This window comes from Calliphora vicina, chromosome 5 (assembly GCF_958450345.1).
Source record: "Calliphora vicina chromosome 5, idCalVici1.1, whole genome shotgun sequence".
NCBI lineage: Eukaryota > Metazoa > Arthropoda > Insecta > Diptera > Calliphoridae > Calliphora > Calliphora vicina.
In genome coordinates, this window is record NC_088784.1 from 107895282 (window position 1) to 107967370 (window position 72089).

General features: G+C 30.2%; 2 protein-coding genes across 7 annotated transcripts; one reads left to right on the top strand and one right to left on the bottom strand.

Annotated features, from left to right (window-relative positions):
• Nucleotides 1-6897: 6897 nt before the first annotated feature.
• Nucleotides 6898-47067, bottom strand: LOC135961946 (uncharacterized). The gene is made up of 6 exons (XM_065513600.1): nt 46528-47067; nt 11502-12245; nt 11181-11399; nt 10324-11107; nt 10125-10241; nt 6898-8783 (listed from the first exon to the last, which is right to left on the bottom strand). Exons 2-6 carry the CDS (start codon nt 12239-12241, stop codon nt 8361-8363), a joined length of 2283 nt encoding a protein of 760 aa, XP_065369672.1. The 5' UTR covers nt 12242-12245; nt 46528-47067; the 3' UTR covers nt 6898-8360.
• A 7710-nt stretch (nt 47068-54777) lies between these two features.
• cg (combgap) lies at nt 54778-72049 on the top strand. Of its 6 annotated transcripts, none has more exons than XR_010576580.1 (12): nt 54778-55542; nt 60319-60464; nt 60604-60695; nt 60775-61002; nt 61206-61342; nt 61508-61610; nt 61692-62016; nt 62102-62266; nt 63298-63478; nt 63553-63725; nt 63814-64551; nt 67845-67974. XR_010576580.1 is itself a non-coding variant. In XM_065511837.1 (12 exons), the coding sequence occupies exons 1-12, from the start codon at nt 55411-55413 to the stop codon at nt 68106-68108; spliced, it is 2610 nt and encodes an 869-aa protein (XP_065367909.1). In that variant the 5' UTR covers nt 54778-55410; the 3' UTR covers nt 68109-72049. The 6 variants fall into 6 exon arrangements, 4 of the variants coding, with proteins under 4 accessions (XP_065367909.1, XP_065367912.1, XP_065367913.1 ...); XR_010576581.1 differs by having other exon boundaries at nt 67824-67949; XM_065511837.1 differs by having other exon boundaries at nt 63814-64456; nt 67824-72049.
• Nucleotides 72050-72089: the final 40 nt, after the last annotated feature.

The window sequence follows — 72089 nt, forward strand, 5'->3', positions numbered from 1 at the left end:
AAAAAATGCTAATGGGGGAGAATGCCTTGCCCCTCAAAGTAGGTCACCTATGGTCTTAAATTTTTTTTAAAAAAATTGCCAAAAGTTCATTTATAATCCGAATGAGCTGAAATTTAAAATATAAATAGTGCTTAAGAAGATCTACAAAAAATACGCTTATATGTAAGGTTATCTCTATTAGATAAAGATATATTTAGGTTTATTTATTTTTTAATTTTGCTCGATCTTTTTATGGTTTTTTAGATGTGGCGGGCCTACGGAGGTTCGGATTTTTTTTAAAAAACATCACTTGGAAAGTTGGAACATGTAAAAAGTGCCGTATTTTTTAGGATTTTTCCCAAAAGGCCTTTTTCTTTTGTAAAAAAATTTTCTTCGGGACTATATACAATTTTTATATGATCCGTAAAGAGAATTTAATGCAAAAGAGTCTAAAGTAAATTTTGGCTCACTTAAGCGAACACAACACGCCCCAGACCTATAAAGACTTGACCAATTTTAAAAAAAAAAAATTAGATTTGAGTAAAAAATTCTAAAAAGGCAAAGCACCGATCCTCAAAAAAGCTTCACATTTGTATAACTGGTAGGAAAAATAAAAACTAAACTGAAACTGACAAAAATATAACCTCTTGCTATTTTTTAGCTCTTTTGGTTCTCATATTATTGATAATTCTTGAAAATGGTGTTCTTCTCTTTTCTGTGATTTCGAGAATGAACTATTTGGTGATTTAGCAAATGCTATACCCAATACGAAACCTTTAACATTTGCCTTATGGAATCGGGTATTTGGGAAGCTGTAAAATATGGTATCGTACAGATTTTTATTCACAATTTTAATTTAAAAATTAAAACATATTGGAATTAATTTATTATTGTTCATTTAATTAAAACTTATTTAAGTTGAATTATTGCTTTAAACTGTTAAATAGTTAATAATGTCACTATAATTAGGTTGTAGTCCATAACCTTAATTGCACTTTGTAATGCCCCAAGACCCTAAAATAGTTTGCAAAAATTAAAAAAAGAACTCATCCTTAAAACCATTTTTCTGTGGTTTATTAAAAGTTTTGGTATTTATTTCTACAAAAAATCTCACAGTGTTTTATTTTTATTTTTCGTTAGTGATTTTATCTACAATCTTCATCATACTTGGCTAAAGAAAAACAAATTTTAAAATTTTGTTTGTAACAATTTTATATTCTAGATTTATATTTTATTTTATTGGTTTTTCTTTTTATTCATTTAAGAAATATTATTGTTTCTATATAAAGTTCAACAACATTTGTTTTTATAATAATATATAATAATAATATTAATAATAAAATAATATAATTATGAATTAGGCAAAACAAAATTTTAAAACTTAATTAAGAATAAAAATGAAACAACAAGCCAATTAATTAATTTATATTTATATTAAAATAAACTATATAACGAATAATAATTATTTATGTATGTATGCATGTGTTTTTTATGTATGTATGTAAAAAAAATATTAAATATTTTGTTAAACAAAATAAATGATAAACAATTATTTGCATTAATTAATATAAGTTTAAATAAAATTACAAATACCCCTACAATTCAGCTTAATAAAATTATATTAACAATCATAATTCTTTATAAATTTAACATTTTATATTTATTTTGAAACAAATTAACTAATTGCATATTACATATTTATAAACAATTTTAAATTAAAAATAATACGATTTCTATTTAAATAAAATTAAAAAAAAAAACACAAATTTGTTTGTTGAGAAAAAATGTGATTTTCTTTGTTTTTTAACAGTAAATAAATAAATTGTTGAAATTTTAGGATTTTTTTTAACTTTATTTCAATTGTAAAGCAAAGTTCAATGTCTAGTACTGAAACGAAAATATCCTGATTGAATTAAAATTTATCGAAAAATAGTAATAGTTAGAAAATACTGTTAACTTCATGGAACTGTTATACAGTATAGAAAATACTGTTATATACATGATTTTTTATAGAAAATACCAGACTGTCTACAAAAAATACTATTATGCACAAGATTTTCTTTAGAAAATACTGTTATACACAAAATTTCCTCTAGAAAATACTGTTTTACACAAGATTTTCTATAGAAAACACTGTTATACATATGATTTTCTATACCAAATACTGTTATACACAAGATTTTCTATGGAAAACACTTTTATACACAAGATTATCTAAAGAAAACACTGTTATACACAAGATTTTCTAAAGAAAACACTGTTATACACAAGATTTTCTAAAGAAAATACTGTTATACACAAGATTTTCTATGGAAAATATTATTTTTCTATAGAAAATTCTGTTACACACAAGATTTTCTATAGAAAATTCTGTTACACACAAGATTTTCTATAGAAAATTCTGTTACACACAAGATTTTCTATAGAAAATTCTGTTACACACAAGATTTTCTATAGAAAATTCTGTTACACACAAGATTTTCTATAGAAAATTCTGTTACACACAAGATTTTCTATAGAAAATTCTGTTACACACAAGATTTTCTATAGAAAATTCTGTTACACACAAGATTTTCTATAGAAAATTCTGTTACACACAAGATTTTCTATAGAAAATTCTGTTACACACAAGATTTTCTATAGAAAATTCTGTTACACACAAGATTTTCTATAGAAAATTCTGTTACACACAAGATTTTCTATAGAAAATTCTGTTACACACAAGATTTTCTATAGAAAATTCTGTTACACACAAGATTTTCTATAGAAAATTCTGTTACACACAAGATTTTCTATAGAAAATTCTGTTACACACAAGATTTTCTATAGAAAATTCTGTTACACACAAGATTTTCTATAGAAAATTCTGTTACACACAAGATTTTCTATAGAAAATTCTGTTACACACAAGATTTTCTATAGAAAATTCTGTTACACACAAGATTTTCTATAGAAAATTCTGTTACACACAAGATTTTCTATAGAAAATTCTGTTACACACAAGATTTTCTATAGAAAATTCTGTTACACACAAGATTTTCTATAGAAAATTCTGTTACACACAAGATTTTCTATAGAAAATTCTGTTACACACAAGATTTTCTATAGAAAATTCTGTTACACACAAGATTTTCTATAGAAAATTCTGTTATACACATGATTTTCTATTGAAAATACTGTTATACACATGATTTTCTATAGAAAATGCTGTTATACACAAGATTTCCTACAGAAAATACTGTTATATACAAGATTTCCTATAGAAATTACTGTTATACACATGATTTTCTATAAAAAATGCCATTATACACAAGATTTCCTATAGAAATTACTGTTATACATAAGATTTTCTATAGAAAATACTGTTATACCAAAACATTGCGATCTCTAGCAATCGAGTGAGGACAAATATTTTGAAAACTGAATTTAAACAAACATGAATAACCTTCATTTATTTTATTTCACTGAGAATCAAAGGATCCGCAACTAGTTCTAGAACGCATATTTATAGCTAATATCTAGTTTGGCACTGAAACTATGAGTTTTGTTTGAAATTGTCTCCTTTAGAACTAGTTCTGGGGAAGCGCTCTAAATCCAAATAAAGAGTTTTTCCTCAAAATTCAGTCCTCGGAACTAGTTCTTGCAAAACTCTACTCTACAATACGAAAAGTAATTTATTCATCTGTGATTTTTGGTTGACATGAAAGTAGCCAGTTCGAGAAACAGTTAAGGAATTTTACTACTTATTTGATTCAATTGTAGAATTAGCATAGGGTTATTAATTTTAAGTTGTTTTAAGTTGAGATACTAGAAATGTTAATATTCCTATTTTAAATAAACAGTTTTCTTATTTTTGTCACCCAAAGATGGTTGTGATAACCGAGTTTATTGATAATCTCTGTGCAGAAATAATAATGTAACTTTAAGAAGAAACCTTATAAAGAAATTCTCCGAATTAATATTTTTTAGATATGCCCGGGAAATTTTTCTCGATTACGAAGCCTAAATAAAGTTTTAACTTAGTTTCATATATTAATTATAGCCTTATCCCCAACAACTTTTTAAATTTGTTAAGGGAAGCAAAATTTTGTAACTAGTTCTTAAAAAACTCTATAGAAGTATTTTAGAATCACAATATTAAAACATAGAACTGGTTCTAGAACTAGTTGCGACACTATTTGTTCCAACTGTAGGAATCGTTAGTGGTTTTAATTGCATTCATTATTAAATGTTATTTTAATATATTTTTTCAAATGTTCTTATTCAAAAACCTAAAATTTCTCCAAATTTTTTATTTTGTTTTTTAACATTTTATCTATCATTGCTTAAATTTTAAAATTTTTCATATTTTACTCATTTGGATTTGTGGACGGATATCTTAATTTATAATATATTTCTTTATTATTTTTAATTATTACTCGTTTTAATAAATCAAATTTATTTAATATTTTTCGCTATTACTTGTTGTTTTATTATGTTTTAATGAAGTTTATTGGTTTATTATTTAAAATATTGTTGTCTTTTGTTTTTAATAAGTTTTTTGTTTTTATTATTATTGTATTTTTATTTCAAAGTGCAAAGTTGTATTTGAATTCTGTAGTTTATTTTATTTTGTTTTATATTTTTATTTGTTCATTGTTTTAAATAATTGCTGTAACTACTATTTCGTTTGAATTGAATTTTTGTTTGATTTTATTTGAAAAATTTATTGAAAATAATTGTTTAATTAAAGTTGTGTATTTATTTATTTATTGTTAATTACTTTATTATTGTTTTTAATATATTTATTATTTATAGTATATGTATGTTGTATGTTTTACTTTCTATTATTTTTTATAATAAACTCTGAAAATAATAACAATTTGTTTAAAGCCATTTGAAAAGGCCATTTTAAGTGATGTGCTTTTTGATTTAAAATCTAACAATTTTTGTTTTTTTTTGTTTTTCGGTTTTAAAAAATTTCTTCTAATAGTAGTTATGTTATGTTGTATTTTATTTTATTGTATTGTATTTAAATATAGTACATTTTGTTTTTTAATTTATTTGTATTTTATTATAATGCAAGTAAATATTGGTTTTTATTCAACAATTCAATTAAATAATTGAATTTGAATTCTAATAATTCAATAACAAGAGTTTTTCTTTTTTTCTTTTTTGTATTATTACAAGTAATAATAATAATAATATGTAATAATAATATAACAAACTGTTAACTACTAAGTAATTAAATGTTAATTTAACAGTTGGGTTTACTGTTAATTTACAGTGGTATTTTGAAATTTTTGTTTAACAGCTTAACTTGTTTTCTACTTTACTGTGTGTTTAAGTGTTTTTATATTAAAATTTAAGTTTAACAAAATATTTTAACAAGAAACAAATGAAAAGAAAAGAAAAAGAAAGATAGAAAACAAGTTGATATAAATGTAACTAGTATTAATTTAACTTTTATTAAATATAATGTTTGTTATTTATAATGTTTTACTAACGCTTCTAAGGAAGATAGGTATCTACGTAGCTTTGTTTTACAAAAATATTTTTTTTTTCATGTTTTTGACATTTTTCTATTAATTTTTTTTTTTAACTAGAGGCTACATTTTGATTTAATTTTTTCTTTAATTTCTAAATTAGTATTATTTTATTTATTAAATTTTGTTTATTATTGCTTTTTTTATTTTTAAAACTTACGAAAGAGTCTAAATATTGTTTTTCTTTTTTTTGTAGTTTTAAAAAATAAAAATATATTTTTTTTGTGTTTAATATTTGTTGTATTTATACGTATAAATGAATGATTCTTATTAAAGAGTTTCTTTTTTATTTTTAATTGGTATTTAAGGTACTTTTATCATTTTGAATATAAACTCAAGGATTCGTGTATTTTATTTATTAAATTGTAAATATTATAGAATCCCTGTTTTTCAATGACCAGATTATTATAGAATTTGTTTAATTTAGTGTATGTGTCTGTCTTTCTTTGCGTTATCGCTCTTCAAGTGTGCACAGTGGTTGAAATGGCAGTGGCAAAAGTTTTACAAAAAAGTTAAAAACTTTTTTTTACATGTTTTCTACGCAAAATCATTTGTTTTTCATAAAAATTTGTTTTAAAAGCTTTTGTGTGAAAACAAATTTCGAAAAAGCTTTTTTTAGAAAGAAACTGGATTTTTAGTGAAAAAATATTTTCAAAGCCTTTTAATGAAAGCTATTTTCTATAAAATTGTTTAATGAAAAAATAAAGCTTTTTTACAAAAAAACATTTTTTGTCATAATATGTTTTGGTCATACTTTTGTATGAGAAAAACTTATCATGCCTTTTTGGGTGAAAAACATGTTTGCCTCAAAAAATTAGTTAAGTGGAAATAAAAATAAAAGATTTTTTAATAAAAGAAATAAACTCTAATTTAAAAAAAGCTATTTTGTAAATTTTTTCAATAAACAATTTTTTTATCAGAAAATATTTTGAAAAAATACATATTTCTTAAAAGCTTTTTTAATAAAAAAAGCTTTTTAATGACACAATTTAATAAAACAATTAATAAAAGCTTTTTTATTTAAAAAAAACCCTTTTTTCTATAAAAATCATAGATTTTTTTAATATTTTTATTAAAAAAGTTTTTACAATTTTTTTTTTTATTAAAAAAGCTTTTTTGAAATATTTTTTACTAAAAATGTTTTATAAACTAAATTTTAACAAAAAATATTTCATAAAAGCTTTTTAATAAAAAATTCATATCTCTTAAAAGCTTTTTAAAAAAATCTTCATAAAGGCTTTTTAAAAAAAAATCAATGGCGCAAAAGAGGCATGTTAGTATTTGTTTACGATTTAAGACATCTAAATCTAAACCAGATAGAGATTTAGATGTGATACACTGATTTGTATCACATATCATTTTCAATAGAGGCAGCTTTTTAAAAAAGTCTTCATAAAGGCTTTTTTTAACAAAAAAAACATTCTTTTAGTATGAAATACGAAAACAAAATATTTTTTAACAATAAAGCTTTTTTTGAGAATAAGCAATCCATTATTTATGATCACAATAAAGCCTAGTACTCTGTTCAAATTTGCGAAAAATTATGGTTTTTTCATGCGAAAAATTTTACATGCTGTTTGACAGCTAGCTGTTGGTTTTAATTTCGTGCGAAAGAAGTGCTGCGTATGTTATTTCGTGTGGAAAAATAAGGTTGCCACTTCGCACGAAATTTTGAACAGAGTACCTAGCTTAATGCTGCTGTCCGTCAGTTTAGTAGCAAATCGTTCTAAACTTATTTAAAAAGTGATACAAATTTTCGAAATTGCACAAAATTCAAATTTAAGCGAATTGATGAGCAACAATTTAGTAAAATTTTTAATTTTATTTTTAAATTCAAGACTTCATTGAAATGTGCGATTCCAAACCAGACTGCTGTGCGAATTCACTTTTTCAAAACTTGTTTATAATTCAAAAATACATAATTACTGTAAATTTTATTTAAAACTTTTTACCTCTCCCTCCTCCACTGTGCTTTGCTGAGTCTTTTTTTTTTGTTTTTGTTGACAACTATAAATCTATTTTATTAATTCTTTTGATAAAACTATTTAATGCAGTTTAAGGAGATTTATAGTTTGATTTTATTATGTTTGCAGTTGAAAAGTATTTTGGACTTAGTGTTACACCCAAATTATCACAAGGTTCAAACTTTGTTCAATCTCCATATAAAGTAAACTCTTTGTTAAATTAAATTGGAAATATTTCGATTTTAGGGCAAGTCCAAGGCCCCTTATATGATTTAGAAATTATATTGTAGTTTTAAGGTATTTTTTTGTAAAGTTTTAACATTATTTTTTTGTTTTTTATTTATTTTTTGTTAAATAAGTGCATCTATTGGTTTGTTATCATGCAGTTACTGTTACTGTTACAGTTTTGTTTTGTTTTCTTTTAAACTAAAATATATATTTGTTTTTTTTTTTTAAATCTGATAAATTTTGTTTTAATTTTTCAATTTTAAATCTAACGACTAACTATCACACTCCAATGTTTTTGTTTTGTTTTAATTTGTTATTAAATTTTTAGAATTTTTTTTTGTTGTTTTTACTTAAAATATTGCCATTGCCCATTTGTTGCTTTTTATGTTTTAAATGTATTTTTTGTAGTTTTGTTAAAAGAACAACTTACAACTAGTATTGGTTTTAGTTTGTTAAAATAATAATAATAAAAAGAAATAATAATATGTAATATTATTGTAATAAACAATTAAAATCATCATATGAAATGCCTCACTTCTGGCTCTTTCCGCATGTCTGCCCTTGTCTGACTAATTTTCTCCTAAGTTGACATTACTTACAAAGAGTTTTTCGCCTCACCGCCCGCTGCCGAAGATGTCGCATGAACATCCTTGTGCATTGGTTGCTATTGATGACTCTTGCTCAGTAGATGAGCATTGAATTCGTAGACATTGTTCAGCTGTTCGCCGCATATGTTGCACTTCCAGGGATTGCTCTCACAATGACAGCCCTTGTGCAGGAAATATAGAGTTTCATCGGGAAATTCGATGCCGCAAAAGAGGCATGCTAGTATTTGTTTGCGATTTAAGACACCTGAATCACTTTCGGGCCCCGTTGAGGTAATCGTACCATTGCAGATGGGCGTAGACGATGTGGCCGCTCCACATGTGGGCGTTAAACTGCTTTGTATCACATTATTATTTTCCATAGAGGCAGCATTACGGGTAATACGATTATTTGCTTTGGCGCAAATGCGCCGTTTTAGATCTTCTCTGAGCAGCGATTTCAGTGGCGATACCTGTAAGGGTTCATAAGAAATAAGTGGCATCTGAAATTAATTTAGGGAATTTATTAGCAAAACTTTACACTAATATTTAAATATTTTGAAAATCGATTGGAAACAAAATTTCATAATAAATATTAAAAGTCCTCTGGTCTTAAAAATTACAAACAAAGATTTAATAAAATATACACAGGTATTTATTGCAATCATTACATTTCAAAACTTTAACTATTTTAAGGAAAATGTTTACTGTGAAATCAAAGATTCGAATGAATTAATTCTTAATTAAATTTCCAAATTCAAATTAAATATATTCTTTTAAACATTTCATTAAAGCATTCTGCACGAATTAATTCGTTGTGTTAATTGCTTTGTGAATTCATTATTTTTAAAATTAATTCCTTATTGAATCATTCAAGATTTCTGTAATTCAAATCCATTACAAAATAGCTCAATAAAATCTATTGAATGATTAACATTTCTTCAATTCGAAGTTATGTTCGAAAATCCATTAAACCTGTTAAAATAAAATAAGATCATGCATAAAAAAATTCAAATTTAAGTTCGAAAACTCGAACTTATGTTCGAACAATTTTAAAAGCTGTTAAAATAATCTCTAAATCGTGAGGATTCTTAAAAAAACACTTTTAGTTTAATTTGAGACCAATTTCTTATATTTTTTAATTTCGAACTTAAAATTAAAAATGTTCAAAATTTTCAATTAAAATCACATTCGAAGTTATGTTCGAAAATTCTATAAAACTGTTAAAATAATCTCTAGATCATAAAAATGCAATATTATTATATTCGATAATTAAAATTTAAGTTCGAAAACTCGAACTTATGTTTGAAAAATTTTAAAAGCTGTTAAAATAATCTCTAAATCATAAGGATTCTTAAAAAACTACTTTTAGTTTAATTTGCGACCAATTGCTTACGTTTTTTAATTTCGAATTTAAAAGTTTGAAATGAAAAATTCAAAATGTTCATGAATTTTTAAGTATTTTTAATTAATTTTGAAAATTATTAAAAGCACAACAAAAAAAAATATTTTTATTTAATATTTGAATTAACAAAAATTTAAACATTCAAAGGTTGAATGAATTCTGTTATGAATTAACTCCATTATGAGTTAAATCAACGATTAATGAATTCTATTTAAATAAAAGCCTCTATATGAAACTAAAGAACTCGTATTTTTGGGAATGGATTTATGGAATGAATTACTGACATTTTTAATTCTGAATTAAGTTCAAATTTAATTAATTAATTCGAAGCTCTGTTTGAAATAACTGACTCATTTTGTTAAATGAAACGTAAGAAGAAACGTTTTCCTTTTACAAACAGAGTAGGGGTACCTAAATTTAGTATTAATTTCAAGTTTACCTTAATCAAAGATGTTAATCTCATATTGGGTGCTGAAAATTCCGATTCACTGCTATCGCCGCCATTCATGGTATCACCATTAATATTATTTTTACAGGCATCTTCACTCGGGGGCTCCTGTGTTTCCAAATTCAATACAAAAAAATCACACTTTACAAACTCGATTCTCAGTGATGAGGACTAAAGCCGTAATACTTGCCTGTTTGATGGGTATCAGACTGATGGAGGGTGTTATATGATTCTCATGATGATGATGTTTTGGCGATACTGATGTCATGGGTCCACAAAGGGGTCCGCTCGCACTGCTGCTTGTACTTGAAGGCAACGATTTGGCATTACAATCTAAGGGATGTTCCTGTGGTGGCATACTGCTAATGGTCAACGGTACCGGTGACTGCATAATAGTATCACGATCCTTCGGTCCTCCTCCACCGCCGCCTCCCTCGGTTGTGGTGCTTCCGGCCGTGTGGATGGTGGTGGATGCTGATGATGTGGCTGTGGTGTGACCCTGCAAATCAAACGCACGCAAAACGCATAAGAGCACATTCTCAACGGACGAACGAGAATAGAATGAAGTAGAGGAAGTCAATGAATTTACTACAGACTTAAGAGAATCATTAATATTGGAAGTTTGCTTTACATTGAATATGGCGTTATCCGAGAGGCCATTGTCGGGCAAGGTTGAGATCTCCACATGTGGTGTTAAATAGTGCATGGGTGGTGTAGCATTCTCCACGGAACGTAGCGACTCGCCGCTGTCGCTCTGGTGGCTGGGCATACTGTTGGCGGCGGCCGACACAATGGCCGCATTGGAATTGACAGCATTGGCAGCAGCTGCAGCCGCTGCTGCTACGGCATTCAGGCCGGTCGGCACAAAACCGGCAGCAGCGGCGGCGGCAGCTACTTGTGATGCCTGTGACTCCAGAGCGAGCAACAACGACGATGAACCGCCCGGTCCCGGATTATCCAAATCAATGCCATGTCTTTTAAATAAACAAAAAAAGTTAAAGTTATTGCCAAATTCATATGAAAACTAAGCTAAAAGCAAATAAATACCTGTTGAAAAAATGTATTCTCAGCGATTTCATAGAACCCGCTCGATAACTGCACAGGGGGCAAGTTTTGACGAGATCATGCTGTCCCACATGTTCATTTTGAAAATGAGCTCTCATGGCTATTTGACGTTGAAAACCGCGATTGCATATGGGACAATGATACGGCAGCGTTTTCGTATGTGTGGTAAAATGCTCCGCCAAATGATCTTTACGGAAGAATCTAAAACAATAAAAAAATTATTAATAATATTCAGTTGCAAACGAAATTATAAAATAAGCTTTTGCGTCTCAATGAAGTTCTTTTATTTACTGTACGACTCACCTCTTTTGGCACACTCTGCACTCGTAAGGCTTTACACCCGTATGCCTCATTTTGTGGCGCCTCATATTCGCACCATTTGAAAATTTCATATTGCACACATCACATTCGAATACTTTGCGTGAGGCTGGCTGTGAAGAAGTCGAAGAATTTGCGGCCGGACTACTGGCACTGCCATTGGCCATGGCACTGTTGCTGCCTGTAACCACACTGGGATGACTGTCTGACACACTTAATGCACTGGTTGGTGGTGGCGCACTGGCTGGGCTCTGTAAATTTTCCGGTTCACCATCTTCGTTTTTGAGACGGGCTGCTGAATTCGATAGACACTGTACGACATGCAAGAGCAGGGATGCTCTGGAACTGGTTTCGAAATTTTCACAGCGTTCACAGCGGAATGTAGTGAGAGATGGTGAACTGGCGGAATTCGTTGATAGATTTGTGGGCGATATGCTAACGTTGGCTGTGATGGGTGTATTTTGTAATTGTGATACAACTGGTTTATTGTCCGCCCCATTATCTGACGACGAAGAGGATTGTTCTTCAGAACTGTGATGATGATGTTGCAGATGCTGCTGTTGCTGGTGCTGCTGCTGTTGATGATGTTCCTTGAGACTGCGCAAGGCATGAGCGTGTAATGTATTGTGATGCAGTAAAGAGGCTGTTGTCGACATGTCTACAATGAGTCCATTATCTTTTAACGAGATATCCATCTGACCGGCAGAACTCATTGTGTCGGTCATTTTTCTGCAAATATACAAAAGGAAACAATTTGAAAACAATGTATTTACATATGTATGTATGTATTTATGTCTAAGTAGTCGGCTTTAGTATGTAGTTTTTATTTTTAATACGAGTTTGTACCAATAAAAATGTTAATTTATTCAAAAGCTGTAAATTGCACAAGTGTTTTATTTAACATTTGCCTGTATGTAATTTGTTTTGTAGTTATTTAGTGAAAAAAAATCTGTAATTTAATGACCAGTAAAGTGAATCTCTTTAAACTTGTTGCTTGTTGGCCATTTAAGCCAATTTACGTTCTGATTACAAACATTTTTTTATTGTCTGTGCTGTGTTGGTTTATTATTATTCTATGTCTGATTGCGTAAACTAACAATTGCGAATGCAATTTATGGAAAATGTTAGATTTGGTAGTTTATAATTGATTTAACCTAAAACTTATAGAAATAATTGTTGTTGTTGAGCTGCTAAAATATCACAGTTCAAAAATTGTTTTCAACATCAACGTTTTCAATTGATCAAAATCTAATTGTAGAATACTTTTGCACTAAAACATTTGCGGCAACATGTTTTCTTTACAAATGTTGCTGCAAAGTTTTGCCATAAACTTGTTGCCGCAAAATTTGTTTGAAACAACATTTTAACTAAAACAATTTTTGTGTTAACATGTTGTTGCAATACATTTCTTAGCAACATGTTGCTGCAATATATTTCCTAGTAACATGTTGTGGCAAAATATTTATTAACAACATGTTGCAGAAATATTTTTCCTAGGAACATTTTGCTAAAATATATTTCCCATCAACATGTTGCTCCAATATATTTCCTAGCAACATGTTGCTGAAATATATTTTCTAGAAACATGTTTCTGGAACATATTTTCTAGCAACATGTTGCTAGAATATTTTGCCTAGCAACATGTTGCAAGAAATTATTTTGTCGCTAAGAAATATTTTGTCGCAACATTTTGCTGAAATATATTTCCTAGCAACATGTTGCTGAAACATATTTTCTAGCAACATGTTGCTGAAACATATTTTCTAGCAACATGTTTCTGAAACATATTTTCTAGCAACATGTTTCTGAAACATATTTTCTAGCAACATGTTTCTGAAACATATTTTCTAGTAACATGTTTCTGAAACATATTTTCTAGCAACATGTTTCTGAAACATATTTTCTAGCAACATGTTGCTGAAACTAATTTTCTAGCAACATGTTGCTGGAATATATTTCATATCAACATGTTGCTGGAATATATTTCCTAGCAGCATGTTGCTGGAATTATTGCCTAGCAACATGATGCTGAAACATATTTTCTAGCAACTTGTTTCTAGATATTTTATAGTAACATGTTGCTGAAACAAATTTTTTTAACAATATTTTGATATTTGATTTGATTTTCTATAAACATTTAGCTTCTTTTTTTAAACATGTTGCTGTAAAGTTTAGTTTTTTTAAATTTTAAAGACATTTTGATCGTTTTGTTATGTTAGAAAATTCTAAAACAAAAATATAAGAACAAACAACTAATAAAACTAATATAAAGCTCGTATTTCTATATTTACTAGGGTATTCAATCGATTAACCGTTAATCGGTTAACCGATAAATTTTTGTCGGTAAACTGTTGGAATAATTTAAAATTTACGATTTTCAAATAACGAATAAACCGATTAATTTGTGTCGATTAACCGATTAACCGATTAACCGAAATATTTTTTTTTGCACTTTATACAGAAATATTTTTTAAATTTTATTTCTTAACTCATGAACATTCCCTTCTAGCAATAGTTTTTTGAAGTATAGTATGAAAACTGAAACTAAGGAATTTGGAAATGACATTTTTTCTAGAATATTCTATGATGAACTTTGTCCTAATGAGTAGAAGGACGACATGGTAATAGACGAAACTAAAAAATCGTTTAAAATGGAAGCATTTAAATTACATTCTTTTTTTAAAAGATTATTTCAGAAGATCTCCCTAAAATCGAAAAAAGAACTCACATGTGTATTTATTTATTGTTTGGTTTGTTTTTTAAGTTTTTGTTCTTTTTAAAAAACACGAATAAAAATTCGTGTTTTTCTTTTCAATTTAAAATTAAAATAGAAATTATTCGATTAATCGAATAATTTAATATTAACCGATTAAATCTAAAACCCGATTAATTATTTGCCCGATTAATCCAGAAACCCGATTAATTGAATACCCTATTATTTGCCCTCTTTTTACAATTACGAAACATTATTTCTGTTCTACAAACAATCTGTTACACTTAACAATTTAATTTTTGACCCAATATTTCAGTAAAATGAAACCAGTTTAGCACAGACATTTAATTGATCCGGTTTGAAATACAACCAACATGCGAGTACATAAATGGACAGTGGAATAGAACAGAATTAGGATTGCTTTCACTAATTGCTGAGGTTTTGAGGTCAATGTTATTGGATGTGATGGTTGGTGCGTTCTTCGTTCGGTCGCTGTTGCTTAAGAGTGAAATTTGTCTGTGCTATTTTACAATGGAAACAACATTTCTCAAGCAATTGGTCATTCATTCATACGTTTTTGCACACTAAACAACTGGCTGAAATTCTTACTGGTTACAAGACCATATAGCAAACATTAATGATATTTATTTGTGTCTGAGTTTGTGTTTATTTTTGTATGAATTAATATAATAAATGTTACTCAATTCTAGTATTAGATACAAAAACCCATTAAAGCCAAACATCAACCAAATAAAATACAAAAAACAGCAACAATAATAATAACAAATGGCCAAGATTGCAACACAAGACATCTTTTTTGAAGCTCAGTTTTATTTTACGAAACACGTCTATTTTCGCAATATACAAAATCTGTTCAATAACTTCTATATGCACAAGTGCGCTTTTCACACGACTGCATCTAATGCCAAAAACAACAACCAACAGCAACAACAAAATAAACCTAAAATAATAATAAAACGAATAAAAAAAAAAGAATTCTTTAAGTTCGTCCCCTCTTGCGTCACCACCTCCATCATACGTACTTCTATCTATAAAAGATTTGGTAACCACCTGATGGCATACAAAACCAAAAAAAAAAACACAAAAAAAACGGCTTACAGAGTCAATGTTCAAAGGAGCTTTGCCACAGCCAAACATTTGGTTAAGACAACGACGCGACTCAGCCAGCAACTGCGCGTCTGCGGCTGCAACATTTCGAACAACGAACGAACAGGGTTGGGAAATCATATAAAACTAGTTTACGACTGTCAGGCAAACCGAGAGACAAAAGCAGACAGAGAGACAAACAGACAAATTGCCAAAACTGGCAAATGGTTTACTTCTGTGTGGATGTCTATATGTGCATACTGCATGCATGAATGACGTGCATACATATGTATTCATGCATGCTTAACAACCAACAACAACAACATTAACATTAGAAACAACCAACATTGTTGGTTGTCGATGATGGCAAATTGTCTACGGGCCTGCGTGTGGTAGAATTAAATCAGGGGTTCCCATTCTGTTTCAGTTTTATTATGTATTTTGGAATTTTAATTTATGAGATGTAGGGAAATTTTGCTATTGACCTTGATAGAAACAAGACTTTGAGTATTTTTTATACCATTCGTCAAAAATGAATGTGGGTCTTGTTACACATTATTATATATTCTGGGTCCTCATAAGATTCTAAAACGATCTCGCTGGCTTTAATTTTCCACAAATACTCTCTGTTGATTTGATATTGAAAATGGGCAATATAAGTCCATGATTTCACTTAGTCCCCACACAAATATCCCCGGAATACTGTTTGAGCAGCCATAAATATGTTGCTTATAATGCAATCCTGATAAAATTTTGCACAAATTAGTTCTTAGTACTCTGAAATTATACTGTAAAGTATGTATAGCGAAATCGGGAAACATTTTTCTTTAGTTCCCCTTCAATGTCCGTCTCTTATATTAATTGGTACAATAACTTCTGTCTTATTAATACCGAATTTTATTATGATACCAAAATTGATTTAATTTTTTGGAGGATGACTTATTTGGGTGCTAAATGAAATACATGATGGCAGGTTTACATTAGAGTTAGGTTAAATTAAGAACCGGTCCTCACCGCTATATGGGCGCAAGTGTTAATTGTGAACCGGTTTTTTTTAAATTTTCCAATATAATTTTCATTATACACAAAATTATCTACAAAAACAAGTGTTATACACAAAATTTTCCTTAGAAAACTGTTATAAACATAATTTTCTATAATAAAAACTGCTATAGAAAAAAACTGTTATACAAAAAATTTTCTTGAAAAAATCTGTTGTACACAAAATTTAGATAATTGGTCAATTCACAAAGTTTCTTATCATGTCATATTGTCATAATGTCCTAATATTTCACAATGGTTTTTATAGCTTTTCAAGCAAAAAATGTCCTAAAATAATACTACTCTGTATGCTTATTGTGTTATCGTAACCAACCAGCAGAGACCTGCGCCGAATGCCTAAGAGTCGGTTAAGCTGAGCTGCCGAGTCGTATTATATTAGGACATTATGACAATATGACTGATATGAGGCCTTGTGAATTGACCAAATATTTATAGAAAAATGTTTATACACACAATTTTCTAGAGAAAAAGCTTTTATACACAAAATTTTCTATGAAGAAAAAACTGTTATATACAACTTTTTATATAGAAAAATACAATTATAAATTGATTCAAAACATTGGCCATTGTTAGCTATGATCTTTACCCATCTTTCTGGCAACATATGGATTCCGAGCCAAAAGAACTACTCATCTTTTGAGGCCAAGAACAAATCAAGCCAATATCGGATACTCTGTTCCAGAGTGAAGCGTATCCCAGAGAGAGCGTTCTGCATCGATCGAAACAAATAGTACTCGGACGGGGCACGGACTATAAATCGGGTGAGGCAAAACTTCTCAAACACTTATTTCTAAATATTTTTTGAGAGGTATTGCAACAGGTGACCGCAACATTACGGTCTAATATCTGGTCACATATTCTGGTGGTTTTTCGGACAATGCTTGCTTTAAACGAATCAGCAGCGTTCGGTACAGGTTCCATGTGCTGATCTGTTCCCACCAAATACACACGCAGAGAAAAAATATAGTTGGGCATGGTTACTGTAACCATTTCAATATTGTTACAAGTTTTTTAACTATTTATAGCCACAGTAACCATTTACATGATTGTGGTAACCATAATATGATTAATTTACGATTAACATGATTGTATCAACCATATATATGGTTACAGTAAACAAATATATGTTTGTTACAACCATTCATATGATAAAGGACTTATCATATTATGTTGCTCTCGGCTTAAGGCTTATCATAATCTGAGAACAACATATTATGATAAAATTATTCATCATAAATATGGTTGCCACAAACATATATTTGTTTACTGTAACCATATATATGGTTGATACAATCATGTGAATCATAAATTAACCATATTATGGTTACCACAATCATGTAAATGGTTACTGTGACTATAATATTGTTAAAAACCTTGTAACACTATTTAAATGGTTACAGTACCATGTCCAATTATATTTTTTCTCTGCGTGCAGAGAATTACCTCAGCGCCACGGATATTTGGCTTTGGTGTTGATTCGGCTGTTTGGACGGGCTTCACAAACGATCTCTTACGCTTCGGTTTATCGAAATGGATCCATTTTTCATCGCAAGTAATGATTTTCTTTTATGATCTCTCACTTTCAATTCATATGATACCCAATTTCCCAGATTTTGGAGGAATCCTGCTGCTGGATTAATGCTTCCAATTCTTGATCTTCAAACTTTTTTGGCTGGCCTGGGCGCTCTTTGTCTTCCGTGTCAAAATCACCACTTATGAACCGAACGAACCATCTCTCGCACGTTGAAACCGATGGAACACATTCACCATATCTCCTTATCCCGGGAATTTCCGGTACAAATTTCGCGGGAATTTTGCCAATTTTTCACTACCCGATTTCCGGGATTATTAGTCGGGAATCCCGGGAATTAAAAACTGGCGAAAATACAAAGAAAACATGTTATAACTGTATTTTTTCACTAAAAAACCGTGAAATGTTTTTTTTACAGTTCTTGCTTATAGTATGTCGGCAATAATAGACCGATTATTATTTATATTTAAAAAAAGATTTAATTTTTTATAGAATTTATTTCTTATTGAATCATTCTAACTTCTTAAAATTTCTTCTTCAAATCCATAACAAAATAGCTTCAAAAATGTATGAAATGATTAAATTTTTCTTCAATTCAAATCTATTACAAAATGGTTTATGACAATTTTTTTAAATTAATTTTGTAAATGATAAAAACAAAACTGAATCAAGAAAAAAAAATGTTAACTCAATTTGAATTAACAAAAAATTAATCATTCAAAGTTTGAATAAATTCTCTTATTTATTAACTACAAAATTAATTTAGTTTAAACAAAGGCTTTTGAATGAATTTAAAAAATTAAATATTGAGAATGGATTTATGGAATGAAAGGCTGATATTTTTTAATTACGGATTAAGATTTTAGTGAATTAAGCTCAAATTGTATTAATTAATTCGAAGCTCTAAACGAAATTAAATAGATTTTAGAAAAAAAAGTTTAATAGAGGAATTAACATTAATTTGATGGAGGATGAACACGAAGAACATGAGTTCCAAGTGAATGCTGAAAAATTTTATCATGCCAGGCCTAACTACCTGGCAGACATGGAGGATAATGAATATTTCAAAAGATTCCGGCTGTCGATGGCCACGTTAAACAGCTGATTTATGTAAACATGTTGTCAATTGAAGGCAGGGTTCCCAACTTTCACATATATTTTGAGAGGTATTGCCAACTGAAAATAATATTTTTTGTCGGTATATTGAGAAAAACAAAATTGATAACGGACAGTTTATCGGCCTAATAAATTTATGTCGACATTTAGTAACAGGCAGTTTGTCGATACATTGAGAAAACGGGCCTAAGTTTGTATACGAAATTTGGCTATAATATTCCTAATTTGCATTATAATTCTATATTTCGGGAATAGCCGGGTACACGGGAATGTAGAACAATAATTTCCCGATTCCCGGGATTCAAAAAAGGACGGGAAATTAAAAACCCTAACCATAACCTTTGTTGAACAATCGGTGTGCTTCAGCGCACTCTTTTTCAAATTAAATAAGTAAAGCAAAACTTCCCGCATATGAAATTTTACATTTTCGAAGCAAAGAAAACTTTGTTGTTTACACTATAATGTTCAATAACAAAGTGAGAATAAATGACAGATATGTACCCTTCAAAATGACATGTAAGTTATTAAAAACAAAAACCGCGTTCAAAAGATATGCCATCTATTGTAAATACCTTATTTTTAAGTCAAACACCCAAAAAAAAATATTGTAAAATACTGTTATACACACAATATTCCACAAAGAGTAAAGTTAACGCGCAATTCCGAAATGGACCGATTTCAACCATTTAGGGTTCATAAATGAAATCGACTTAGAAAGTGATTTTGAGTCTAACGTTTTGCTCCCGTTTTTTTCGTTTTCAATTGTCTTTAAAAGAAAAACTAAAGTTGCCCTGTTCTACTTTCTATCCTTTTTTTCACGAACATCTTTATAATTTGAAACACGATCATGTGTGGCTGTATTTGTAATATTTAGTGTATGTGTTTGGGTATATGTGAGTTTGTGCTCATTATGGTTTGTTTTTGGAACGCATCCAATTAACATTGAATATTGTGTCAAAGCAGCATTAACAACATTTAAACAAGCGCAACAGCAGCAAAACAAAACGTTACCAGCATTTGAAATTATGAAATACAGACTGACCAAACCAACGATATTGATATGATTTATGAGTTTAAGGTGTATAATTAATAACAACAACAAAGAACTATAAAAAATACATGTCTTATCACGTCTTTATAATGGATTAGTAGTGAATGAATTTGAAAAAAAAATTTAAAAAAAAAATACGCACTTTATAGCAAGTGTGTGGTTGGGTTGTATTATAAAAACTGGATCAAAATAAACCATTAAAAATACATCTAGCAATAATCAAAGAAAATAAATGTTTGTTGTTTTTCAAAGAGTATTTCAAAAAAACAAAGTATCTAAAAGAAGCAGCAGCTACCCATTAATTTACATGTTTAAGTATAAAAAGATTTGGGAACATGTTTGTTTGTTGGTTGGTTTGTTTGCTTGTATGAATGAAGAGCTAAATTTAAGTAGCAAAAACAAAAAACAAACTAAAATAATTATTAATAGATTCATGGTGTTTTTTTTTTCTTCATCTTTTTTGTCTTTCTTTAAGTGTAACTATTTATGAATATCGTCACCTAAAATGCAAAACAACGTATCATCAAAAAATTCGAAATTGATTTTATTATTGATTACGATTCACTACATTATAATACATATGTGTACAAAATTTTAAACTTTTAATGTCAAAAATAACCAAGTTATATCAAAAATTTAAAACAACGTATCATCAAGTGCACCATTTTCTTAAATAAAATAACTTATACGTTTTGAGTAATTAATTAATAAATAGTATTTTACTTTATTTTAGGTAGTTTTCTAATATTTTTTTAAATAAATTTGTTGCAATTGAATGTTTTTTGCAGTCTTTATGTAAATTTAATGTAGTAATTGTTTTTGTTAAAAAAAATATAAAAATTTCTATATCTGCTTTTATTTAAAATAAAAAAAAATCTTATTTTTATTTAAATTTTTATTTTTTCATACAAATTTTATATTGATGATACGTTATTTTGGTTTCAAAAAACAACAATTCAAAATAACATAAGACACATAGCTTACAGAGTGCTTTCAAAAAAATAATTTTTCTATATTTCTAGTTTCATTGTAAATCAGATTTGAACATTTTGTTTCAATATCTCAAGTAGTTTTCATTTTATAACGATTTTTGCTGTTACGTTATTTTGCAGTTTAGGTAACGATATGTGGGTATGAGTGAGTGAGTGTGTGTTTGTCATGTATAAATAGTTTTTGTTTCCCTCTTTTTCTTTTGCTTTTGGAATGATTTAAAACTTCAACACAAAGCGCATCTTAACGAAGTCATTAGGTCAAGTTTTTAAGGCCAACTAGGTCACTTTATGATGATGTTGCTGCTGCTGCTGATGATGATGATGATACTAACAACTAACACACATGCACACCAACAACAAACACCAATATTTTTAATCGTATGTATGAAAAAAAAAATGTTAAGGAAAAGAAGAAAAAAGCCAACATAAAGAAAATCAAAGCATAATAAAACAAAATATTAAAAACAAAAAGTTTAGTTATAAAGGGAAAATGTATCTACACACACACATAAATACATACATAAGATTACAGTATTGCCAAATAGCTGGAATTTGAATATCCATAATGATTGTTAACATGTGCTACATATTTGTATTTAGTTCACAGGCATTCGTAAAAGAGGGCTTTAACCTTAAACTAAATACATTATTTTAATGAAGAAGATTTGTTTAATATAAAGTTTGTTTTAATAATTTTATTTTAATTATAAGTTGCAAAATATTGTATTAATTTATGTTCAATTTTAATTGATTTATTTACTAATCAATAACAATTTATGATAATTACTCCAATATTTCCAATAAAACAAAGTTTTCTTTTTATACCCTTCACCATGGTTGGCAAGGTTTGTCATTCCCCCAAATAACTTACTATTTAAAATCGAGAAAATCGGAACAAAAATTGCTGAGATATAAGGAAAATTCATGAACAACCTCGATTTTTGGCCTATTTTTTTATTTATATCTGGATTACTAAGTCATCAATATAGAAAATATGGATATCTAATATTTCAAAATCATTTGCAACGTCCATAGTAAGTTGGACCCACAATGGGCCAAAATCGGGAAAAATATTTTTTAACCCAAATTTTTTATCACCAAAAAAAAATTTTTTTGTCATAAATTTTTTTACTAATAAATTAAAAAAATTAAAAAAAACAATTTTGAAAAAAAAAATGAATTTTGTTTACCTAAAACTATTTAAAATTTTTATTTTAAACTATAATTTGGTGAAAGGCATATAAGATTCAGCACAGACGAATATAACTCTCGTACTTGTTATTTATTTATTTTATTGAAAAAATAATTGAGCTATTAAACCCGAAAATCCAGGTTTAATATAAAATTGGTTCAGTTTTGTTATAATATTGGGTATTCTTAATAACTTATATGTCATTTTCAAGGGTACATATCTGTCATTTATTCTCACTTAGTTATTGAATATTATAGTGTAAACAACAACGTTTTTTCTGCTTCGAAATTTTCGAAAAGTGTCATATGCGGGAAGTTTTGTTTAACCTCTTTAATTTGAAAAAAAAATGATGCTGAAGCACAACGATTGCTCACCGAAACTTATGATGAATGTGTTCCATCGCCCAGGCCAGCCAAAAAAGTTTGAAGACCACGAATTGGAAGCATTACTCAATGAAGATTGTTGTCAAACTCAACAAGAGCATGTAAAATCATTGGGAGCTACTCAAGCAGCAATTTCAAAACGTATGCGAGCAGCAGGATTCATTCAAAAGCAGATAAATTGTTTACCAACGAATTGAATTGAATCCGAGACAACTTGAAAGACGATTTTACATGTCCGAAATAATGTTTTAATGCTATAAAAGAAAGTAATTTTTGCACCAAATCATGAAAAATGGATCCATTACCAACCAGCCGAATACCGGTAGCATGATTCAAACTGATTCGTTTGAAGCGAGCATATACCGAAAAACGCCCAGAATATGGGGCCAGACATTAAACTGTAATATTCCATCTTGACAATGCTAGGTCACATGTTACAATACCTGTTAAAGGTATTAATAGACGGCAATACTGAGTATTAACACTTTTCAAATTTAAAATATTATTGAAATTATTCGGTATTTCAAGAAATCGTTTCGAAAAAACATTTATTGTTTACACCATAGTATTACAAATATTTTATTTATTTGCTGATTGATATTTTTCTGCAAACTTTATTTTTATTTTATATTTTCTTGACATTTTTGTTGTCCTTATTTGTATTTATAAATACATACGCGATACATATGAAAATTAAAAGTTTTTGAATTGTTTTAAACAAATTTTGAATCATTCGTATTTTTTGAAAATCTAATACAAATTTTGTTTAGACGTTAAAATTGTATTATGATACTTGAGTTTTTGACAAATATTAATACTCAGTATTGTCGTCTATAAATACCTTAAAAGGTATTTAGAATGTGATGGTTGGATAGTTTTATCTCACCCGCTTTATAGTCCAGACCGTGCCCCGTCCAACTAATATTTGTTTCGATCGATTTAGAACGCTCTCTCTGGGATACACTTCACTTTGGAACAGGGTATCCAAAATTGGTTTGATTCGTTATTGTCCTCAAAAGATGAGCAGTTCTTTTGGCTCGGAATCCATATGTTGCCAGCAAGATGAGAAAAGGTCACAGCTAACAATGGCCAATACTTATGGTTAGGATATGGTTTGCTCATGCACAGGTGTTTATGGGTTTATTTTCATAGATTTTTGACTTAAAATAACCCCATAAAAAGGAATCCAATGGTGTTAAATCACACGATCTTGAGGACCAACTCTGATCTCCAAAACTAGAAAGTATATATAACCAGGATATGTAATTTAATTGCTTCTTTTGCTGTAGGGCTTAATTCACTAAAATCTTAATTCAGAATTAAAAAATGTCAGCCATTCATGCTATAAATTAATTTCCCAAATCTAATTCTCCAGCTTTATTCAATGTCTTTTATTTAAATAGAATTCATTCATCGTTAAATTAATTCATAATGTAATTTTTGATTCAAATTGAATTAAAATAGTTTTTCTTCATTCAATGGAATTGTTAAAATTAAATTGAATTAAGAATTAATTTGTTAGAACCTTTGCTGGCATCACACAGTCTTGTTAAAAACAACCTGTCGTTCACATCAATATCATCTAATCCAGAAAGGCCTTTGTTATAATGGTGCAATATCTAGCATCAGTTAGAGTCACTGCTTGACCAACCTCAATTATACTTCCAGCCTAAAATCTTATTAGTATTTTAGTGTCACTTTATCCTCATCAAATCCCCGGTATATTTCAAAATGTCGCGTCACCGAAAAGGCTGCGTGAGTGTACATAGGTGTAAGTGCAAGAGAAATAAAGGAATGTTGGCCATATAATGCATAGTGCCGTTATAAAAGCAGGGTATATAAGATTCCTTGCACTTGTTTGAAAATAACTTTTAAATCAGTAAAATTAATTTCCAATATTTTTCGGAATAATTCAACGAATTTTCTTTTATATTATCTTAAGCTTTTGACGACCACGGGGAAACCGGAGTACCAACACAAAAATATTGAATAACTAAATAACGAAAAAAGAACGGGTCTCATTTTAATTTTCGTGTCTCTTATTAATGTGTTTAGATTAAAACAAGTTCGGTTACAGAATTTATTTTTGTTTGTCTTTGAAAATTTACAGTTTTATTGGTATTGTGTTCAAGAATTGTTCAAAAATTAATCTTATGGTAGTGAAAGGGTTAATGCAGCTAATTGCGAACATTTTCCGAGACCATACAAAATTGAAATGAAAAAAAATTCCCCGGGAGTTCTTTCCTTTTTCTTATTTTTAACATTGAGTTTGAAGAGGAAAAATTGGAAAAGGGAAACAATTCCCGGGTGATAGTTTTTGAAAAGATTGACAGATATGGTTGGAATGAAACGCCAAAATAAGAACTGTTATTAAATTAATTATAATTTCCTTTTCGCTGCTATTAACTAAAAATAATGCAAATTATTAAGAATAAGAAATTTATGAAATATTTTTAATATGACGAATCATTTCTTCCATTAATGTCATGATACATGTTTCTATTAATAACAGAAAATATATATAAATGTGAAGTTACAATTATATTGTAATTGTAAATAATCAATAGAAGGAAACCACAAAAACTTTATGTTTTATTTACATTTAATTAAAAAACCCACAAGTTTTATGAAAATAAATATTTCTATGGTTCTTTGAATATAGAATTTATTTTTAATACTACTAAATGGTACGTACTAACTAAGTGGTGAATAAGTCATCATAAGAAACTATTGTTCCACTAACTTATTAGGAATATGGTATACCTATCATTTTAACATATTCGTGTCCTAGATGCAAGTCAATCGACCTTACAAAGACAAAACTCTGGAATTGACAATAAATTTTATTTTGACAATAAACTAACTACACCCCAGTTTACTTAGAGACACTAATGTAACAATTGACTTCACTCTAGATTATCTGGAATGTATAAAGTAACCAATTGATTTAACTTTGCTTTACATACGTGTCAAATGAACCAACAATATAAAAATTGGTATCAGATATACAAGGAATTTATTAATTTTCTCTTGTAAAATATTAATGAAACGCTTTTACATCTTCGATAAAATGTCTAAAGCAGTAGTCGCCACTCATAGCCACCAGGGGCAGAATGGCATCGACTAGTAAGATCTAGACAACACGAATGTGATCGTAAATCGTTAAATATATCAAATAACAAACAAAAAGAAGATTGTGCAACATAAATTCAAAACATTTACTAAATGTAGCACGTTTTTTGTCTAAAGTATGAAGCATAAGTTTGTGAAAGATTAAATTCGTTTAGAGATCTGTCTACATGTGTATGTACTATGTTGTAAGTAAATTAGGACTAGTTTTGTGTTTTTTCGCTCAAGTTGTTTCTTTTTTTAGTTGTTCTTGTTGCGATGTGTGTTTTTGTTGTTGTTTTTTCAACACAAATGAACCCTATTTTTAGTGCCAAAGCATAAAGGCATTGATGGGGTGATGGGTAAATCCCACATACATTTCTACACCTTGATTTACATGCGCGTATAAATATAATATCATCATCATCATCATTATCATCATGGCAATCTTTGTCATCATCAAATGCACCAACACACACATCCCGTCATACACAGATACTACACTCTTGCATATTTACACCATTTAAAAAAAGAGACAACGCCATTTTCAGGGCTGCCAATTTATGAAAACTTTAGTAATCCCATGAAAATGGCTGTGCATTTGACACACTTAAATGTTGTAAATGACGTGCTTGCATTTCACAACAATGACATGACAATATGCTCTCTAATCAGTTTTCGGAAAATAGATTTATTGGCAATTTATTCCAGATTTCTTAAAATCCCATTTGATAAAATTTAAATCATTTCTAAGTGATTGCGAGAGATGGTTTGTGCGGTTCAGAAGTGGTGATTTTGAGCCAAAAAAAGTTTGAAGATCAAGAATTGAAGGCATTACTCCATGAAGATTATTGTCAAACTCAACAAGAGCTTGCAAAATCATTGGGAGCTACTCAATCAGCAATTTCAAAACGTTTGTGAGCAGCAGGTTTTATCCAAAAGCAGGGAAATTGGGTACCATACGAATTGAAGCCGAGAGACCTTGAAAGGCGATTTTCCATGTCCGAAATGATGTGTCAACGTTATAAAAGAAAATAATTTTCATTACTTGCTATAACCCGATGCATAAGAGATCTTACGTGAATCCCGGCCAACCAGCCGAATCGACAACAAAGCCAAATATCCATGACGCTAAGGTAATGCTTTGTATTTGGTGGGAGCAAATGGATTCTATCTATTATGAGCTACTGAAATCTGGCCAGACCATCACAGGGAACCTGTATCGAAAGCAACTGATTCGTTTGAAGCGACCATTGGCCAAAAAATGCCCTGAATGCGATCTGACATAAAACCGTAATATTCCATCATGACAACGCTCGGCCACATGTTGCAATACCTGATAAAATGTATTTAGCATGAAGTAGTTGGGAAGTTTTGCCTCACCCGCTTTATAGTCCAGACTACCCCGTCCCCTCCGATTACTATTTGTTTCGATCGATGCAGAACGCTCTCTCAGGGATACGCTTCACTTTGGAACAGAGTATCCAATATTGCCTTGATTCGTACTTGGCCTCAAAATCCATAAGTTGCCAGAAAGATGGGAAAAGTTCATAGCTAACAATGGCCAATACTTTGAATAAATTTATATTTTACAAATGTTTCAAAATAAAAACTAAAAATTTAAAAAAATCCCGCATTTTTAAGTCATACACCCAATAATATCCATTATTTCAATGACGGTAATTTACAACAACGAAACGAACAAGAATAAAAGATTTAATATTCTTTGTTCCAGATGCATTAGCTTAAACTAAAGTTGTTAGTCTATTCTTCGATAACTTTCTTCGATAACTTTCTCCAGTTTCTCTAGCGTAGGCGAGGATCCAGGGGGGGTGAAATAGGAATTAACCCCCTCCCACAAAAAAAAACCGAAAAGTTTTCATATAAAAAGGGAGAAAAAAGCAAAATGTAAAACAAATTTTAATTTGTCCCCCTCCTGGATCCGCGCTCTAGCGTGAACAAACTTTTTATCTGCTAGCATTGTTTAATAGAGACCGGGTTCATTCCCATAGAGAATAACATCAGGATCTAGATTGTGCTGAACTGTTGTTTTTTTTTTGATGGGCTTAACTCTCTTGATTCTTTAAGAAGTCTTGCAACATATATTTTATGAATTTATAAAGCCTTTTTGTATTTCTAGGGCTCTGGTTTTTTAAAGCAATGTATTTTTTCCTCTGACATAAATAGTGAGATAATTATCCAGCAGGAACTGTCACTTTCTGGGCGAACATAGGTATTTCGCTGCCGCCTCCATAGGAAGCAATCACATCAAAGTTAAATTTTTATTTTTCATTTTCCTCACAGACTTTGGCTCATATCCAAAAAAAATGATCCATAAATCCTTTTCTCTGCGCCCATTTAGAATTGGTGATTTGCACAAATTCCATGGAATGAGTACAAATCAATAATATCAACAACATCATAATAATCCATTCAACCCATTTGACCCTCTTCAAAATTTCACTTTTCATCCTAATTTTCAACACTTCAGACAAAATACAACACACACACACTCAAACAAATGCAAACGCATAAAGCTTGCAAAAGCAGCACATTCAAACACACAGATCCATCCATACATATGTATCTAGATACTTACATACATGTGAATATTTTTTTTGTTTTTTAGGTAACAATGTTAAGCGGTCATTTCACCATGACCTGTTTTTCTGATTTTGCTTTTGTTTTTCGTGAGTGAGCAGATACGTACGCAAACCCAACACGCTGAAATAAATATTTGCCAAACAGACACAACAGAAACAACAAATGTAACGACTAACAACAGAAAACGTAGTAATGACGAGAACTAATTTTACATCAATATTTATAAAAAAATAAGTAAATTAAATAAAATAAAAAAGAAACAAAACGAAGAACGAGAGAAGAAGAAAAAAATAAAATTAAAAATACAAAATGGGAAATACCACAATATTAGTTGGCCACCACACATCCCACAAACATCTAAATATATAAATTTATACTTAGTTACAATATTTGTTGTAACAGAAATACAAACAACAACAACACTAATAATGTCATCAACTAAATGTAAAACGATGAAACGATTCGCGAAAACAAAAGCAAACGAGCCAACGAATGAGTTAGTGTGAACGATGTGCAGATGTGCCACACACAACATGTGCCAACAACATGTAAACGCAACGACTACTAGTGAGTGGAGGCAACAAAAAAAAGAAAACGAAAAGAAAAAGAAAAAGAAAATACCGAACCAACAACATCAACAATAATAACACGAAACCACTTTCCACGGTATGACATACTTTGGTTACACTGCTTTCATGTTCATGAGTGTTGTGCTGTGTTTATGTGCTCCCAAAGATAGAAAGTGGAACAGGAATTACCTTCCCCCCTTTCGCTTGCTTCCTCTCCACAACTGACACATCAATGCCAGAGCAAAGCAACAGCAACAACAACAACTACAATATAATGGAAACACAAGAACTATTAAGCTGATACGCCAACGTTATGCCACGATGATTTCATGCTGCTGCAGATTTCAATTTTTTCCATTCTGTATTTTATTGCGAAACCAGCCAACACTTGCCACTAATACCAAAAAGCGCCCGCTGCCCCACCAGGCACACCGACTGTCGTCAGTCAGACAGTTAGTTAGTTGTTTGTGCGATCTGTAAGAGAATTTTTCACACTACCTGCCCGTGTGTCTGCCGGGCTGTCAGTCAAAATTACAGAAGTTGTTTTTTATGTCAGTGTAGAAAACAAAAAATATGAAAAAAAAACAACAACAAAACAACAAAAATGGGAGCAAATTACTTAAGTCAGCGGTGTGCTTAATGCGGCCAAACTTAATGGCATTGTTTGCTAATATTCATTCTATGTTTATGTTGGGTTGGTTTGGTTTGGTTTGAATTGAATTGGTTGGTGGTGTTAATGGATGTACACAACTGTCTATTAATTTACTTACACAAACACTAGTGGTGAATAGAGAGCAGACATATTTTTTTAAGTTGCACAAAAAGAGCGCGAGAGATAGTTAATTCATAAATACTAGAGTTACCAACTAATTTCGAGTATGAAAAATCATAAAGAAAATCAAGTTGGCGAAAAATTTGCATTTGGGGAAGAAAACATTTACTATTTCAACATGTTGACAAATTTTTTAACAATATTATTATCACTGCAATTATTTATATGATTGTCGTATGTCCTACGTAATGAAGCTCAATTTTTTTACTGGGTTGTTATCCAATTGTTCATACGTTTAAATTATAATTTGATATTTATAATTTTTTATTTTTGTTAATACTTTCCCCTAGATATGATAATTTGTTATTTATAATTTTCATTGACGTACTACATGTAACCGCATATTTAATTTTGCTAGTGGGATTAAAAAGGGAAACAATAGCTAACCTTGACAAGAGGTAAGTAGCATCGGGTGATCAATTTCAAAGGTTCGAAAGAATTAATTCTTAATTCTATTTTCGAAATCAACATAAATTGTCTTCACGAACATATTCGTTGTCTTAATTCCTTTGTACTTCAAATGTATTGAATTCATTCTTTATAGAATTAAGCACTTGTTGAATCTTTCAACAACTAATTACAAAGATATGCCTAAGAATATATTTGATTATTCTTCGAAATATTAGAAAATGTTTACTATATATTTATTTTTTCGAGATCCATATCATGTATTGAAAAGAAAATGATTTTTAGAAAACTGTATCGAGACTTCAAACCATAGCAAATTTAAATATTTAAAGGAACATCAACTTTCGTATTTCCGCAGAGAACACGGTTTACAAATTTCAATAAATTTGTAATTCAGAATAAAAAAATACGAGGGCCTCTTAACTGAAAGAGCAACAGTCCCTAGTTTACTTCTGCCTAAATTTGATCAAGCTGTGTCATTTAGTTTGTGTTTAGTTGTGGCCGAACCTTCTGAACGCCCAGTTGAGGTCTCTACACCTGGAACAATTCACGATATGGTGTTGACGGATCGGAGATTTAAAGTGCGATATATTGTGGAAGTCATAGGCATCTCATATGGCTCAGTGGTTTTAATTTTGAATGATTACCTGGGTATGAGGAAGCTTTTCGCAAGATGGATGCCTTGTTTGCTAACAATCGACAACAATTGCAATCGTGTAACAACTTAAGAGCAGTGTTTGGCATTGTTCAACCGCAATATAGACCAGTTTTTGGGTATGCACGCGGTATAATCCACATTGACTACCTTCTAAAGTGTAAAACAATCAACTTATTGTGTCGATTTACTTAAGGATTTTTCGCCTGAGCAATGCAAGGGTGCACACATGTGTAGTTTCCATGGCAAAAATCTATGAATTAGGTTGCTAATTGCTCTATTCTCCGGATTTGGCCCCGAGTGAATATTTTTTGTTTCCAAACCTGACAAAATGTCTCGGCTGAAAGAGCTTTGACTTCAACGATAAAAATCATCTCACAAACAAATAACTATTTTGATGTCCTCAACAAAACTTATTTTATGGAAGGGATAAAAATTGAAGAAACGTTTTTATTGAAAACCCTGTTTCATTCAAAAAGATATGGACTTTTTGAACCGCCCAACAAAATAATTCTTTCATGAAAAGAATTCATACATTGCCGAATTAATTCATAATAAATTTCATTCAACCATGAATACACAGAAAAAAGAAATTCGGGAACGAAATCTCATGGGTGACGTGATCAATTGGAATTTTTCCATTTCATAAGTCCAACAATTGTTTTGAGAATGTTTCGGCAGAAGGGTATTGCAGCAAATACACACGCATGTTCGATTATAGCGTTCAGCTTCTGTAGCTTAATTTCCAGTGAAATAAATTTAAAGGAACTTCGCATCATCACTGGGAAGCGGTAGCAATGATCCAATTCTGTGGTAAATTTGGCCTTGTACTTTAAAGGTGGTCATGAAGCTGACGTCATTTGAAAGTGCTTGGAAATAGGATTGGCGCCAGAAATGTAACTTAGAAGCAGCAATAATTGTTGGCAGAATAACTTTACTGTCCGAACAGCACATTCCCAAGTATTCCTTAGGGAACTTCAAAACGCTGCAATGTAAGCAATGTTTGTACAATATTGCGCCAATCAGTACGTAGCCTGTAGCCATCATATTTGTTGTAATTAAATGCCGGCAACTTTAAATCGATGCTTTCTCTTGATCGATCCATTAGGGAGCGATTGGCTTACTAGTATCGATTTTCTGTTGAGGTGTCTCTGCAGCTCTCGATGAAGATGCACTGCGACGCATTTTTTGAAGCCGTGGTTCTCGTTCACTTTCCGTTTCTGCGGCTCCCTTTCGAAAACAAATTTTATTTGAATAAAACTGTTATTATACCCTTCACCTTCGTGAGAAAGGTCTATATAAGTTTGTCATTCCGTTTGTAATTTTCACAATATAATTTTCCGACCCTATAAAGTATGTATGTATGTATATATATATTCTAGATCCTTATATATAGCGGAGTAGATTAAGGAATGTCCGCCTGTCTGTTGAAATCAACTTTCCGAAGAACCCAAATAGACGATTCATACATCAATATCCCCGGAATTCTTCCGATTCGGTTGCTATTCAAAATCGAGAAAATCGGTCCACAAATGGCTGAGATATAAGGACAACCTCGATTTTTAAACTATATCTGGATTACTAAGTCATTAATATAGACAAGATGGATAGCTAATGATAGATATTGCAACGACGTATATAAAACCATAGTAAGTTGGACCTACAATGGGACAAAATCGGAAAAAATATTTTTTAATCCGAATTTTTTTCACCAAAAGTTTTTTTTCGCTAAATATTAAAAAAAAAAATATATGATAATGATAGATATTTCAAAGACATTTGCAACGACGTATATAATACCATAGTAAGTTGGACCGACAATGGGTCAAAATCGAATTTTTTTTCACAAAAAAAAATTAAAAAACAAAAATAAATTTTTTTAAATTTAAAAAAAAAATTTAAAATTTAAATTTAAAAAATTTTAAATAACAATCGAAAATTTTTTTTCCAAAGAATGAAAAAACAACTGGAAAAAAATAAATTTTGTTTACCTGAAAATATTTAAAATTTTGAAGTATAATTTGGTGAAGGGTATATAAGATTCGGCACAGCCGAATGTAGCACTCTTACTTGTTTATTAAAAGTGGAATGCGGAGAGTTATTCAAAATATTATTTTCTTTTAATAGATTTCATATGGAAATTTCGTATTCATGCACCTAATATGCAACAGTCAACAAAAATATCAAATTTAATTGGATTTTGAAAATCGAATTAAGAATTAATTCTTTCGAACCTTTGGTCTGAAAGTATTCAAAAATATGCCCTTAAAGTTGGAGATATTAATTTTTATAATATTATGATCATAATTGTTCTGAAATAAATAAATATATGTACATGACTCCATATTAATGTGCAGCAGGGCAACTCTTCATTTGTAACACACTTTTTACTCCCGATGTGGTGTCAAACTTTGGTATTTATAAATCGTTTATAATAAAACTCAAAAACAAACACACACACTCACACGTATCGTGCAAATACAAATTGTATCTATGTTTGTACAATGAACATTCGTACGTATCTACTACATATAGGATGTTATGAACTTGTTCCCTTTGCATTCGTACAAAGAAATCTGCAAATAGCCTGAAACTAACCCATGCTGCTTTGCCTGGCTCTCTCTCTGCCTGCCATCTTCTGACACCCCCACATTGTCACACACTTTACACAACAACAAAATTGATGTTGCCGTTGTTGTTGCTGTTGTTTGTACATATTTAATGAATGCACTTGCATACATTCAGTAGTCAGTCAGTCAACGTATGTAGGTTTTCTTGTTTTTATTCGTTTTTTTGTGTTTTGTTTACATCAAGTGCAATAACAATTTCATGTATGCAATTTTCTCTCATTTTACGCTCCCCATACGTTATTTTATACTCTTTTTTTTGTTGATTATTTTCATCTTTTGTTTTTGTTGTCCCCCATATGCGTAGCAAACAAACCAAGTGTGTGTGTGTGAATGTGTGTTTTAAAACTAAAAAGATTGTTTCAATGGTTGGATGGATGGATGTAGGTGAAGCTATGGTCGGAGAGGGCGTCAGGTGTATGGTGGGGTTTATTTTGTTGACCTAATTTTTCTCTTCATCAAATATTTTTGCTGTCACTTTTTTTCATTGTAGTTTTTTGTTGCTGTTTTTATTTTGTGCTCATTTTGTATGAATATGAGAGTGTGTGTTTGTGTGAATTCTTATTGATAGGACGGGGGAGAAGATTTTGAAAATGTGGTAGGTTAGGTCCAACCAACACAAAATACACAGACACACGGATAGAATGGGAACCATTACAACACAAACACCAGCAGACATTTTTACACTCTCACACTCATTCGGAATAAAGTCAAACTATGAGAATTCAATGTAATCGATGCAATTCATTTATTCTTTTTTTTATTTTTTTTTGTGGTGTTCTATTGAGAAATTGGGTTTTTGTTTTAAATTTAGTTTTTTCTCTTTTTTTACATTCTTTAAAGTTTAAATTGATTGACACACTTCCGTTGTTCTTTTTTTGTGGGATTTATTTTAATTCTATTATTTTTATTCGTGTATTTTATTAATATTTTTGTTATTATTTTTTTCATACCACTGTTTTTTTCGGTTTTATTATGATCCACGGAGAAAAAAAATAGATATTGTATATTTTTGTTAGCTGAAGCTTTGCGAGCTTCAGTTGTTTGACGTTTGGAAGTGTAACCGACTCTGGAATGCCGATGGCCATGACGGCAGCTGTTTGCTTGCCAGCTTGCTTGATTATTTTTTTTTTAATAATTTTTGTTGTAGTATGTTTGCTAAATATAATAAAGTGTGGTAGGTTTGTTGCTTCTTTTTGTTGTTGTTATTTTTGTGTTTCTTATTCTCTCTTTTACCACTTTTTGTTAAACACACCTCGTATCGACAACGACAACAACAACGACTAAACATTTACAATCAGCCAGCAAACAAAAGAGAACATTGCCGTCATCGTATTAGTTTTAGGAACGGACATAGTGAAATTAGGTCAACAGGTTTGGAGTGGGCTCGCATTAACGCTGCCACTAACGCTGCAAAACACATTGACTAAATGACTGATTAATAGCGACCGCCACCAAAGCAGCGTTACCAAATTAAACTCTTTATGTGCCAGTTATTTATTGTTAGTGTTTTTATTTGTTTTCTAAATTTTATTTTTACAAATAGTAAAATTAGCGTGTTTTTTGGAAGAGACAAGCTACTACTAGTGATCAATGGTGTAAAATGAAAATTATTGTACAAATTGTAACAACGAATAGGTATGAAGAATTGTACTTTATTACTTTAGAAAATCATAATCAAATCAGGTCAAAACTCACAGTAATAGGAAAAGAAAATAATTGAATTCTTATTTTCTTTTGTTAAAATCGGAGATGCAAAATCATACTGGAGGTTTTACTGTAATAAAAATATCAGTCTCACCCAAGTTGGAGAATCTGATTCTAAAATCTTAATTCAGAAATAAAAATTTCAGCAATTCAAGCACTTTGACATTTTGTTGGAATTTGATTATGTTATAAACTTGAAAAATTTGGTTTGAATTTATGTTTCCTTTTTACTGGAGAATCCTATTGAAACAAAAATACAACTGTAATTCTATTGTTTTGTCTATAATTCAAGACTTGAATTACACTTGCATTCCAGTAAAAATGCTTATTGGGTTAATTACATAATTTGCAACAAAAGAATGGCTCTTAGATTTCATTCATTATTGAATTAGTTCATAACATAACTCATTCAACCTTTAAATCATAGAAACTCCTCTGTCAAAGACCTAACTCAGTTGTCAGAAACCTATGAGGTGAGAGTGTATTAGTAAAAAAAAACTATGTGAAAACAAAATCAACACTATTATGTATGTGTAATTATTTTGAGTAATATTTTTATTGGATTTTTTTTTCTAGTTTCCGCTCTATGTATATTTTCTCTATGTCGAAAACAATTGCCAAATCCTATTTGTAATAGATGCTTTGAATAGTTAAATTCATAGATAATAGACATAGAGCGGAAACTCTCCTGTCAAAGACCTAACTCAGTTGTCACAAACCTAAGAGTTGAGAATGTATTAGTAAATAAAGTATGTGAAAATAAAATTAACACTATGTGTAATTATTTTGAGTAATTATTTGGTTTGAGTTTTTCTAGTTTTTCTCTATTCAATTGAGTGAAAATATTTTTTTTCATTAAATTTGTTTTGTTTTTAATCATTTACAAAGTGAATCGAAAACCATAGAGAAAATATACATAGAGCGGAAATTCTCCTGTCAAAGACCTAACTCAGTTGTCAATAACGTAAGTGTTTTAGTTTTAGTAAAAAAACTATGGAAAAACAAAAGCAACACTCACTCGTATGTGTAACTTTATTGAGTAATTTTTTTGTTGGATTTTTTTCTAGTTTCCGCTCTATGTATATTTTCTCTATGTCGAAAACAATTGCCAAATCCTATTTGTAATAGATTAAAATTTTTCATTAAATTGTAATACATACTTTTAAATCAAAGAAAACTTTCATGATTCAATACATATGATCGAAATAACTTATTCTTAATCCCATTTTAAAAAATCAAATTAAATTGCATCTCTCAACTATTCCGTTAATGAATAATTCATTATGTATTAATTCATAGGATTAATTCGTTGGTACTTCAAATATATTGAATTCATGCCATAGAGAATTCATTCTTTATTAAATTAATTCCTTATTGAATCATTAAAATTTTCTTGAATACAAATTTATTACAAAATTTTACTTTAATTAATTTTGTAAATGATTAAAAGCTTTTAAAAACCTAACAGAATGAAGAAAAAATAGTTTAATTCAATTTGTATTAGACTTGAATTAATAAAAATTTAATCATTCAAAGTTTGAATGAAATCTGTAATGAATTAATACAACGATAAATGAATTCTATTTAAATAAAAGCCTTTGAATGAAGCTAAATAATTATATTAGGCTGTGCCACATCTTATATATACCATTCACCAAATTATTCTTTAAAAATTGTAAATATTTTTAGGTGAACAAAATTTAAAAAAAAAAAATTTATGCCAAACTAAATTTTTGAAATTACTTTTTTAATTTTTTAAAAATAATTTTTTTTTTAAATTTCTTAGTGAAAAAAAATCTATAACAAAAAAAAATTTTTTGGTGAAAAAAAATTCGGTGTAAAATTTTTTTCCCGATTTGACTTACTATGACCTAAAATATGTCATTACAGAGGTCTTTGAAATATCTATCCATATTAATGACTTAGTTATTCAGATATACATAGATCAAAAATATATCTCCGTCCTCAGCCATTTGTGGTTGAGATATAAGATTTCTCGATTTTAAATAGCAACCGAGCCGTGTCTATAGCGGATATTTTGATGTATGAATTATGTATGTAAGTTAATTGGGGGCTACGGAATGTTAATTTCAACATACAGACGGACATGTCTATATCGACTCCGCTATTTATAACGATCCAGAATATACATATATAATTTGTGGGGTCTCAAACGAAAAATGTAGAAATTACAAACGGAATTATTATACAAATTAGATAAATTTTACTCGTTATTAGATGCTGTAATTTGGCACCATCATTAAAAAATGCCACATCTGGTTTCTCAGTTTTTTTTACAATCGGAATCAATAAAACCAATTTAGATTATGTATGTAAATTTTTTTACTAAAATTTTTGTTCATTAACAAATTTTATAAAAAAATATACAATCGTATCCAAAAAAAAAAAAATAGACAGACAATTATACCAATTTGTTCATCCCTGCTAATGATTCAACATTGAAATGAATTTCGTGCTCAATTTTGAATTTTTATCTTCCCTTGTATTTAAGTACCAGTACAATGTGGTTTTTTACTAACGCCAACGCAACTTTGCAGTGACAGAGAGCTTATTGCAACATATTTGAAAAAGCATTGAAAATAATTTGCCTCCGACAATACAATACAATACAGATAGATGATTGATCAATAAAAATAATGTTTTTGTTTTTCAAATCATACACGATGAGAACATTTTCAAAACGAGCATCGTTTTTTTAAATTTCCGATCAATCGCTCGGCAGTTAAACTGAGCTGAACGAACAAAAATTAAGAAATGTGTGTTGGATGCAAAATTAAGAAGTGTTTTTTTTTTTTGTACAATTTTCTTGGTAAGCGTTCGGCTCGACATTGCATTGCACTGAGGGAGTTGTGCAACAAGCGTATGTATGTTTGAATGTTCGTTCGCCAGTTGATTGTGCAAAATCTGCATTAAATAGTTTGTCAGTCGGTTAGACAGACAGGCTGGCTGGCAGGCAGGCCAGTTGTGAAATCTAATAGAATGGTGGGAAGTGCAACGGAAACAAACACACTGATATTGCTTTACACATTTTTTTTTTAATTTTGCTGTTTGCTACTAAGGTCTCCTCTCTTGCTCGCTCTCTCTGTGTCGCTTCCCTTCTTGTTGTTGAGTGTTGTTGTAAGTATTCATAATTGCCAAATGTTTTGGTTTAGTTCGGTTCGGTTTGGTTGGCTAGTTGGTTGGTTGGTGTTCTTGTTCGTTTCATGTAGTATGGCAACCTGTATTAGTTAAATGTTTGTAGGTTTACAAATGTTTTTCTTATTTATTTTGTACACTTTACTTTGATGTTGGAATTATTTTGCTGTTCTTACCAGGGAAGAAGGCTTTAGAGAATATATATTTGTTAGATTCTTATTGGTTTCATCAGCAGTAAATATGGTTATACAAAAATTGTTGCAGCAATATGTTTGTAGGTTAAAAGCAACATGTTTATTGCACAAAAAAAATGTTGCTGCAATATGTTTATAGAAATAATGTTTCAGCAACATGTTTATAATAAGAACAGCAAAATATTTATAGAAATATTTTGCTATTCTGATAAAAAACTGTTTATCAGTAAATGTTGTGAAACATGTTTATAATGTTGCTGTGACATGTTAAAGAGAAAATGTTGCAGCAAAATTGTTGCAGCAACATGTTTATAAGAAAAAACTATGTGTAACATGTTTGCATTAAAAATGTTGCTTAAACAAGTTTATAGAAACATTTATAATGATAATGTTCCAGAAATATGTTTATAAGAAAAATGTTGCACCAGTTGATAAACATGTTTATAGTAATAATGTTGCAGCAACATGGTTATGTATATAAACATTTTCATAAACAAATTTTGACGCAAAATGTTATAAAAATAATTTTCCAGCAATATGTTTATAGTAAAAATGTTGCAGCAACATGTTTATAGTAAAAATGTTGCAGCAACATCTTTATAGTAAAAATGTTGCAGCAACATCTTTATAGTAAAAATGTTGCAGCAACATCTTTATAGTAAAAATGTTGCAGCAACATCTTTATAGTAAAAATGTTGCAGCAACATCGTTATAGTAAAAATGTTGCAGCAACATCGTTATAGTAAAAATGTTGCAGCAACATCTTTATAGTAAAAATGTTGCAGCAACATCTTTATAGTAAAAATGTTGCAGCAACATCTTTATAGTAAAAATGTTGCAGCAACATCTTTATAGTAAAAATGTTGCAGCAACATCTTTATAGTAAAAATGTTGCAGCAACATCTTTATAGTAAAAATGTTGCAGCAACATCTTTATAGTAAAAATGTTGCAGCAACATCTTTATAGTAAAAATGTTGCAGCAACATCTTTATAGTAAAAATGTTGCAGCAACATGTTTATAAGAGAAATATTTCAGCAACAACATGTTTATAGTAAAAATGTTGCAGCAACATGTTTATCAAAAAATGTGAAACATGTTAATAGTAGAAATGTTGCTGAAACAAGTTTATAGAATAATAGTTGCTGCAACATATTTATACAAAAAATATTGCAACAACGTGTTCAAATAAAAATAGTTGTTGCAACATGTTGATAGAAAAAGTGTTGCAGCAACATGTAAAATTTTTCTGCAACATGATCATAGTGAAAATGATGCTGAAAAATGTTTATACAATAATTGTTGCAGCAACTTATTTATGATAAAAATGTTGCTAAACAAATTTGTAGAATAAAAGATGCGGCAACATGTTCATAAAAAAAATGTTGACAAAACATGTTTATACAAAAAATGTTGCAGAAACATATTAATACAAAATAATAATTTTTTTTGCAATTTCTAAAGTGTTTTTGCGAAAAAAGTAATTAATCAAGAAATCAAATGTTAAGAAAATGATTAAGCCAACAACACTGACGTTTTCAACAAATCTTGTATTTATTGCCAAATTTTAGAAACAACAATTCAGCAACAAAAGTTGCCAAACAGAATGTTTGCCAACCGAAATCTTTTCTGGCTTGCAATAACTCCACATGTTGGTTATGGGTAGCCTTCCTTATTAGTAGTTTTTGGTGTCACAATTTAGTTTTTTTATTTTTTATAAAAGTCCCCCTTTCTCTCCCCCACTTAGACACACACGAACACATTAAGTTAACACTTATTGTGTTAGACTTAAAAACAACTTTGTTTTTGTGTTTTTCTTATTTTGGTGTAAATTTTGTGTTTTTTTTTTAGTTTTTCTTCTTTTTGGATAAACGAAACTTTGGAAAACACGAGAACGTATCTTAAGAAAAGCAAAAAAACAGCAACAAACCATAGAAACTATGAAATCACTAAAAGTAGAATGAAACTACAACTGGCTTGCAGTCAGTCTAACAGTCGAGTCAGTCAGTTAGACAGTAAGTCAGTTATTTAGCCAACCATGCAGACAACCAACAACAGCCACCTGCAGCAAATGAAATCATTAAAGCTTTCTGTTTCGGTTTCTGTGTGTGTTTCAGCAAAAATATTTTGATTTTTTTTTTTGTTTTTTTCTTATTTTATTACATTTCGAGTACCAATGAACAACGAACGGCCCACAAGGTAAGTAAGCTTATAAAATAACCCAGTTTAATACTTACATACAGGCAGACATACATACATACTAGTCGTTGGTAGTTAGTAGTTAGCAGTTGCTTGGTTATTTATAAAGCCAAGATTTCGCAATTGGAAGCAGAACAACAACAACAAAATGCTATTTTAATGGTGTATGAGTAAATTGAGGAGATCTGATAAATTTTAAGAAATTCATAGGTAGTTTTCTGAATTCTGTTTAAAATTTTATTGAAATTTAAAAAAAAAATATGTATATAAATCTTTGAAAAGGGAATAGTTTTTAAAGTCAAGAGGTGATAAAGATTTATAATGAAGATTTTTGAAAAGGTATTTACGGAATTATTACACCAAACGGAACTGAACTTTAGAAAGGGATTTTGCGGGCAGAATTTCGTAACTATATTTGGAAATTTATTAGCATATGGTGTTTATTAAATGAATTGTTAATTTTTCGTTCTTAATCTCAAAGTGAATCCCATAATACAATGTCTATAATAAAAAAACGATTAAATTAAATAAATTTCACATTTTTTTTATCAAAAAAGTCCCCACAGAATTAGATTTAGCTTATTTTAGAACCTATTTGTAAGGAAAATTAATAGATCCAAGATGTTACCATAATTCTGTGGTTGTGCAGCAGAAAATATGCGTGAGGAATCAAGCTGCGTCATAAACGCCTATATTGTAATCCCCCGTATGTTTAAGAGCAAATTCATTCAAATTCATTTACCGCAAAATTCGTGAGAAATTCTTCATTGCAATATTAAGATATAAATAAATAGTAAAACATTAACTCTTTAATGAGTTTGAGGTCATTATTATTATGTTGAACAAAATAACATCCGATGAAAACATTTACAAAATGAACTTGTTGTTATAGATTGTAGATGCCTTAAACATTTTGTGGTCCAGGAGTTAAAGATTGTAGATTAAAGAGTTTGTGGTCCAGAAGTTAAAATTATCATTATAATTTTAGACTTTTCATAATATTGTGTTATAATTTCTATGAAAAATAAAACATAATCATACAAAAATATAACCGCGTCAAGGAAAGCCAGTTTGGTATTTAGTTTAAAAACGAGAGAAAACAAATAAGAGCATGTACCATAGAATGGAAGGAAATGTACCCTTACAATTCGTAATGAAGAACATAGAAAGTATCTTAGACATAATAAACGAATACAGAATTTTTATAGTTTAAAATAAAAATAATAAATATTTTTAGGTAAATAAAATTTAAAAAAAAAATTGTTTTTCAAATTTTTTTTAAAAAAAAAATATATAATTTATTTGTGAAAAAAGTTGTAGGGCAACATTTTTTTTAAATTTAATATGAAAACAATTTTATGACAAACAATTTTGTTCTTGGTGAAAAAAAATTCGGATTAAAATTTGTTTCCTGATTTTGGCCCATTGTGTACCCGACTTACTATGTCCTTACATACACCGTTGCAAAGGTCTTTGAAATATCTATCATTAGATATACATATTGTCTATATTAATGACTTAGTAATCCTAATATAGATTAAAATAAATAAAACAAGTAAGAGAGCTATATTCGGCTGTGCCGAATCTTATACTTTACACTTATACTTTAAAATCATTTTTTTTTATATTTTTAGGTAAACAAAATTTAATTTATTTTTAAATTGTTTTTAATTTTTTTTAAAAAAAGTTTTTTCCAAATTTTTTTTAAATTTTTTTTTAAAAAAAATGTATGACAAAAAAATTTTTTGATGAAAAAAAAATTCGGGTTAAAAAATATTTTTCCCGATTTTGACCCATTGTAGGTCCAACTTACTATAGCCTTATCTACATCGTTGCAATTGACTTTGAAATATCTATCATTAGATACCATATTGTCTATATTAATGACCAGATATAGATAAAAAATAGGTCAAAAATCGAGGTTGTCCCGGTTTTTTGCTCATATCTCCGTTATTTATGGACCGATTTTGCTGATTTTAAACCAAACTTCTCGAAAGCATGTCTGACAGAATTATTGAAGATTTGGATCCTGAAGATATCTGAGGTCTTCAGAAAATTGATTTCAACAGACAGACAGACGAACATGGCTTAATCGACTCCGCTATCTATAAGGATCCAGAATATATATACTTTATAGGGTCGGAAATGAAAAATGTAGAAATTACAAACGGAATGACAAACTTATATAGTATACCCTTCTCACGAAGGTGAAGGGTATAAAAATCGAGGTTGTTCTAGGTTTTTCCTTATATCCATTTGTGGGCCGATTTTATCCATTTCAATTAGCAGCCGAACCGGGTCTATAGCGGATATATTGATGTATGAATAATGTATATAATTTATTTGGGGGCTACAGAATATACTTTGTGGGATCGCACATGAAAAATGTTGAAATTACAAATGGAATAACAAACTTATATATAACCTTGCCACTCATGGTGAAGGGTATAAAAATACTTTAAATATTAGAGTCACATAAAGTTTCTAACTTCTAATAATCTTATGTTATAAAGTTTTTAGAAATATTTTATTTTAAAATTAGCCATATGTTTAGAAACTTGTGGTTATTTCTAATAATATTACAGGGTAAATAACTATTTACGAGAACTAAGAATAAGCGAAATAATAATATGGCGTTGCTTCAAAACCACTAAATAAAAGTATTCCTCTATCGCTTTAAATAGTATTTATCATCATCAGAGCAAGGTTTTAGCTAGAAGAACTAAGCTTTTGCAGATTTCAAAAGTTTAAAGAAAAAAATTATTTTTTTTTTTATTTCGCACTTTAACTATAATTTCTTTAAGGAAGATATTACTTTTGAGTTTTTTTTTATCCACCACGACATAGAAGAAATTTGTATGGAGAAAGATAATAGCAAAACCTTTTCGAAAAATATCAATTATTTTGGAAGTTGTCTCACATTTTGGTACAGAACTCTGATTTTACTTGACCGATTTTATCCATTTTCAATACCAAACATTTCTGATCAACAACTAATATTTGGGTAAAATATTATCTCCCTGGGTCCTTTCGCCGAGGCCCTATCGTGACTTCAACAGACGGACAAGGTTCGCACTTTGCCTATAATTTCTTTAATGAAAATATTACTTTTAAGTTATTTTTATCCCCAACAACATAGAAGAAATTTGAATTGAGGAGGCTGGGAGAATGAAAATATCAAAACATTTTCGAAAAATAACAATTATTTTGGAATTTGTCTCATATTTTGGTACATAACTCTGGTTCTACTTGACCGATTTCAATACTAAACATTTCTGATCAACAAATAATATTTGGGAAAAATGTCTTCAACAGGCGAACGGATTTACGTAGATCGTCTTTTCGAATTTTACCAGGTCCCAGAATATATTGGGTCCTGGAGGCATTGCTCCATGAAGACTGCGGGATTTACAATAGATGGCGTATCTTTTGAAGGTGGTTTTTTAATAACTTATCTGTTATTTTGAAGGGTAAATATCTGTCATTTATTCTAACTTAGTTATTAAACATTACAGTGTAAGAACGAATTTTTTTTTGCTTGGAAAATATCGATTTTTGTACCAACGAATTGTCATATGCGGGAAGTTTTCCTTTACTTCTTTAATTTGAACTTATTTCCGCTGAAGCCCACCGATTATGGTTAATGTGTTCCATCGGTTTCAACGTGCAAAAGATGATTTGTTTGGTTGAGTAGTGGTGATTTTGACACGGAAGACTAAGATCGCCCAGGCCAGCCAAAAAAGTTTGTAGACCAAGAATTGGAGGCATTACGACATTAAGATTGTTGTAAAACTCAAGGAGCTACTCAAGCAGAGATTTCAAAACGTTTGCAAGCTACAGGATTCACCCAAATTCCGAATTTAGCGAAAGACATTGAAACCTTGAGGCCTTTGTATGTCTGAAATACTGCTTGAACGCTATAAAATGAAATCATTTTTGCACCGAATCATTACTTGCGATGAAAAATGGATCCATTACGATAACCCGAAGCATAAGAGATCGTATGTGAAGTCCGGCCAACCAGCCGAATCAACACCAAATCCAAATATACATGGCGCTATGGTAATTCTCAGTATTTGGTGGGACTAAAAGGGTCCTATCTATTATGAGCTGCTGAAATCTGGGCAGCCCATAACAGGGAACCTGTACCGAAAGCTACATCTTCGTTGGATGCGAGCGCAAGGCAACACTCGGCATAGCTGTTATAAACTATTTATAATGAAGTGGTTGGGAAATATCGCCTCACCCGCCTTATAGTCCAGACCATGCCCCGTTCGACTATTATTTGTTTCGATCGATGCAGAATGCCCTCTTCACTTTGAAACAGAGTATCCGAAATTGGGTTGATTCGTTCATGGCCCCAAAAGATGAGCAGTTATTTTGGCTCGGAATCCATATAATGCCAGAAAGATGGAAAAAGTTAATAGCTCACAATGGCCAATACTTTGAATAAAATTATATTGTAAAAATGTTTCAAAATAAAAGCTAAACATTTGCAAAAATCCCGCATATTTAATACAAAATTGTTTTGCTTATGTCTGTAAAGTGCAAAAATATTGTTCCAACACCCACCTTAAATTATACCAAGCTGCTCTGCATCACTTTCTGAGTCGATTAAGCGATATCCGTCCGTGTAATTAATCTACAGGTCGCAATTTCAAAGATAATTCTACAAAATTGGGCAAAAACTTAAATATTGATCCAAGGACGAATCCTAACACCCATACAACTGCCCTATCTGAAAATAATTAAGCTATCATAATTATACAGATATCCAAACCAAATTCAGCACAAATAAGTTTTAGAACTCACGCTACCAAATTTAGTACCGATCGGTCCACAGCTCCCATATAAGGGCCGGCCACTCTCGAAAATTTCATTAATGAGAATCTCTGAAATTCAACACAAATAAGTTTCATATATACGCAAATCACGCCACCAAATTTTGTGACGATCGGTCCATAATTAGTCATAGCTGCCATATAAGGCCCACTTTCGAAACTCATTTTACCGAGAATAAATCTCTTTCAATATAAATAAGTTTCATATAAAAATAACAATTTTAATCAAAATAGGGCTTGACCGGTATAGTCGTATAGTATATAGTATAGTTCTTACTTGTTTTTCATGTAATTTTTAAAAATATAATCGATTAATCGATAATCGTGATTAACAGAGCTTTTTGTAATCGTAATCGAGATTAAATTCAAACTCTAATATCCAAATACTTGTGGCCATATTTTTCAGTTTTTTGCTTGCTTATTTTAAATTTGTTTGTGCCTATTTAAACTTGCCCTAAACTTGCCTTATTTATGCTAATAGATAGATAATTCTGGTGGCATCGCTGTTTTTGTCATTGGGATGGTAAAAATATTGCATCACAGTGTCTCTCTCCACTGTGGTCACTGCTGATTATAAATTATTCCCACTTAATGTTCTTTTTTTTCTTTATAAATTTATAAATTTATCAATTATTTTTTTTAATATTTCTAATTTTTTATAGTTTTTTTTTACACATAATTTGTAAATATGTGTCACTGCAGGTAGATTTATGGTTTTTATTGTTTTCTCATTCACAATCTGTTTTATTTTACGAAATATTTAGAATCACCAATAACAACAACAACAAACATTCTCTCACACAGATACAGAAACACTCTCAAACACCACACAATTTATATTGTATTTGATTTGATTTGTGTATTTGTAAAATAAAATATAGAAAAAGAAAAATAAATAAAATAAAATTAATTAGGTCATTTGCTTAGATTTACAAAAAATCAAAACAATTGAAATTTACACTCACGTTTTTTTGATTTCAGTTTCAAAATATGTTTAAAATCGATCAACCTTAAAACCCTTCAAATTGTTGGGGTCTGTTATGTTTGTTGGTTTCTTTGTTTTTGTATTTTTATTTATTTATTATTTTTTTTTGTTTATTATAATAATTATTTTTCCAGGAAAATGCACAGCAATTTTGTAATAAATTGCAATTGTTTTTTTTTTATTTGTAATTTTTTTTTTTACTTTTTTTCAACTGTTATTACGACACGTTTATTTTAGAACTTGGACGTTTAGTTTAGTTTAGTTTGGTACTTTTTATTTTTTCTAATTTTTTTTTTATTTTTTTTGTTGGATTTATTTTTACAATTGTTTCCTAAGGCGGTTTTATGAAGATGACAACTTTAAGTCAGTTAGTCAGTCAACAATAGAAGAACGAAATAAAAAGCGCTCAAGACGCGTTGTTTAGCAGGCCTACGAACGCACTAAAAGTACCAGCGTACGAAAATCAGTTACAAACGCACGAGAATTTTCAATTGTTGTTGGTTGTTGGATTTATTTTGTAACGCAAATACAACAAAATAAAATTTAAGAAAAAAAACTCAAAACACACACATTCAAATGAAGAATTTTAAAACGTTACGAAAACAAAGCAGAGGAAAATAAAAAGAGTTAAACACCAAATTCCGCATCCGCAATGGTCGCAAAACAAAAACACACTGATTGTCAATGGTGTTCAAGCAAATAAAATCTCTAATATTTAGTAGTGTACACGACAACAACTACGACCGACGGAGGGACGAACGAAGAACGACTATGTATGGTGGGTTAAAAACCACACAAAATACAAACAGCGCCAACCGCCAGCAGCTGCAGCAGTAGTAGCAGTCCCCAACATTGGCAGCAACATTCTCAGAAACTTACTATAGATTTGATTCTACTGTGGTTGTTGTTGTTGTTGTTGCTTTTACCCTCCGTAGATATTTGTGAACCAAAAAAAGAAAAGCAAAATCATACTAGAAAAAGGCCCATAAAACATGAATGGTAAGCATAGAAGTACTAACTACAATAAAAAACACTTGCTTAAATACATATCGACTAAGTATCTATGTAAGTACACATATCGAGGGCCAATATTCAATACCTTCTAACTTAGAAATTGATAGAAATTGGCAAAATATTCAGCAAACCAGCCTTCTACATCTCACAGTGGGGGAAATGAAAAAAACAAGTGGAAACAAATTTGAAACTTCTAAATGGTTCGGCCGATTTTAATAAAATTTCTTCTTAGACGATTAAATTAATTGAAATTCATTAGAATGTATATTCTATCTCTCACCTTCGTGAGAAGTGAATCGGGAAAAATATTTTTTAACACGAATTTTTTTTTTCGCTAAATATTAAAAAAAAACTGATAAAAACAAAAAAAAAATTAAAATTCAAAAAACAATTAATTTTTTTTTTTTTCAAAATAAAAAACAACTTTGGAAAAAAATAAATTTTGTTTACCTAAAAATATTTAAAATTTTTATTTTGATGAATAATTTGGTGAAGGGTATATAAGATTCGGTACAGGGTATATAATATTCTTGTTTTATTATATTTTTTTTAATTTTTTTTTATAAAAATTTTAAAAATATATCTGCTATTAATCGATAATAGCGATTAACATAACTTTTTTAATCGTAATCCATGCTACTTTTTTATATATCCTGTATTAGCTTTTTTCTTGCTTATAGAGGAGGGTATCTTGTATATGAAAAATTCTATATACATACATATATAACCTTGTTTACCAAGTGAAACGTATGTGGATTGTGTCCTGATTTTCAAAATTATGGCAATTGCTATTCTGGACAGCTCAAATTTTGATAATTTAAAATATTTGTGAAAATTTTGATAAAAGATTTGTGAAAATTTTGATAAAAAATTTATAAAAATTTTATAATTTTGATTTTTTTTATAAATTTTATCTCAATTTAGTAAATTTTTTGTATATCACTGCCTACAAATTGATTATATATTGATTTTGTTTATTCAAAATCTATTTGTAAAGCTTATTTTAGCAAGTGGAACGTATGTGGATTGTATTTCATTTTCAAGCTAGCTCAAAAATAAATTACAGCAAATGAAAGCTTATTTAAATCTAATATAAAAAGTATAAATTCCTATAAATTTATTAGTTAAATAATAAAATTTTTGGAAGAAAATTAAAAAAATTTCAATATTTTTTAGGGTTTGTTTTAATTTTTATCTCCCTATAGATTTAATGTTAGCTTGATTTCTTTTAATAAATTGTTATTTTAGAGATTATTTAAGCAAGAGGAACGTATGTGGATTGTATTCACATTTTCAAGCTAGCTGAAGCACTTTCATATGACAAAAAATGCGGTATTTTTTCCAGATGACTAGCCTTTATTTTGAAACATTTGTACAATATAAATTTATTCAAAATATTAGCCATTGTTAGCTATGACCTTTTCCCATCTTTCTAGAAACATATTGATTCCGAGCCAAAAGAACTGCTCATCTTTTGGGGCTAATAACAAATCAAGCCAATATCGGATACTCTGTTCCAAAGTGAAGCGTAATAAATAGTAGTCGGATATAGCAAGGTCTGGGCGGGTAAGGCAAAACTTCCCAACCATTTCATTCTAAATACATTTTAACAGGTCATTTCAGCAGATCACAATAGGTAGTACCCTTTTGGTCCTACCAAATGCAGAGAATTACCTTAGCGCTGGTTGTCCTGACTTCACTGACGACACTTCTGGTTATCGTAATGTATCAATTTTCATCGCAAGTAACTAATGATTTGGTGCATAAATGATTTTATCTTCTAGCGTTCAAGCATCATTTCGGACTTTTGGATGAATCCTGCTGCTAGAGTAGCTCCCAATGATTTTGCAAGCTCTTGTTGAGTTTGAGAAAAATATTCATGGATTTTTGCCAGCAATTCTTGGTCTTCAAACTTTTTTGGCTGGTCTGGGCAATCTTTGTCATCCATTTCAAAATCTCGTAGGTTGAAACAGATGAAACACATTCACTATAAGCTTCCATGAGCCATCGATGTGCTTTAGCGGCACTTTTTTTTCAAATTAAAGTAGTACAGCAAAACTTCCCGCATATGACGCTTTGTTGGTACAAAATTCGAAATTTTCGAAGCAAAAAAAAAAAAAATTTGATGTTTACACCAAAAAATAATAACGTTTACACTAAAAAGTTCAATATCTAAGTGATAAATCTGGCTGAATTTGACCGATAACATGGGTTATGTTGTTGGTTTTGAGGGCAGCTGTGAATTTGTGGCTTATTCGCATAGACTTGTGACTTCAGAGAACCCTACAAGATAAAGTCCAACGGGATCAAATCGCACAACCTCGGTAGCCAGTTTACATCACCTGATCATGGCGTCAAATCGCTCGTGCAGAATGTCCAATGTGATCATCTGACCAACATCGTTCTCAAGGAAATATGGACATATGACGCCTCAAGCCCAAACTCCACATTAAACAGTGATTTTTTTACACGCTCTTGGGTCTCATGTGGGTTGGTATCGTCCCAAATTCGACAATTTTGTTTGTTGACAGGCAAATGGGAGTCATCGTTGAAGATGAGTTTTATTAATTAACAATGAATTTTTGTGTAGAAAACTTGTGTACAGAAAACTTGTGTTTTCTAAGATAGTGGATTTTGAATATATTCCCTCGATATGTGCAACTATCTATAAGCACTTTGTCCGATATTCATTTGTACCTCGCTCACATGCCTACATTTTAGTGATGCTGCCTGCTTGCTTGCTGCTGCTTCTGATGTTGTTGGCAACTTGTTTATATTGTTGTTGTTCGTTTGACGCTACAGCCAACTTTGCTTAAGCTGCAAGTATTTCCCTCAAAATGTTTATAGTTTTTATTTTTCGTTGTGTTTTTGTTTTGCTTAATTTTGTGTGTGTTTTTTTTTATTATTTATATGTACTACGTTTTTCTCAAGGCCTACAGATTTAGGCCAAAAATCTCAAGTGATCTAAACCAACCAAACAAGAGTCTGTCCGTCCGTCTGCCTGCCTGTGTGTTTGTGTTTTACTTGTATTCGGTTGTATGGATTTCGTTTTGTGCGCTCGCTGGCTCGTTCGTTCGTACGTTCATTGATTCCAATTTGCTGTTTGTTGTTGGCGTTGTTGTAGTTACTAGTCAACTACTTACCTAGTGAGCGAGTCGACCAACTTACAAGCCCACGAAATAAATTTAACTAAATAGAAATAAAACAACAACAACTATAACAATAACAAAATACGAACTAGCGCAAAAACATTTGAAACTCAGTGTAGCGATAATAATGAAAGAGCGCAATATGAAATCGTATATGTACATCAATATATTGAGAAATCCATACAATCAAAGACGGCGGAGAGTTAAATAGAGTAAAAAGAAACCAACACTTGAAACTAATCGTGCGGCTCTAGCATGTGAATATAAAGCCGCCTCAATAAATGCTAAAGATCCTAAAAAATATGGTGGATCCGTTATACCGGTAGGTTTCAGTAATAATTTCAATAATGGTATGACACACAGCTAATACCACATTGGACATTCTACACGAGCAATCTAAACTGGTCACCAAGATCGTGCGATTCGACCTGGTTAAACTTTTTACTGTTGGGTTTTCTTAAACCACAACGGCCCTCAAAGCAAACATAATCCATGCCAACGGTCAAATTGAGCCTGATTTATGCGTCCGAGTCATGGAAAATTGAACATTTCGGATACATATGCAGGATGTTATACCCCATACATAATGGCATCGATATTCCTTTCAAACGAATAAGAAATGTCGATGATTTTTCACACACTTTGTTTTATTTAAATTTTAATATAGGAAGCGCTTTATGAGAGACCCTTTATTTAGAAAAATAATTAAAACTTCTCAAAATAATCGACTTTCAAAAAAATAGCAAAAGATCTGAAAGTTCATCGTCACACTGTTTCCAAAGCCATTAAACAGTATAAGGAAGACTTAAAATTTGAAAGGAAACCTGGATCCCGAAGAAAAAAGATCTAACAGATATTGGTAAGGCAAAAGAAGTCAATCAACTCTTTCGAAGAGCACCGAATACTTCTATCAGAAAAGAAGCTCGTAAAGGTAAATGATCTGATTCTTTTGTGCGCAGAGCCAAAGCTAATGCTGGGTTGAAGTCGTATAAAGCTCCAGATCGTAATGCGACAAAGAACTTATGTATAATAAGCAAAAGAACGAGCGACAAAATTGAGATAAAATTGGCAGACTTTTCCCCACTTCCGCGTCAATATTTGTATGTGCTAGATGTTCAAGAATAATACCAGAACTCCGGCTTGTGGAAAAGTATTGGGATCTTGTAAAAAAAGAATTAAAGAACACAGTACATGTCCGATATTAAGTGAAAGTGGACCACCTAGCGAGTAATATGTCAATATTTTAATTTTTAATGAATTTGTACAATATTTGAATAACTTTACGTAATTTTGAGAATTTGTATCATATAGAAAATATACATAGAACGGATACTCTACTGTCAAAGACCAAACTCAGTTGCCAAAAACCTAAGTGGTGAGAATGTTAGAATTAGTAAAAAAAAAAAACTACATGAAAACAAAAACAACACTAGTTGTCATTTTCTCTTTATGTCAGCCTTATTAAGCATTTGACAATAAAGGAGATTTGGAGTTTATGTATAAAATAAAGCTACCATATTCATAAAAATGAATCCCATTTTTGCCTTTATTGAAGTAAAGATACTTCAAATATAAATAAAATAATACAATTGTATTAAAAAAAATATTGAGCATCGACACAATTCTGGCCAAGGTTTTAAATTGCTGAGTATCGTTAGCAGAAGGGTTTTGTTTATGCTTGATTATGGTTATACCGGCAACTAAATATCACAGCTATTTGCGGACACAAACCTATATCATTCATCAGTTGGCTCTGTTGTCATTTTTTCTTATCCTCCACCAAAGATTCGAAAATAAACTGCAAAAAGTCTCCGGTCAGAACGTCTTTCGCCCAGCAAGGGTAGTATACAATTGAATACAGCGCTTATATTGCGTTTCAAATAAGGCTTTAGATTCCAAGTTTAGAACCTTAAATAGATAAGCCAAACACACTAAAAGTCCACTCCAATTGGTCAGCATCGTGGGTATTGAGCAAACATATTAATCTGTCCGGGACACATTATAGATAAAAATCTTCTCGTAAATCTCTAGCCAACACATAACGTAGTTTCAGCAAAGACTGCAGTGACAAGTTTGTAGCACAGGCTAGTTTTATAAAAGTAAGTCGACCACGTAATCCTTTTCATGCAACAATTGGGGCAACGTTACAATGAGTATTCCTCGGATAAATTTAAAATTTAAAAAATTTAAAGAGGTAGAGTGTGTATTACATAGGTTTAGGTTAGTTCAAAAGAGAATGAGAAAAATGTCTCCCTTTCAATTTCTGCATGCCCACATATTTGTCACAAAAAAATAGAGTACTTTGAAATTTAAAAATTGAAAGGATTAAAGAATTAGTACTATTTTAATATACATATTAAATTATTTATTATTTTCTTAAGATTTTCTTCGTTTCATCCATATCTCTAAAATTGTTAAACCATTTTTGTCTTTTATATCTCGTTAGAATGTCAATTACGAATCTTTCACATTCACATCCACATAAATGCAAAAATGTTTCAAAAACTGAAAAACTTCATATTTTCCTTTACATACGTTGCGGAAGGGAAGCTAAAAGTTTATTATCGATCATGGTGCACTCTAGTGATCAGGGATTAAGTACATTTCCTCAATTTAACTTAATTTATTTACAACTAGTTGACCGCCCCGGCTTCGCCCGGTAGCATTTACTAATGTTAGTTCTTCAAGTTTCTCCAACCCTCATACACCTGTCTGTTCTTATTTATTTGCAAATAAAATATCTAAATTTGTACTGCATACTTTAGGACTCAAAAAAAATTCCGAGTTTTACCTGGAATTTTTGAATTTTTTTCTTTACAAACCATCTTTTGAAAATTTTGATCACGTTCTCACGTGATGCCATTACATACATGGACCATTTAATTTTTATATAGATAGGTAGATAGATTAAATATGTAGATACCTATGTAGTTCCATAAAAAAAAATTATCAAGTAACCCAAATAAGTTTTACAAATTATTTGTTTATTCCAAAAAAAATTTATGAAGAAGGTTATATAAAGTTCCTCACACTCAACAATAAAAATAAACTTATTTTTGTGAAAATATTAATGTTTTTTAACCTTACACAACATGTGGTACCATAGTATGTGCTTTAGAAAGAAACCCTTTATAAAAATAAAGTATAATTTATATCAAGCAAAGTTTGGAATATACAAATTATTAGTTTATCTTCCACTTTTATTTTCTTAATCACAATTCAAAAGAGTATATTTAGTACATCACTACTTGTAATGTTCTCTTAGAGAGTGATAAAACAACAAAAAAAAACTATGCCATCATACAAAATATGTAAATAAATACACACACAAACAAACAAGTGAAAGCCAAATAACAACAAATTCAGCACACACTCTTGGAAATGTGTGACAAATGATGAAGGGTGAAGGAGTTGAATTTTACTGCTCAACCCACTAAAGGTTGACCCTTTTTTTTTGCAAATATGTCATCATTTAATAGATTTTTTGTAGCACTCACAGGAAATTCTTAATATGTAATTTATTATTTATTTAGTTCTTTATTAACATAATATTTGTATACCTTTGGACTCACTTTTAATACTGCATTTTAAAATTTATTAAACCATCATATAACGATAATAAATATAATTTTATACAATTTATTTCATATTATTTTTTATCACTGTGAATACTATAACAATTTTGACAGCTGGGATAAACTTGTACTTGAACGATTATTAGTATTATGTGTGCTCAATATGAGCAAAGTAATCGATAACCACAGTATCGATAAATAACGTTATGATAGAAAAACTATTTCCTAAAATTTTGTATTACCTATTTTTGCTAATAAAATGTTTTATTTGCAGTTATTATTATTGTAAATACCTACTATTAATTTAAATATTTACGTATTGTACTAAATTTATTGTTAAGCATTAGTGTTGTATTTTGTTTGTGTACTAAACAGAGTTGTATTGTCGGGCATAAATTCACCACCACAGCGTTGCGTTTAGAGTGTATTAAAAATGAGTAGTTTTTTGCAGACGATTTCTTCACAACACTGTATTCAACACAATCTCACATTTTGCTTTCGTGTGCGTTGTGTGACTCTTTGTGTGAAATACAAAAACTAAAATGGCGACGTCAGTAGAGTGATGGAATTGAGGAATTTTTTCAATTGTGTTGATTTTTTATATTCATATTATATATATTGGTGGATATTTTAACCCAATTACAACAATAAATCGAAAAACACAAACAAATAATACCAAATAAATATATATATCAAACAATTTTTGTGCAAATGCCTAAAACAAAAAGTGAAATAACTAAAAAGCAAATAAAAAACCTACTGAAAAAAAGTGAAAAAAGTTACGCTAAAGAAAAAATAAAAATGGCGCCCGCGACGTCTTGACTTTCTTTTTTTATTGTATAAAAATCGTTTTTGCATAAAGAATTTTACATTATTTGTAAATATTTCCACCAAAAAACCATGCTAAAAACACATTCGACTAAATTGTGAAAATCTTATTCAATAGAATATTGTGTAAAAGTTCGAAAAAAGGCAAATAAAAAGTTGAAAAAGCGAAATTACTGTGGCCGTTGTTTTTTTCAGTTCGTTCATTTCAGTTTCATTATTTTTTTTAATTTTCATTCATACGTTCGTATACGTGCGTGTGTGTAATATTTTTTTTAAAATAAATAAAAGGCCTTGAGGATGTGTGCTGCTCAAAGTAATCCAACACAAAGTTTTGGTCCTTATGCCTGGGGTTTTGCTGATAATACTCGAGGTCCCGAGTCCGTATTGGAAATATCGCCCAACATAAACTACACTGTTAGCAGTGAATCTGTAAGTAATAGTAAATTCTTTCTCCAATTGCATTCAATATGTTTTTATTTGAATTTTTTTTCGTTTTCATAGAGTTTTTCTTTTTATTTATTGTTTTTTTTTTCATTTCTTATTTTGTCAATTTGTTCTTCTGTCTGTGTTCGTTCTGAATGTTGTCCAAAAGAGTAGTTTGTGGCCACAATACAAAACAAAATAATAAACGTAGAAGAAGAAACGACAACAACAACACTAATAATAAGAAATAAAATTATAAGACTGTACTTGTGATAGTCGTGGTAGTATGTAGTTCTCTTCGTTAGTCGTGGTCGTTGGTTGTTTGGCTGGTTGATTGTGTGCTGTCTCCACAGTAAAGCTAAACAAGAAAGCCAGCAACAACGACAACACGAACACACAATTCGTTTGAATGTATGACTGTTGGTTTGCATGTATGTTGGATTTTTAAGAAAGCGCGCGCGTGATGATGTATGAGGATGATTATGTATGTTTGGATAGTATTTGTTTAAGGTTTCTGGGGGGAGGGAGTTGGGTAACAAATATATGTACCCTGAAGGAAACCTGGGGACAAGTGTCTCCAAGTCACCAGTTTTGTCGACAATTTTGGTGACTTTTTAGCGACATTGTCAACGAAGCGTCAACGAAGACGACTCTTTCATCTGTTATGAATTCATACCATTTCGTTTTTTAATTTGTTTAATACAACGCCAAATGTTAACAAAATATGCAGTTTCATTATTTACATCTACTTCAGAAAAGTACCAAAAGTGTAGATTAGAATTACTAAAATGTACTAGTGAATCAGTACCTAGTCAATAGTAATATCGTCAGTAGTAGACTTCCAATGACACGCACATGTTCAATGTCTATAGTAAATAGCATTGTCTGGGGTAAAATAAGTCACTAGTACTGGTGACTGTGTCAATAGTAAATCAGTATAGTTTCACTATTGACACTTCCTGCAGGGTATGTACATATATGTAGCTAGAGATATATGTATATAAACACATATGTATGCATATGATAATGAAGAAGAAGAGCCAACAAAAAATAAAAAAAAAACTGTTTTGTATTGTATTTTTGTTGATGCAATATTGTTATTTTTCTTGTTTTCCTCGTTTTTTTCTATTTATGCTGCTTTGGTTTTGTTGATAAATTGATTAATATAAAGAAAATGAAATAATACATGTCATATTGTAAACATTATACATAATTGTTTACCAAAATTGCATTACTACATATGTATTTGTAAAATTATTTGACAGATTTATTTTATAAAATATCTACATACCTACCTATCTATTTACCATGTTTAAAGTTTAATAGTAAATTTAATTATTAATTCGAAAAGATATTTTCTATTTTCCACTAATTAGTGTTAATTATATTTTGTACCTACAGAAATAATGTACTGTTACTTAGCAAGAATATAGAATATGTTGGTATAATATTGTAGAATATAGAATAAATGGTTCTCTTAATTAATTTGTAGTTTTGTTCCTGTACATTTACAATTTGTAGGTTTCACAGAACATGGTTTGCGTTCTTAAATTTTTAAAGGTTAGTTACCACGACCGTGTATTTAGAATAAAAACCATAATTTCCTTTTATAAGCTTACAAAATTATAGCGGGACAGATGATTTTAGATTAATCTAACGACCATGTCCTACCACTATTTGTAGCTCCGGCTTAGTAGCTAATCGGAAATATGTACCTATTAGTATTTTATTTGGATGTGACCATTCTTATAAAACATTTACCTACAATTTGAAGTTCCTCAAAAACATAGGTATTCGCTTTGTTTTATTGAGATCCAAAGTTCAAGTTTTATATGTCTAACCCCCATTAACACGAAGCCTGGTTATGTGTTAACTAATAGTTATAGGTACTAACAGTTTCCATAAAAAATAATTTAAACCGATAGTATAACTATTTGATAACACCTAACCAGGCTTCTTGTTAATATGGGTAAGAAATGTATAAAATTTAAATTCTTAACTTTTTAGCCGCTTATCCAATTTTTAAAATTTTGGTCTCATAGTTTCCCATAACTTCCTATTCCATTTTCTAAAGATTTTCGTCAATTATAAGCCAATGTCTGGTTAACAACACATAACAAAATTCAGAGTAAGACCCTGAGGGTATCTAGAGATAATAAAAATTTAGTAAACATTTTCAAATATTTCAAAGAAATAATCTTAGGATAATTAGTAATTAGGATAATAATTTTAAAAGATATCCTTTAAGTAGTTTTATAATTTTAATATGTAATAGAAAATAATTTAAAGATAAAATAAAAATGTCAAAAATATAAATTGATACCATAAACTCAAATAATATTAAAATATATGGGGTGTATGACTTAAAAATTCGAGATTTTACGAAAAAATTTGTAAAATATAAATTTATTCAAAGTATTGACATTTGTTAGCTATGACCTTTTCCCATCTTTATGGCAAAATATGGATTCCGAACCCAAATAACTGCTCATCTTTTGAGGCCAAAAACAAATCAAACCACTATAGGATACTCTGTTAAAAAGTAAGATCAGGATGGAGCAACAGGCTTAATGCCTTCTGGTCCCGCATAGACCGTGCCGTCCTCAACTTATGTCCAGCATGTGGTCAGGGTCCCCACCTTTTCAACTGTCCAACCAGCCCTACTTCACTACGTCCAGTAGATTTAGCACAATTCCTTGGACTTGATCATGCAGAACCCCCAGATTAAATATTTTAAAATTATTGAAGCTGCTACAACAACAAAAACAACAACAACTCTGTTCCAAAGTGAAAAGTATCCCAGAGCATTTTGCTTGGATAGTAGTTGGACGGGGCAACGTCTTTACTATACAGCGGTTGAGGCAAAACTTCCCAACTACTTCATTCTAAATACATTTTAACAGATACATGTGGCCGAGTGTTGTCATGATGGAATATTACGGCAGATGCTATCTTCAAACGAATCAGTTGCGTTTGGTACAGGTTCCATGTTATGGTCCGGACAGATTTTAGCAGCTCATAATATATAGGACCCTTTTGTTCCCACCAAATACAGAGTACATATTACATTAGCGCCAAGGATATTTGGCTTTGGTGTCGATTCGGCTGGATGGCCAGGCTCTTATGCTTCGGGTTATCGTAATGGATGTATTTTTCATCGCAAGTAATAATTCGTTGCTAAAATGGGATTTGGGACATGCGAAATCGTCTTTCAAGAATCCAGCACCTCACAAACGTTTTCAAATTGCTGATTGAGTAGCTCCCAATTATTTTGCAAGCTCTAAAGTTTTTCAACAATCTTCATCCATTTATTGGTATTCAAACTTTTTTTTGGCTGGCCTGGGAGATCTTTGTCTTCCGTGTCAAAATCGCCACTTCTGAACCGAACAAACCGCACGATGGAACACATTCACCATAAGCTTTGCTGAGAAATTGGTGTATTTCAGCGGTTTTTTTTTTTTCAAATTAAAGAAGTAAAGCAAAACTTCCCGCAAATGACGCTTTGTTATTACACTATAATGATCAATAACTAAGTGAAAATGAGATATGTACTCTTTAATTTAATATATAAGTTATTAGAAACAAAAACCGCGTTCAAAAGATACGCCATCTATTGTTAATCCTGTATTTTTAAGCCATACATCCAATAATCACCCTTATAGTGGTTGGCGTAAACGTCATACGCCTACGACATTTTCGTACTAGATTAAAGAAACAGTTTGCATTTTATCTTTAATCTAGTACGAAACAGTCATAGGCGTAAGACGTTTACGCCAACCGCGATAAGGGTGAATATATTGATACCATATGTGACTAACTAGATTAACTGGGTATTTCCGACATAGCTAAATCGACTCTTTGCTGTTATAATGTTTTAAAGTATAATTTTGTTTATTGTTCATGACAAACATGGCTATTTAGTTTTGCATAATTTTCAATTGAATTATAATTTACGTAGAACAAAATTTAACATTAAAATAATGAAAACTATTTTTATTTACTTATTTGAGTTTGTAATAACAACTTGAATCTGATATGCATAAACAAATGACAGATTTTTATTGTTTTACTATGAAATAATTGTTTATAAAGAAAATTAAAATCATTTATCAGCTAAAGAAACAGTATAATGTTTCAAGACACAAAAATTGTTATCATTTTAAAATGAAATTTGAATAAACTTAGAACAAAATTAGTCCAAAATGTAATTTAAAAATGTATTCTTTAAGAGTTCCAATGATCCAATTTTAGTATCCTAAACCCTAATCTCGTCACATCATCTGAAAACTATACATAAAAACAATTTTAAAGAATATTCTTTTTAGTTTATAAATGAAAAAGAATATTTTTGTAAAACTGTTGGCAAAAACATTTTTGGCGGGAAAGTTTATTTAAGAGCCGCACAAATTGTTAGACTGTATAGAAATAATAAATTAATTCCCAGCATGTTTAAATACACGAACCAAAGTAATATTGAAATATTTGCTTTAAATGGTATTTATATGTATGTATATTTGTTTTATGTACATAAGTAACTCCTTTATCCTTTGAGCACTGTCATAATGATTTGTACAAATTGTCATACGATAAGAAAGTAAGACAGAATGAATGAATGGACACAGATCAGAAAGAACATTTATCCTACTATAAACTATGAGAGCAAAAAAAAAAAAAAAATTCATTTAAAAACATCATAAAAATAAATAAAATAAATTTGAAAACATTGTTAATCACATCATACTAATTCTAAATGTTGAAATTCATCTTCTATGATTATAATAGCATTATAATTTTCAGATGCCATATTTGTTATCCACTGATGGATCATTAACAGTGCAAAAAGATGTTAAAGGAGGATTAGCTGGCAATAAAAGTGTTGTACGGCGTATGGTATTGGTCAATGACCCATTCGCAACAGGAGCTCAAAGGTTAGCATCTTTGCTTACACGCAAATCATACCAAAATACCTAGTATGGTTGTGTTAATGTGACGTTGGGCGCCTTTTATAATTTTTTACTTTTGTTTGTTTTTTTTTATTATTATTATTTCTGAATTCTCCTTAATTAGAGTAATCACTGGTGCTGCCGCCGCCGCCTCCTCCGTGGTTAAGAAACCAGATCAACAACAACAAGTTCTAAACTTAAATTGTGACAAAAATTGTAAGTTGTTTGTTTAGAGATGATGAATAGGTGTTCATTCTATATTCGTGTGAATATTAAATTCTCTTAACTTTTCTAGATCTTCTTGTCGATCAATCAGATCAGTCCCACTTATCAAACGGTATTGTCGATTCGAAAACACAAACCATATTAACGACAGCTGCAGCAGCTAACAAAGCACATTTTAGTCCTATTGGTCCGATACACTTGACGGCCGAGGAATGTAATGAAATTTTAATGAAACGTGCTTTGGCCGCCACACATCCACAAACAATAACATCGAATGATGGTCATAATACAACTACAAGTAAGGCCTATATAATTATTTTCAATCTCAATATCAATAAAAACAAAAAAAAAAAAAAAAATACCATGACATGAAATTTGAAAGTTAATTTGTGGTGAATTTTTTCTTCTTCTCCCCCTTCTTTTCCTTTTCCCTCTCGTTTTACTTCTATTTCTCAACTATTGGCCATGCAATGTTGGGTGACATATTGCCTGGCATCTCAGTGCAAGTACAAAAAGTTATACAAGGTCTAGAAGACAATGACGATTCACAAGGTAATGCGCCTAATTTGAAATTAGAACCTGGAACATTGGAACTCTCACCGAAAGCAGAATTACAAGACACCATGCATTTTACTGATGTAAGATGATTTTAATTTTCTTTATTTTTTTAACCATTATTTAAAACAATTATTTATTATATTGAAAATATTGTTGGCTCTGTTCCGATACTAAATCTAATAAATACCGGAACAAAGCATTTGAACTGAAAAAATAAAATGAATCTTTTTTTATACGACTTTTAGGCCGATACCACCATTAAAAAGGAACGCCCTTACAGTTGTGACGAGTGTGGCAAATCATTTTTACTGAAACATCATTTAACTACTCATGCTAGAGTACATACAGGTGGGTTAATATTTGTTTAAATTACATTTGCCATAAATATTTAACTAAAATTCTTATTTCTGTTGATGTTCTGTTTTGCAGGGGAACGGCCCCATATCTGCACACACTGTGGCAAAAGTTTCGCCCACAAACACTGTCTAAACACCCACTTGCTATTACACTCCACCGATCGCCCTTATCAGTGCACTGAGTGCAAAAAGAGTTTCACACTAAAGCACCATTTGTTGACCCACTCAAGGGTCCATTCACGTGATCGACCATTTATTTGTCAGGAATGTGGCCGTACATTCCCACTGAAACGTCACTTGGTCACACACAGCAAATATCATGCTGGCGAACGACCGTTTGTCTGTGACGAGTGTGGCGAAAGTTTTGCCCAAGAAAATCATCTTATCATGCATTCACGGTAACTAAATCAACAATTAATCACATTTTCTGTGTTTTATCATTATTTAGTCTAAATATAAATTTTTGGTTTTCATTTACAACAGTTTTCATGGTTCTATAAATCCGTTTGTATGTCAGGATTGTGGTGTTACATTTCCGCGTAAATTTCAATTGGTCAATCATGCTCGTATTCACGGCAAAGTACCGCATGCCTGTACGGTGTGCGGCAAAGAGTTTTTACAAAAAAGGACATTAGTGGCACATATGCGGTAAGTGTTTTGGAATTTTATATATTTATTTTTATACACTTCACCGAAGTATATTATATGATAAAAATTGAAATTTTTTCTTTTTTCTGAAATTTTTTTTTTTTTTTTGATTAAACATTTTTTGTGGAAAAGAATTTGTTGCAAATAAAAAATTTAATATAAAAAATTTTTGGGTGAAAAAAAATCGCCTTAAAAAATATTTTTTCCGATTTTGGTCCTTGGAAAGGTTTTTGAAGAATCTATCATTAGATATCCATATTGTTTATGTAAATGACTTAGTAAACCAGATATAGATAAAAAATAATTTAAAGATCGAGGTAGTCGTGGTTTTGCTTCTATCTAAGCCATTTGTGTGCCGATTTTGCCGAATTTAAACAGCAACAGGACTAGTTATTTGCGGGCTTAGGAAAGTTGATTTCAACAGACAGACGTAGCCCACAAATAACTTAAATACATGATTTATACATCAAAATATATCCGCTATACACCCGGTTTAGTTGCTATTTAAAATGGGGAAAATCAGCCCAAAATGGCTGAGATATAAGAAAAAACCAGGACAACCTCGATGTTTGGCATATTTTTGATCTATATCTGGATTAATTAGTCATTAATATAGACAATGTGGATAGATAGATATTTCAAAGTCCTTTGCAAGGACGTATTCAAGACCATAGTAAGTTGGACCTACACTGGTTCAAAATCGGGACAAATATTCTTTAACCCGAATTTTTTGTCATAATTTTTTTTTTTCACTAATAAATTAAAAAAAAGTAAAAAAAACAATTGTGAAATTTTTTTTTTAAATTTTTAAATACAACTTTGGAAAAAAAAAAATTTTTACTAAATATATTTAAAATTTTTATTTGAAAGTATAATGGTGATGGGTATATAAGATTCGTCACAGTCGAATATAGTTCTCATACTTGTTTTCTTTCCATTTCGATTTTTTTTGTTTAAATATTTTTTTAAATATTATTGTACATGTTTTAATCAATATGTAATTTCTAATTCTACAAATTTATTCTGTGTAGTGTACATACTGGTGATCAACCATATCCTTGTATAAGTTGCGGCGAAGGTTTTATGACAAGACCGGATTTAAATCAGCATATACGCACCACTCATGGCGGTGTCAATCCGAACTCTTCAAACACCGCCGCAGTGCCGTCCAACGCGTTAATTTCACAGCAGCAGCCAACACAAACAATACAAGTGAGTATTCGAATTTGAAAAGCAAAATAAATGTGTTTTCACTAATTTGCCATTATTTTTGTTCCAACTTGCAGCAAGTACACCAAACACAAGCCCATTCTACACATCAGCAACAGCAACAGGGGCATCAAGTTCAAAATAATCATCCACAAACTATAACGGTGGTTAGCAATCCCAACAATTCGGCCTTGCTAACAGTCACCGCCAATGATGCCAATAATTCGGCCAGACCACAATTTGGTTGCCGGTGAGTACCCACAACTAAATATCACACTCAATATTATATCAAATGTTAATGATTTGTTTTTGTTTTTATTTTGTATTAATCGTTTTAGGGAATGCGGAAGTGCCTTTAATAGTCGCGAAGCTTTAGCTCTCCACCTGCGTTTACATACCGGTGATAAAAGTCTTATGACCGATTTATGTGCTTTAACCGCCGCCTTGCCTACACACTTACTAAGCACAACCGGTATGAGTTCTGGTGCCACGGTTGTGGCCACCAATCCCAACATTATAGCCCAAAACCAAATGCCAGTTCAAATCATATCATCAACGGGTCAAGTTGTATCACAGACAACACTGGTGCAGGCCGCCGCTACGACTCATCCGCAGACACTTGTTCCCGGTATGCCAGGTTTACAGTCCCAACAGCAGCAGCAGCAACATTTACAAAACGGTGCTGCCCACCAGCAGCATCAACAGCAACAACAGCAGCAGCAACAACAACAGCAGCAGCAGCAACAACCACAGCAAACACAACCAACACCCACCAAACCCAAATCACACTTCTGCGCCAGTTGTGGCAAAGGTTTTGCCGCCAAACACGGTCTCATGCAACACAATCGCCGCCACCCGAACGGCGGCTGTACGGTACGCACCCATGTGTGCGAATGTGGCAAGGCATTCTTCCAAAAGAATCACCTAATGCTACATCAGCGTCAACATTTGGAAACGAAACCACCCATTTCGCAGCAACAGGTGTGTTGAACCTCTCACTCACAATCACTCTCTCAAATCAAACTCTCTAAAAACAATTGAGAAATAATCTTATAAAAAGGTTGTAGTTGTGCAACGTAAGTGTTGAGATATTTAAATCCATTTTGTCTATATACATATTTTAATATTCTACCGATCAATTCAGTTTTGTTTTCTTCTGTTGTTCTGTACAATAATATTTTTTTTTTATTATTGCTCTCTAAATGTTCGGTTATTTTTTTTTCTCAAAATTGATTTGTTTTTTTTTCAAAAGAAGTTTTGGTTCTATATTTTTTTTCGTTTAACTTGAAATAATTTAATTAATTATTCATCTGTATATGGTAGTTTTTTGATCTCAGTTTTATTTTATATTTACAATCATTTTTAATGCACTTCAAATGGTGTTGGGTTTTAATTTCATTTCTATATTTTATTTATATTATTCATATAAAGTATAAAGTATATTTATATGTATACAACATATCAAACAAAAAGAAACATGATTATTTTTCCAAGATATCATCTCCTATTAAGACACAACACAACAGAATACACATTCCGAATACACTTTTCAATTCAATTACGGAAATTTGTTTAGAAAACATGAATTTATTGATAAAAGAGTTTTACAACAAGATTTTAGATATCTCTTTTTCAATATTGAAAGAGAAAAGTAAGCATAATATTGAAAGAGAATAGATCAGAACAATAGAAAAAAAAAACATGTTAAAAATTTAGAAAATTTTGTTTAACTGAATATGTAAAGTATATCAGAAATGGTTGGTACTGAAAATGGGCAAAATCGGTCAAGGGAGACAACCAAAAATATTTTGTTATTTTCTTTAAATATGTTGCATAACGATATGACCTCGGGGGAAGGACATATAGGTAACAAATTCTCGAAATATTCATTGTTGATCGGAAATAGTTGGTGTTGAAAATGGACAAAATTGGTTCAAACTAAATACTTTCAGAACAAAACTGTTGCTCCCATGAAATATCGATTTCACTCGTAGGGAAAATTGCTATCGTGATATTCCCATGAACTTTTCATTCACAATAGTTAATTTTGTTCGTAACAGCTGTTTATGTTTAGAAAATTTCATCTAAAAATTTCACAACATGGATAATTTTTTCACGTGAACAAAGTTTTTGAACGAAAAATGGGAAAAGGGAACATCTTTCATGTGAAATATTGATTTGCGATAGGGGTGAATATCCTACTTTTATCGGTGTTTGTAATTTCGAAATTTTTCATTTGCGACCCCATAATGTATATATATTCTGAATCGTTATAGATAGCGGAGTCGATATAGCATACAAATGGCTGAGATATAAGTAAAAACAACGACTTCACCAAACATTTTTTTATCCAAAATTTTTTTAAACAAATTACACAAAAAGTTGCATTTTTAACAAACTATAACTAAGTGTAAAAAAATCAGGGTGTAATTTTTAATTTTCAAATGAATACACTTTTTGTTTAAACAAATTTTTGATAAAAACAAAATTTTATAAAAAATTGTCGAGTTCAAAAATATTTAAAACTTTTTCCACCAAATATTTTTTTCATAAATTTTTTTTTTGTTCAGTGTTTTTAGTGTAGGCCTATTACAAAATAAGTCAAGTACACCCAAATTTCAATCAAATTGGTCTTTTAATTAAGATATCAATCACTACTCTCTGAAAAATATATCAAAATAGTTCCTTTTGTTTTTGTAAAAAACACTTTCTATCGAAATTGCGTTTAAAAGGGCAACATTTTTCTTTGTTTTCAAAAATATGTTTATAAAAATCATTTCCAAAACGCCGAAAATCCGCCGTTTTCATTTTTAAAATGAATTTACATATTTTGGTCACTCGAAACCACATGAGTTACTCGAGAAACAGAAACAGATATTACTGTTTCAATGGAAAAAATCTTGCGGTTTGTAGAACTACATTTTTCGACTATTCGTTTTTGAAAATTTTTCGTTTTTAAAATCACTCGATTTACAGAGCAGGGGGATATTCATTAGCAAAGTTCATGCAACTAATTCGAGAACCCGTTCTGAGGAAGTGAAAAATATTGTATTTCTAGACTAGTTCCTATAGCTCTCAATCCAGTTCGGAAAAAACTTTTAGGGAGTCGTTAAACAATTAATTCGATTTCACATGATTTGATTTACCTTTTTCAATTTGTAAATTTTTAGTTTTTGAAAATTTTTCGTTTTGGAATACATTCCATTTACAGAACAATTAAAATCGGAGAAAAATTTTATATTCTGGAAATCGAATCAGTGTAATGAATTAATTTTTAAACTATTCACTTATTTCGTTTTACTTTTGAGTAAACAAACCTGTTTTAAACGAGTTTAAACGTTAAGAAAATTTGTTAACAGGATTTCATGGTGGTCATGTTCATATCATAGATAACGAGCACAGAATGGATTCATGGAAATGGATTTTTTGGCTAAATTAAGGTGCTTCAAATCAATGATTGAAATGCTTCTCGTAGCTAATTCCAAGCGTGACAATTTCTAACAGAAATCACTGATGGAAGAACTACAGTTCTAGAACCGTTTTAACTCTTCGTTGGATCTAGTTCCGAGAGTGACAATTTCAAACAAATTTCAAAAGTACAAAATCGTGCATCAATTTGTCAAATATTCGTTTTCAAAATTATACGATTTTCAGAACAAGGCAAACATTTGTTAAACTAATTTTTATATGAGAGAACACAAATCAAAATTAACTACAATTTTTTTAATCTAGCGGTAGAATTTGGGAATAGCGCATATTTTAAGATTAATTAAAACAATTTTGAATATAATAATTCAAATTATAAAAAGTTTTAGCGAAATTTGGCAACAATAATTATATTTTGAATAACATTTTCAGAATTTTCATTAATATATAATGAAGTACAGTATAGTATGTATATAGAGTATTTCGTAGTTTAAAATGAATATTAGTAAAGACAACTGAGAAATTTTTGATGAACCTGTTTTTGGATAATTTTAAAATTTATTTTCGAATGAATATTTTCAGTTGGGGAGAACACACAGCTGTGTTTAGCTCCTTTAAAGTATGACAAATATAGAGTACATATATATTTTTTTAAAATACATTGTATACAAAATATAAATTCCTCACACCTTTCTCTCTATGCACATACCACAACCTTAATTTCCCTTCATTAACAACAACTCCTTCATTAATTAACACGTTAAATGTTTATTTCATTTAATTTTCATTTGTTTTCCTTATTTTACTTGAAACCTTTATTAATTTCCTTTACCTTAATTTCATTAGTTAGAAAAATCCCTCATTTTATTTAAGAATTTAATAATTTATGCATAAGACTTGTTCACTACAACAATACAAGCAGCTTGATTTTATTCTTCGACAGGATGCCAACCAACAGCAACAGCAGCAACATGTGCAACAACAGGCACAACAACTGGTCCAACAACAGCAACAAAATCAACAACAACAGCAGCAACAACAACAACAGCAACAACAACACCAGCAGCAGCAACAACAACAAATGACCACCAGAGAAGTAATGATTGGCAATCAAGCTGTACACGTGCAAGTGCTACAAGGTACAAATACAGCACAAGTTATTAAATATGAAATCAATATACCACAAGAGAATCAGAATATTGAATGAGCCAAGTCAGCAGCAGTCAGCCCCATTTAAGAAGACATCAAATCAACACTTACACAAGACACTACTACACTCTACAGTACACGACAGTGCAGTGCAGTACATTACATTACTGAACATAGTACCGTGCAGTGCTGTACAGGACAAGGCAAGACTACTCCAACAAACACTTACACACACACATAAACATAAACACATATAGAGTGAGAGAAAAAGTTTAATTTTTACCCATAGAAGCATTTAAAAAAAAAACTACGATAATCATGGAACTAAGTAGGATTATAGGAAGGAGTGTTGCAAAATCATCTTCACTACTTAAGTCATCAGGCTCAGGCTCACGTCCCTTTTTCTCCATTACTTCTCTCTCTCTCTGTCTGTCTGTCTTATATTATTGTTGTTCTCTTACATTCTCTTTAAGCTTATTGTTTTTAAGCATTATTGTTGTTGTTTTTGTTTCTATTTTTATTGTTTATTTTTATTTAAATATTATTATATTTTTTAACAATTATTGACACATTTTTTTAAATCTTTACAAAAAAAACAAAACAAAACAAAAAAATTAACCATCTTCTCTAGTTTTTACAACCACTTCCTTTTTAAATTTGTTCTACATACAACATAATTGTAAGCAAAGTAGCCGTAAATTAGGTTTAAATTTTGTTTTTTATTTTCACACATTTTTCTTTTTAATTAATTTTATTATTTTTCAATTAGTTTGTATATAGCATAGTTATATAAATATTATTATTATTATAATTATTACATTATTACACATTTGCAATGGAAAAAGATTTAAAAAAAAGAAGAAGTTAACACACCACACGATGATGAAAAAAACTTTTGATTCATTATAGTTTTTTATGATGGAACGAAAACACTAAAGTGCTTTTGCTTTTTGTGTTTTAACAATTGAAAGAAGTCGGTCGGGAGTAAAAAGGAGTGAGAAAAAGGGCAAAGTTCAAACAGTATATGGTATCGCTCATTTGCTGCAACAATGTCATAATTCAACAAACCCAAATTTCGAGTTAATAGCACCCACCATTGATTGCAAAGTAAATAAGTTGTTTTAATAACTGACAAAGTCTTGTGAACTTGCTTCTAAAATTACACGCAGGATCGCCATAGAAGCATTTTGTCTTAATTTCATAACCTATTGCCTGTTACTTTTGCAATAACGTATTCACCCTTATCATGGTTGTCGTAAACTTCTTACGCCTACGACAGTTTCATACTAGATTAAAGATAAAATGCAAACTGTTTCTTTAATCTATTACTAAACGGTCGTAGGCGTAAGGCGTTTACGCCGAACACGATAAGGGTGATTATTTTAGTTGTGCATATTACCGTTTTACACAGATGTTAGCTGATAAAATTGGACCATAAATGCTTCTCCTGAAAAATTGTTTGAATTATGACGACGTTGCAGCAAATGAGCGATAATGTGTAATGAAACTTTTTTCATAAACTGTATGAAATTTCTTCAAGCCTTCTAGATTCTATTTGAATTGAAAAAATAAGAAAAACTTCATTTGAATTAAACTTTTGTCTGTGTAAGATCTCTTTTAAACGTCTTCAATTTATAAATTTTATTAATATCTATGAATGTCTTTAGCTGTTCAAAAAAACCTTTCAATTTTTAATAATTAGGAACCGAAAATGAAGAACATATCGCAGAACTAATCTAAAAATACCATATTAAAAACTAGTCCTTTTAAGCTGGTCTTTCTTAACATAAATTAACGTTTTTTAGTTACAGTGTACTCTCTCAGAAGCGGACACCTAAGAGGCTGACAAATTCTTCCGCTTATGGGGGTAGTAAATAATCCCGAAGAATTCGTTTGGGACTGAAAAAAGTGTCCGTTTATGGAACGTGTCAGCTTTAGAGAGCTTTCCGTAAAGAGAGGGAATAAACTGTCCCCCATTTTCTCAATCTCTGGTTATTTCTTAATCGTGACGATAAACGACAGTTCTCATACAAAAAAAATGTTAATTGGAGGTTTAACATTACGAAAAATGATAACCAGATATTGAGAAAATGGGGGTGTAACTTTTTAATTGCTTCAATTTCAAAATCTATTTTCAAATATCTTTTAGCTACTTTTGGAAAATCATTTTTTATTAGATAGCTACTTTTTTAAAAATATACTTTTTAGAAAGTTAATTAAAGTACCTCAGGAACATATTTAGAACTACACCATTTCTTATTGTATTTCAGACTATTCTAATTGTATTTCTGAATATTTCAGATGTTTGCATTTCTATTTCAGATACTTCCGTTTGTATTTCAGAATTTTCCAATTGTATTTCATTTGTATTTCAGAAATACAAAGGGAAATTTCTGAAATACAAATGAAAATTTCTGAAATTGAATTGGAATTTCAGAAATACAATAAGGAACTTCTTAAATTTAATTGGAAATGGTGTAGTTCTAAAAGCTCTAGTTCTCGAAAGAGTATTATCAATACCACTGCATACCACTGTGTTTTGTAAATCGAATACAAGTAACGATTTCGTTTTTAAACGAATTCATATATTTTTGAGTTGTGTAAATCGATTGCACATGATTTACTTACTTATTTTACTTTCAGAAATTATATCTATTTCAATGTACAAAATCGTGCAATTTGTAGAACATTTTTCGAATAATCGTTTTTAAAATCACTCGGTTTACAGAACAGTGGGGAATACTTTGATGTTTTGTAAGCAAACGTTCGAAAGAATTAATTTAATTCCATTTTGGAAATCAAATTAAATATTAACTCTAAACCATTGGATTAAAGAATTCATTACAAATTAATACATAGGGAATGTACTTCAATTCATTACTTTGAGAATTCATTCTTTATAGAATTGATTCCCTATTGATTTCAAATCTATTACAAAATAGCTTTAAGAATGTATTGAATGATTTAATTTTCATTCAATTCGAATCAATTACTAAAACACTTGAGTCAATTTTGTTCAATTCATTTTGTAAATGATGAAAAGCAAAACAAAACTGAATGAAGAAAAAACATTTTAATTAGTTTTGTAGTAGATTTGAATTCAAAAATGTATATAGCCTGTTTCACAATATCGAATAAAAGATTTCGTTCGCATTCTAAGCGAAAGAAAACTGATTTTGGTTTTCACTAACTTCATATTTATGTGAAGGAATGAATCAGTTTTCTTTCGCTTAGAATGCCAACGAAATCTTTCATTCGATGTTGTGAAACAGGCTATTAATCATTCACAGGATGAATGAATTCTGTTATGAATTAATTCAGCAATGAATGAATTCTAATTAAAGTGATATTTATGTGGAAAGCAAAAACAAAATTTCAAAAATTTTAAAATATTGTTTTTGTTTTATATACAAATTCTTAACAGAACAAAATTCAAACGTTGATTTGCCTTTCATAATTTTAAAATTTTTGAAATTTTGTTTTTGCTTTCCATGTAAATATCACTTTGGTGGCGTGATTTACAAAATTGGAGCCAAAAGCTTTTGAATGAAGCTAAATATATAATTAGATTTGGGAATGGATTTATGGAATGAATGGTTGACATTTTTTAATTCCGAATTAAGATTTAATTGAATTAAGCTCAAATTTAATTATTTAATTCGTAGCTCTGTTTGTAAATCAAATTCACATGATTTATTAATTTTACTTTCGAATAAACATTTGCAGAATATAAATTTGTCAGTTATTCGTTTCTGAAAATCGCACAATTTTGTACATTCTCCCTGTACTGTAAACCGAACCCGAGTAAAGTTTTCGTTTAAAATCTCTTGAAATCACTCGATTTATAAGAACATTTTTTAATAGGATTTCATGGTTATCATGATTCATATCTTAGATAACGATCCCTGAATGGATTCATGAATCTTTAAGGTTCTTCAAAACTTATTTCGTAATCAAATCAAAGATTCAAATGCATCTCCAAGGGTGAACATTTCTAACATTTCCAATTGTATTTCAGAAATTTTCAATTGAATTTCGA

Coding starts and splice junctions, on each gene's coding strand:
- LOC135961946 (XM_065513600.1), bottom strand. CDS start 12,241: ATGACCGACACAATGAGTTCTGCCGGTCAGATGGATATCTCGTTAAAA. Junction 11,400..11,501: donor TGCAGAGTGTGCCAAAAGAG/GTGAGTCGTACA, acceptor TTATTGTTTTAG/ATTCTTCCGTAAAGATCATT. Junction 10,242..10,323: donor GTCTGATACCCATCAAACAG/GCAAGTATTACG, acceptor TTGGAAACACAG/GAGCCCCCGAGTGAAGATGC.
- cg (XM_065511837.1), top strand. CDS start 55,411: ATGTGTGCTGCTCAAAGTAATCCAACACAAAGTTTTGGTCCTTATGCC. Junction 60,465..60,603: donor TTCGCAACAGGAGCTCAAAG/GTTAGCATCTTT, acceptor CTCCTTAATTAG/AGTAATCACTGGTGCTGCCG. Junction 63,726..63,813: donor AGACCACAATTTGGTTGCCG/GTGAGTACCCAC, acceptor TAATCGTTTTAG/GGAATGCGGAAGTGCCTTTA.